The sequence below is a fragment of the Oncorhynchus gorbuscha genome, linkage group LG08 (genome assembly GCF_021184085.1).
Source record: "Oncorhynchus gorbuscha isolate QuinsamMale2020 ecotype Even-year linkage group LG08, OgorEven_v1.0, whole genome shotgun sequence".
In the NCBI taxonomy this organism is placed as follows: domain Eukaryota; kingdom Metazoa; phylum Chordata; class Actinopteri; order Salmoniformes; family Salmonidae; genus Oncorhynchus; species Oncorhynchus gorbuscha.
In genome coordinates this window covers 50907523-50979611 of record NC_060180.1, presented here as the reverse complement: position 1 = coordinate 50979611, position 72089 = coordinate 50907523, and the positions used below count along the sequence as shown (strand labels likewise).

Genomic DNA, 72089 nt, shown 5'->3' with positions numbered 1-72089 from the left:
TCGTTCCAGTTCTCTGCTGCCTGTGACTGGAACGAATTGCAAAAATCGCTGAAGTTGGAGACTTTTATCTCCCTCACCAATTTCAAACATCTGCTATCTGAGCATATCGCTGCAGCTGTACATAGTCTATCGGTAAATAGCAACCCAATTTTACCTACCTCATCCCCATACTGTTATCTACGAACTTTTCTGCTCTTTTGCACACCAATATCTATACCTGTACATGATCATCTGATCATTTATCACTCCAGTGTTAATCTGCAAAATTGTAATTATTCCCCTACCTCCTCATGCCTTTTGCACACAATGTATATAGACTCTCTATTTCTCGACTGTATTACTGACTTGTTAATTGTTTACTCCATGTGTAACTCTGTGTTGTCTGTTCTCACTGCTATGCTTTATCTTGGCCAGGTCGCAGTTGCAAATGAGAACTTGTTCTCAACTAGCCTACCTGGTTAAATAAAGGAGAAATAATAAATAAATAAAAGAACAACAGTTTTCAGCTGTGCTAACATAATTGCAAAAGGGTTTTCTAATGATCAATTAGCTTTTTAAAATGCTAAACTTGGATTAGCTAAAACAACGTGCTCTTGGAACACAGGAGTGATGGTTGTTGATAATGGGACTATGTACACCTGTGTAGATATTCCATTTTAAAAACATCTGTCGTTTCCAACTACAAGTCATTTACAACATTAAATGTCTACACTGTATTTCTGATCAATTTGATGTTATTTTAATGGACAAAAATGAGCTTTTCTTTCAGAAACAAGGACATTTCTAAGTGACCCCAAACTTTTGAACGGACAATTCTAAGGAACCCCAAACTTACCCTAAAAGTAAATTACTTAAGTAAAAGCGAAAGTGTCACGCCCTGACCGTAGAGAGCTTTTTATGTCTCTATTTTTGGTTTGGACAGGGTGTGATTTGGGTGGGCATTCTATGTTCATGTTTCTATGTCTTCTATTTCTTTGTGTTTGGCCAGGTATGGTTCTCAATCGGGGACAGCTGTCTATCGTTGTCTCTGATTGGGAATCATACTTAGGTAGCTCTTTTCCCTCCTTCTGTGTGGGATCTTGTTCTTCGTTTATGTGCAGTTAGTTTGCATAAGGAAGCAGTTCGATCGTTGATTTCTTTATTGTTTGGTCTAAAGTTTCACTTCAGCTAATAAATATTATGTGGAATTCAAGGAACGCTGCGCCTTGGTCTCTCTCATCCTTCCAACAGCCATTACAGAAAGTCACCCAGTAAAATACTACTTGATTAAAAGTTTTAAAGTATCTGGTTTTAAACATACTTAAATGTCAAATGTCATTTTAATTGCTAAAATATACTTAAAAGCATAAATCATTTCAAATTCCTTATTAGGCCAACCAGAATGCACAATTTTCTAGTTTTTTAAACTTACGGATAGCCAGGGGCACTCTCCAACACTCAGACACAATTTACAAACGAAGCATTTGTGTTTAGTGAGTCCACCAGATCAAAGGCAGTAGGGATGCCCAGGGATGTTCTCTTGATAAATGTTTGAATTGGACCATTTTCCTGTCCTGCTAAGCATTGAAAATGTAACGAGTAGTTTTGTGTGTCAGGGAAATTGTATGGATTAAAAAGTACATTATTCTTTATGAATGTAGTGAAGTAAAGTTGTCAAAAATATAAATAGTAAAGTACAGATAACCCAAAAAACTACTTAAGTAGTATTTTAAATTATATTTACTTACGTACTTTACACCACTGCAGATGATATTGGTATTACTGTGCTGTCCTTTCAGAATCACAAACCTGTCTTCACACACTGAAGGCTTAAAGGTTTGTCACTGTGCAAACAAGTCTATAATAGGATGTAAAGGCTGTTAAGATATTCATGTTTCAAGAAAGGAGTGTATATAGTTGGCTTGGCGAAGCAGTTTTTGCGCTGACTGAATGGAAGCTGATAATTATGAATATTTTACTCTGCTGGTCTCGGGATGAAATTGCGAGTCCTCACTATCCGAGACCAAACCAAGATCTAGCACAAATGTATCCGACACCGAGATAAGACCGAGACACTTAAAATGTGGTCTCCAGACCGGACTCGAAGACCAAGAACTGTCTCGAGTACTACAACAGTGCCGAATGGACAAACAAAATGTACCTTTTGATGTGTTTGTCTATAGTACTTCTTGGGGGAGTGTATACACCAAAAAGCGGATTCAATATAGACATGTTGGCGAAATAAAGCAAGTAAGAAGCGTTAAGGATGTTACATGAAATGGAAAATGTTTTTGGCGAGACTGAACATATTAGCAAGACTTTGTAAGTCTTAGGTCAAAACATGGATTCAAAGGAAAAGTTTGTCTGAACACAAACATTATATTTGTGAAGAAAATGTTGTGATTTCCATTATTACTTTAGAGAGGAAAAAACTGTTATACATTTTAAACCCTCCATTATGGATGGCACAGTCTGAAATAAACATTCAAATTGTAAAGATTTCTTGATCTAAATCTATAATAACACATTTGTTGTCATTTGGAATATCAAATCAAATTTATTTATATAGCCCTTCGTACATCAGCTGATATCTCAAAGTGCTGTACAGAAACCCAGCCTAAAACCCCAAACAGCAAGCAATGCAGGTGTAGAAGCACTGTGGCTAGGAAAACTCCCTAGAAAGGCCAAAACCTAGGAAGAAACCTAGAGAGGAACCAGGCCATATGGGGTGGCCAGTCCTCTTCTGGCTGTGCCGGGTGGAGATTATAACAGAACATGGCCAAGATGTTCAAATGTTCATAAATGACCAGCATGGTCGAATAATAACAAGACAGAACAGTTGAAACTGGAGCAGGAGCACAGTCAGGTGGATTGGGGACAGCAAGGAGTCATCATGTCAGGTCATCCTGGGGCACGGACCTTGGGCTCAGGTCCTCCGAGAGAGAGAAAGAAAGAAGGAGAGAATTAGAGAACGCACACTTAGATTCACACAGGACACCGAATAGGACAGGAGAAGTAATCCAGATATAACAAACTGACCCTAGCCCCCCGACACAAAGTACTGCAGCATAAATACTGGAGGCTGAGACAGGAGGGGTCAGGAGACACTGTGGCCCCATCCGAGGACACCCCCGGACAGGGCCAAACAGGAAGGATATAACCCCACCCACTTTGCCAAAGCACAGCCCCCACACCACTAGAGGGATATCTTCAACCACCAACTTACCATCCTGAGACAAGGCTGAGTATAGCCCACAAAGATCTCCGCCACGGCACAACCCAAGGGGGGGTGGGGTTCCCAACCCAGACAGGATGACCACAACAGTGAATCAACCCACTCAGGTGACGCACCCCCTGCAGGGATGGGATGAGAGAGCCCCAGTAAGCCAGTGACTCAGCCCCTGTAATAGGGTTAGAGGCAGAGAATCCCAGTGGAAAGAGGGGAACCGGCCAGGCAGAGACAGCAAGGGCAGTTCGTTGCTCCAGAGCCTTTCCGTTCACCTTCCCACTCCTGGGCCAGACTACACTCAATCATATGACCCACTGAAGAGATGAGTCTTCAGTAAAGACTTAAAGGTTGAGACCGAGTTTGCGTCTCTGACATGGGTAGGCAGACCGTTCCATAAAAATGGAGCTCTATAGGAGAAAGCCCTGCCTCCTGCTGTTTGCTTAGAAATTCTAGGGACAATTAGGAGGCCTGCGTCTTGTGACCGTAGCGTACGTGTAGGTATGTACGGCAGGACCAAATCAGAGAGATAGGTAGGAGCAAGCCCGTGTAATGCTTTGTAGGTTAGCAGTAAAACCTTAAAATCTGCCCTTACTTTGACAGGAAGCCAGTGTAGAGAGGCTAGCACTGGAGTAATATGATCTAATTTTTTGGTTCTAGTCAGGATTCTAGCAGCCGTATTTAGCACTAACTGAAGTTTATTTAGTGCTTTATCCGGGTAGCCGGAAAGTAGAGCATTGCAGTAGTCTAACCTAGAAGTGACAAAAGCATGGATTAATTTTTCTGCATAATTTTTGGACAGAAAGTTTCTGATTTTTGCAATATTACGTAGATGGAAAAAAGCTGTCCTCGAAATGGTCTTGATATGTTCAAAAGAGAGATCAGGGTCCAGAGTAACGCTGAGGTCCTTCACAGTTTGATTTGAGACGACTGTACAACCATTAAGATTAATTGTCAGATTCAACAGAAGATCTCTTTGTTTCTTGGGACCTAGAACAAGCATCTCTGTTTTGTCTGAGTTTAATAGTAGAAAGTTTGCAGCCATCCACTTCCTTATGTCTGAAACACATGCTTCTAGCGAGGGCAAATTTGGGGCTTCACCATGTTTCATTGAAATGTACAGCTGTGTGTCATCTGCATAGCAGTGAAAGTTAACATTATGTTTTCAAATAACATCCCCAAGAGGTAAAATGTATAGTGAAAACAATAGTGGTCCTAAAACAGAACCTCGAGGAACACCGAAATTTACAGTTGATTTGTCAGAGGACAAACCATTCACAGAGACAAACTGATATCTTTCCGACAGATAAGATCTAAACCAGGCCAGAACATGTCCGTGTAGACCAATTTGGGTTTCCAATCTCTCCAAAAGAATGTGGTGATCGATGGTATCAAAAGCAGTACTAAGGTCTAGGAGCACGAGGACAGATGCAGAGCCTCGGTCCGATGCCATTAAAATGTCATTTACCACCTTCACAAGTGCCGTCTCAGTGCTATGATGGGGTCTAAAACCAGACTGAAGCATTTTGTATACATTTTTTTTTCTTCAGGAAGGCAGTGAGTTGCTGCGCAACAGCCTTCTCTAAAATATTTGAGAGGAATGGAAGATTCGATATAGGCCGATAGTTTTTTTATATTTTCTGGGTCAAGGTTTGGCTTTTTCAAGAGAGGCTTTATTACTGCCACTTTTAGTGAGTTTGGTACACATCCAGTGGATAGAGAGCCGTTTATTATGTTCAACATAGGAGGGCCAAGCACAGGAAGCAGCTCTTTCAGTAGTTTAGTTGGAATAGGGTCCAGTATGCAGCTTGAAGGTTTAGAGGCCATGATTATTTTCATCATTGTGTCAAGAGATATAGTACTTAAACACTTGAGCGTCTCTCTTGATCCTAGGTCCTGACAGAGTTGTGCAGACTCAGGACAACTGAGGTTTGGAGGAATACGCAGGTTTAAAGAGGAGTCCGTAATTTGCTTTCTAATAATCATAATCTTTTCCTCAAAGAAGTTCATGAATTTATCATTGCTAAAGTGAAAGTCATCCTCTCTTGGGGAATGCTGCTTTTTAGTTAGCTTTGCGACAGTATCAAAAAGGAATTTTGGATTGTTCTTATTTTCCTCAATTAAGTTAGAAAAATAGGATGATCGAGCAGCAGTAAGGGCTCTTCAATACTGCACGGTACCGTCTTTCCAAGCTAGTCGGAAGACTTCCGGTTTGGTGTGACGCCATTTCCGTTCCAATTTTCTGGAAGCTTGCTTCAGAGCTCGGGTATTTTCTGTGTACCAGGGAGCTAGTTTCTTATGAGAAATGTTTTTAGTTTTTAGGGGTGCAACTGCATCTAGGGTATTGCGCAAGGTTAAATCGAGATCCTCAGTTAGGTGGTTAACTGATTTTTGTCCTCTGGCGTCCTTGGGTAGGCAGAGGGAGTCTGGAAGGGCATCAAGGAATCTTTGTGTTGTCTGTGAATTTATAGCACAACTTTTGATGGTCCTTGGTTGGGGTCTGAGCAGATTATTTGTTGCAATTGCAAACATAATAAAATGGTGGTCCGATAGTCCAGGATTATGAGGAAAAACATTCAGATCCACAACATTTATTCCACGGGACATAACTAGGTCCAGCGTATGACTGTGACAGTGAGTGGGTCCAGAGACATGTTGGACAAAACCCACTGAGTCGATGATGGCTCCGAAAGCCTTTTGGAGTGGGTCTGTGGACTTTTCCATGTGAATATTAAAGTCACCAAAGATTAGAATATTATCTGCTATGACTACAAGGTCCGATAGGAATTCAGGGAACTCAGTGAGAAACGCTGTATATGGCCCAGGAGGCCTGTAAACAAACAGTAGCTATAAAAAGTGATTGAGTAGGCTGCATAGATTTCATGACTAGAAGCTCAAAAGACGAAAACTTCATTTTTTTTGTAAATTGAAATTTGCTATCGTAAATGTTAGCAACACCTCCGCCTTTGCGGGATGCACGGGGGATATGGTCACTAGTGTAGCCAGGAGGTGAGGCCCCATTTAAAACAGTAAATTCATCAGGCTTAAGCCATGTTTCAGTCAGGCCAATCACATCAAGATTATGATCAGTGATTAGTTCATTGACTATTATTGCCTTTGAAGTAAGGGATCTAACATTAAGTAGCCCTATTTTGAGATGTGAGGTATCATGATCTCTTTCAGTAATGACAGGAATGGAGGTGGTCTTTATCCTAGTGAGATTGCTAAGGCGAACACCGCCATGTTTAGTTTTGCCCAACCTAGGTCGAGGCACAGACACGGTCTCAATGGTGATAGCTGAGCTGACTACACTGACTGTGCTAGTGGCAGACTCCACTATGCTGGCAGGCTGGCTAACAGCCTGCTGCCTGGCCTGCACCCTATTTAATTGTGGAGCTAGAGGAGTTAGAGCCCTGTCTATGTTGGTAGATAAGACGAGAGCACCCCTCCAGCTAGGATGGAGTCCGTCACTGGTCAGCAGGTCAGGCTTGGTCCTGTTTGTGGGCGAGTCCCAGAAAGAGAGCCAGTTATCTACAAATTCTATCTTTTGGGAGGGGCAGAAAACAGTTTTCAACCAGCGATTGAGTTGTGAGACTCTGCTGTAGAGCTCATCACTCCCCCTAACTAGGAGGGGGCCAGAGACAATTACTCGATGCCGACACATCTTTCTAGCTGATATGCACGCAGAAGCTATGTTTCGCTTGGTGATCTCTGACTGTTTCATCCTAACATTGTTGGTGCCGACGTGGATAACAATATCTCTATACTCTCTAGACTCGGCAGTTTTAGCTTTAGCCAGCACCATCTTCAGATTAGCCTTAACGTCGGTAGCCCTGCCCCCTGGTAAACAGTGTATGATCGCTGAATGATTCGTTTTAAGTCTAATACTGCGGGTAATGGAGTCGCCAATGACTAGAGTTTTCAATTTGTCAGAGCTAATGGTGGGAAGCTTCGGCGTCTCAGAACCCGTAACGGGAGGAGTAGAGACCGTAGAGACCAGAGAAGACTCGAATGAGCGACACCGGTTGAGCTTTCCTACAGCATTTCCTTCCAGAAACCGTGAGAAAGTTGTCCGGCTGCGGGGACTGTGCCAGGGGATTTATACTACTATCTGTACTTACTGGTGGCACAGACGCTGTTTCATCCTTTCCTACACTGAAATTACCCTTGCCTAACGATTGCGTCTGAACCTGGGCTTGTAGCACGACTATCCTCGCCTTAAGGGGATTACAGCGACTACAATTAGAAGGCATCATGTTAATGTTACTACTTAGCTTCGGCTGTTGGAGGTCCTGACGAATCGTGTCCAGATAAAGCGTCCGGAGTGAAAAAGTTAAGGAAAAAATAAATAAATATATGAACGGTAATTAAAAAGTGAAAACCGTAAAGTTGTCAGGTAGTAAAATAGGTTTGGCAACAAAACGCACCGCAACTCGAAAACAAGCCTGCAAGTTGTGACCGGAAATGACCGGAATATGTGTAAGCAGAAGGCATAGTACATTAGGATTGCATAATTACAGATATTCTGAAAATAGGCCAGGCACCAGACCCTAATGAGTCATTTTACAAATCTTTATATAAAAATGTGCCTTTACCAGTTGAATTTAGAAAACAAATAAGATTGTTTTGTATTTCATTTTTTTTCTGCAATTGTCATGGGGTTCTAGGAGTGGTGGGTGTAGAGTCAGGCACAGAGTGCAATACTTCCAATGGATGTGTTTATTTTGCTTGGTCTAGCCAACAAACAGGCAATGACCATAAATCAGGTATGTCTCCAAAAACCAGGAAATAATGTACAACAAATTACGCAGAAGAAAACAACTTCACCACTGACAGTAGGAATAAGCCCGCACAAAAGCAGGCGGGCACTGGAAGTTTAAATAGACCATTGACGAACTGAAATAAGCAACAGGTGAAAACAATCAAGGCAAAAACAAACAGAAAAGAAAAAGGGATCGGTGGCAGCTAGTAGACCGGTGACGACGACAAAACGGGGGAGAAGAGCCACCTTCGGTGGAAGTCGTGACAGTAACCCCCCCCTGACACGCGGCTCCCGCAGCGCACCGACACCAGCCTCGAGGACGACCCGGAGGGCGAAGCGCAGGGCGATCCGGATGAAGGCGGTGGAAATCACTCAGCAGTGATGGATCCAAGATGTCCTCCACCGGTACCCAGCACCTCTCCTCCGGACCGTACCCCTCCCAATCCACGAGGTACTGCAGGCCCCTCACCCGGCGTCTAGAGTCCAGGATGGAACGTACCGTGTATGCCGGGGGCTCCTCAATGTCCAGAGTGGGCGGAGAGACCTCCGGCACCTCACCTTCCAGCAGGGGACCAGCTACCACCGGCCTGAGGAGAGACACATAAAATGAGGGGTTCATGTGATAGTAAGGGGTAGCTGTAACCAATAACACACCTTGTTTATCCTCCTCGGGACTTTAAATGGCCCCACACACCGCAGCCCCAGCTTCTGGCAGGGCAAGCGGAGGGGCAGGTTTTTGGTCGAGAGCCAGACCCGGTCCCCCGGTGGCCTCACTGTGGTGGCGGTCAGCGCTCACCTTCTGCCGCCCACCAGCCCGTTTTAGCAATTCCTGGACGGCTCTCCAGGTCTCCTTTGAGCGTTGCACACATTCCTCCACAGCAGGAGTCTCGGTCTGGCTCTGATGCCAAGGTGCCAGGACCGGCTGGTAGCCCATCATGCACTGGAAAGGCGACAGGTTCATGGAGGAGTGGCGGAGTGAGTTTTGGGCCACCTCCACCCATGGGACGTACTTCGCCCATTCTCCTGGCCGGTCCTGGCAATACGACCGTAGAAACCTACCCACATCCAGGCTGATTGAGACCCCCAGATGCTCCATGAACGCCCTCCAAAACCGGGACGTGAACTGGGGACCCTGATTAGAAACTCTGTCCTCATGCAGCCCGTAGTGCCGGAAGACGTGGGTAAACAGGGCCTCCGCAGTCTGCAGGGCCGGAGGGAGACCAGGCAACTGGAGGAGATGGCAAGACTTCGAAAACCGATCCACAACGACCAGGATCGTGGTGTTCCCCTCAGACGGGGGAAGGTCGGTGAGGAAGTCCACCGACAGATGTGACCAAGGCCGTTGTGGAATGGGGAGGGGCTGTAACCTCCCTCTAGGCAGGTGTCTAGGAGCCTTACTCTGAGCACACACCGAACAGGAGGAGACATAAAACCTCACGTTCTAAACTAAAATGGGCCTCCAGTACCCCCTAAGACCCCCCACCGTCCTCTCAATTCCCGGATGACCCGAGGAAGGTAGCGTGTGGGCCCACCAGATCAATTTGTCACGAACACCAAGTAGCACGTACTTCCGGCCAGCTGGACACTGTGGTGGCGTGGGTTCTAACCTCTCGATGTCCGCGTCCACCTCTAATTTGACTTTATTTGTGCATTCTCAGGTTATCTTTTACACGGAATCACCCGGTGATAGTGGCTTGCCTTCAACCATCTGTAGTACATGATTGGAACACACAGATCAACTACACTATTCTCGATAAAATGCATTGAAAGTTTTGCCCATTATGGTTCTGCTCCATCAACATGGATATGGGAAGAAAGATCTGTCACACCCTGATATGTTTCACCTGTCTTTGTGCTATTCTCCACCCCCCCCCCTCCAGGTGTCGCCCAACTTCCTCATTATCCCCAGTGTATTTATACATGTTTTCTCTGTTTGTTTGTTGCCAGTTCATTTTGTTTTTTCAAGCCTACTGTGTTTCTTTCCCATACTCATTTTTCCCAACCTGAGAATGCACAAATAAAGTCTAGTTCCTGTTTTCTAGCTTTCCCGATTTTTGCCCATTCTGCCCGCCCTGACCCTGAACCTGCCTGTCGTTCTGTACCTTGTCACACCACCCTGGAATACTGACCTCTGCCTGCCCTGACCCTGAGCCTGTCTGCCGTTCTGTACCTTCCAGACTCTGCTCTGGACTACTGACCTCTGCCTGCCCTGACCCTGAGCCTGTCTGCCGTTCTGTACCTTTTGGACTCTGCTCTGGACTACTGACCTCTGCCTGCCCTTGACCTGACGTTTGCCTGCCCCGTTGTGTTTGTAATACACTTTTGTTACTTCAAAACTGTCTGCATCTGGGTCTTCTCCTGAGCCTTGACAAGATCACATTCAACCACAGAAAATACACTAACAACATGTGATACACCAGCATATCACTGAATACATCCTGTACTGAACATCCCAGTCACACTCACTGCATAAATTAGCATGTTTCCAGCAAGATATATTCCGCGATGGCATCCAATCTTCCTCACACAGAAGAGTATACTAACAGTAGATTCAATTTGACAACCAAACATTCTGTCCCAGGCTTACTACAGCAGCATCGCTTGTACCAGTCGTATGTCACATATGCACCTCATCATCCTGTGACTGCAATTGTTACTTCACACATACAGGTAATACACAAACCTAGTTTCCAGAAGTGTCATGTAGTGTGGACCCATTCAGTGAAATATCATTGAATCTATGTCCTGTTGTTATTATGGTCCAATCTCTTGATATTGTCACGTACATATTTAAATTGTGTCTGAAAATAATTTCAGCAAATGTTTTAACATACAGTAACAGAAAATCTAATTTAAATTGAATTGCCATTCAAATACTGATGGCAATGAGGAATATTACTGGAACAAGATATTGTTTTTGAAATAACATCTGTATTGTATTTGACTGTCACACACATATATCATTTAGGCCCCATGCTGGAAAATTGCAACATGATTACTACTATAAGAAATGTCAACATCAACTCAGTTGGAAGTATTTTCAAATCTGAAGCTGTAAAGTACATACAAAATAAATAAGTATGTGATTTCTTTCCCTAGCAGATTTGATGTCATTTCTTCCTATAGCACAAGTTTAATTCTTGTAGTTTTCCTTTGGACTAGAGAGCAGACGTGAGTGAGACTGTGTATATTTTCTCAACACATCCTTGTTTTTTCCCCTCTCCTCCTGAACGCATTCTACTCTCTCTTTTAATTACTGCTCGCTCCATGCGGTGAATGTGAATACGAAGGCAGAGGACAAATGTGTTCTCCTTCACCACACAAACAGTAGCGTCAAGACAAACAAATAGACTTTGAACTCCACGGTTAACTCTACAAAACAGTATGTGAACTCTGCATTATAAAAACTAGGAAGGTTTGGGGAGAGACTGGGAGCCTCATCTCCCACTGAGACCCTCCTGCTGAGGTGTTGGACTCCTCAGCCTGTATGGATGAGTCATTTTTGCTGGGCTAACCCACTCCTAAACGAAGGCAACCTCTCGGAGAGGCAAAGGGGCATGGAGGAGAGAGAGTGTTCTATCTACCTAGAGTGCATTGCATTTATCAAGCCAAGATCTTTTGTCTGCAGGGGAAAAGAAAGGAGCAAGATGAAAAATGATGTAAGAACAACCCTATGGAGAATCCATTAGCGAGATGCTATCTTTAAAAAGAGTCAAAGAACGGAAATGAGTAAGCCTTTCTGAATTATACCGAGCTGGGATAGAGAGGGAAAGAGGGAAAAATCAGTCACTCATCAGACGATTGGCAGGCAAGATCAAAGATAGCCAAATGTTTTCTTTTCAATGGTGACTCATAATGCTACACAGTGCAGTATAATATTGGTATTTCAATATTCTTCCTGCTTGACAATTCCCTATGCTTATGACTATTGTGATCTTAGTATACTAAATGTACTCTAGTTTTCAGATTTTCCCTTTGGTATTGTGGCCAAAAAAAAAGGTTCTTAATGAATTCTCTAATCCTGACCAGAGACGCTCTGTCGTAACAGGCCGCGACCGGGAGGTCCGTGGGGCGACGCTAGGCCAAGACGCACAATTGGCCTAGCGTCGTCCAGGGTTAGGGAGGGTTTGGCCGGTAGGGATATCCTTGCCTCATCGCGCACCAGCAATTCCTGTGGCGGGCCGGGCGCAGTGCACGCTAACCAAGGTTGCCAGGTGCACGGTGTTTCCTCCGACACATTGGTGCGGCTGGCTTCCGGGTTGGATGCGTGCTGTGTTAAGAAGCAGTGCGGCTTGGTTGGGTTGTGTATCGGAGGACGCATGACTTTCAACCTTCGTCTCTCCCGAGCCCGTACGGGAGTTGTAGCGATGAGACAAGATAGTAGCTACTAAACAATTGGATACCACGAAATTGGGGAGAAAAAGGGGTAAAATTCACAAAAAAATAAAATAATAATAATAATGTCTGCATCACCTTAGTCAGCTATAAATACACACATTAACATGACTGATTAATGGACAACCGCTGCAGTACTGTAGGTCCTGGTCAGTTCAAGTTCATAGTGGACTAGAAGTTATTTCAGAACCAAAGCTACTCCAGGGAGAGAGATTATAACTCTCAAATGGTGAAAAATCGAATAAACTGAAATGAATACTATTGATTGCACAAACTTAGAGAGATCAGAAAGAGTTTGTAGAGGGGAATGTTAAAGACATGCTCTGGAAATGTGTTGATTAGTAAGTACATTTTAAACCTTCTGCTTTGGGCTGGATGTTTCAATGTGTAGTTCATACTTGCAGTACCAGTCAAAAGTTCAAGGGTTTTTATTTAATATTTATATTTTCTACATTGTAGAATAATAGTGAAAACATCATAACTATGAAATAACACATATGGAATCATGTAGTAACCAAAAAGGTGTTAAACAAATCTAAATGTATTTTAGATTCTTCAAAGTAGCTACCCTTTGCCTTGTTGACAGCTTTGCACATTCTTGGCAATCTCTCAACCAGCTTCACCTGGAATGCTTTTCCAAGTATTGAAGGAGTTCCCACATACGCTGATCACTTGTTGACAGCTTTTCTTTCACTCTGCGGTCCAACTCATCCCAAACCATCTCAATTGGGTTGAGGTTGGGTGATTGTGGAGGCCAGGTCATCTGATGCAGCACTCCATCACTCTCCTTCTTCATCAAATTGCCCTTACACAACCTGAAAGTGTGTTGGGTCATTTGCCTGTTGAAAAACAAATGATAGTTTGACTAAGTTTAATCCAGATGGGATGGCGTATCGCTGCAAAATGCTGTGGTAGCCATGCTGGTTAAGTGTGCCTTGAATTATAAATAAATCACAGACAGTTTCACCAGCGAAGCACCCCCACCTCTCTTCCTCCATGACTCATGGTGGGAACCACACATGTGGAGATAATCTGTTCACCTACTCTACGTTTCACAAAGACACTGTCGTTCGAACCAAAAATCTCAAATTTGGACTCATCAGAACAAAGGACAGATTTTCACCGGTCTAATGTCCATTGCTCATGTTTCTTGGCCCAAGCAAGTCTCTTCTTCTTATTGGTGTCCTTTTGTAGTGTTTTTTTTTCCCGCATTTAGCCCATGAAAGCCTGATTCATACAGTCGTCTCTGAAAAGTAGATGTTGAGATGTGTCTCTTGAATTCTGTGAAGCATTTATTTGGGCTGCAATCTGAGGTGCAGTTAACTCTAATGAACTCATCCTCTGCAGCAGAGGGTCTTCCTTTCCTGTGGTGGTCCTCGTGAGACTAGTTTCATCATATCGCTTGATGGTTCTGCGACTGCACTTGATGAAACTTTCAAAGTTCTTGAAATGCGTTAGGGAGAGGCATGCATAGCCGAGTGATCATAGGAGTCCAGTGAGTGGCTTCAGGTAGCTAGCGGGCCGGGGTTAGCAAGCTAGCAGATGGGCCTTAGAGGGACGTCACGATGGAAGAAAGACTTGTAGCCCCCTCGTGCTGTTATGTCGGCAGACACAAAATACAGTGCCTTGCGAAAGTATTCGGCCCCCTTGAACTTTGCGACCTTTTGCCACATTTCAGGCTTCAAACATAAAGATGTAAAACTGTATTTTTTTGTGAAGAATCAACAACAAGTGGGACACAATCATGAAGTGGAACGACATTTATTGGATATTTCAAACTTTTTTAACAAATCAAAAACTGAAAAATTGGGCGTGCAAAATTATTCAGCCCCCTTAAGTTAATACTTTGTAGCGTCACCTTTCGCTGTGATTACAGCTGTAAGTCGCTTGGGGTATGTCTCTATCAGTTTTGCACATCGAGAGACTGAATTTTTTTCCCATTCCTCCTTGCAAAACAGCTCGAGCTCAGTGAGGTTGGATGGAGAGCAATTGTGAACAGCAGTTTTCAGTTCTTTCCAGAGATTCTCGATTGGATTCAGGTCTGGACTTTGACTTGGCCATTCTAACACCTGGATATGTTTATTTTTGAACCATTCCATTGTAGATTTTGCTTTATGTTTTGGATCATTGTCTTGTTGGAAGACAAATCTCCACCCCAGTCTCAGGTCTTCTGCAGACTCCATCAGGTTTTCTTCCAGAATGGTCCTGTATTTGGCTCCATCCATCTTCCCATCAATTTTAACCATCTTCCCTGTCCCTGCTGAAGAAAAGCAGGCCCAAACCATGATGCTGCCACCACCATGTTTGACAGTGGGGATGGTGTGTTCAGGGTGATGAGCTGTGTTGCTTTTAGGCCAAACATAACATTTTGCATTGTTGCCAAAAAGTTCAATTTTGGTTTCATCTGACCAGAGCACCTTCTTCCACATGTTTGGTGTGTCTCCCAGGTGGCCTGTGGCAAACTTTAAATAACACTTTTTATGGATATCTTTAAGAAATGGCTTTCTTCTTGCCACTCTTCCATAAAGGCCAGATTTGTGCAATATACGACTGATTGTTGTCCTATGGACAGAGTCTCCCACCTCAGCTGTAGATCTCTGCAGTTCATCCAGAGTGATCATGGGCCTCTTGGCTGCATCTCTGATCAGTCTTCTCCTTGTATGAGCTGAAAGTTTAGAGGGACGGCCAGGTCTTGGTAGATTTGCAGTGGTCTGATACTCCTTCCATTTCAATATTATCGCTTGCACAGTGCTCCTTGGGATGTTTAAAGCTTGGGAAATCTGTTTGTATCCAAATCCGGCTTTAAACTTCTTCACAACAGTATCTCGGACCTGCCTGGTGTGTTCCTTGTTCTTCATGATGCTCTCTGCGCTTTTAACGGACCTCTGAGACTATCACAGTGCAGGTGCATTTATACGGAGACTTGATTACACACAGGTGGATTGTATTTATCATCATTAGTCATTTAGGTCAACATTGGATCATTCAGAGATCCTCACTGAACTTCTGGAGAGAGTTTGCTGCACTGAAAGTAAAGGGGCTGAATAATTTTGCACGCCCAATTTTTCAGTTTTTGATTTGTTAAAAAAGTTTGAAATATCCAATAAATGTCGTTCCACTTCATGATTGTGTCCCACTTGTTGTTGATTCTTCACAAAAAAATACAGTTTTATATCTTTATGTTTGAAGCCTGAAATGTGGCAAAAGGTCGCAAAGTTCAAGGGGGCCGAATACTTTCGCAAGGCACTATAGGTATAGTGGCCAAATCATTTGTCCGATGGGCCTCTTGAGCTGACAGGACGATGTGCTCTAGATAGCTAGCGGGCCGTGGCTAGCAGGCTAGTGGATGGGCATTCAGGGGACGTCGCGACAGAGGAGCCAGTTGAGAAACCCCCTCGGGCAAATTACATCAGTAGTCCAGTAGTGATGGGTCGGTGGTGGTCCAGGCCAATTGGCAAAATAGGTATTATAGCCCAAGGAGTGGCTGATGGACCTCTTTGGCTAGCCAAGCAATGGGCCTAGCAGATGGGCCTAGCAATGGCTAACTGACTACTAGCTAGTAGCTAGCTAGCTTTTGATGTGGTTTCCGGTTCTTAAGTATAAAAATAGCAGATCCGGACCACATTGGGTGAGGCGGGTTGCAGGAGAGTATATTCAGTTCGTAGATGGAAAGGGATAAAATATATACAAAATATATATGAAAAAAAGCAAGGAAAAACAATATTTACATGGGACAGGACAAGACAAAACACGTGTGGGTGAAAAATCTGCAGTCATTTGTTACGTGAAAATCTTTTCTGATTGGATATCATTGTCTCATTCGATTTAACAAGGAAGGTAAATTGCCAAACAAACCTTTTACCAGGTTGATCTATGGATAAGGACCAAATTATTTTGTTTCAACCAATGAGACATTTTTTACTTTTCCACATTAACCTAGATACAGCAACGCTATCGCGTTAATTAAAGTTTAATTCCCAGATGGCCTATACAGGTATGATTAATCATTAACATTGATGAATCAATCACATTTCCTTTTGCAAATTCCTTGACATCCAACAGTAGTACAGATTCAGTATTGATTACTCATTAAGGTCTATAAATAGATTAAAATCGTTTTTGCAGCTACCAACAACTCAAACCCAAACTTTGAAAAAAATGTGTGTGTGTGTATATATATATATATATATATATATATATATATATATATATATATATATATATATATATATATATATATGTATATGTGGTACACAAAGGAGTGAAGACGACAAAGGGTTTCACATTTTGCCTCCGTCAGATGTCACTCAGTCTTCCCCTTTTGGCCATTTGTCATAGAGTAATATGGCTTCTCCTCGCCAACAAAGCCAAAGCTTGGCTTCTCCTCTTGGCCTTTCGGCCCCAATTTCCCCACAAGCCAAACCTCTCTACGCACTTGGCATGGAACTAAAATGGAAGCTAAACGACACGGACACATTCTTAGCAGGCATAGAGGACCCCTTACATGACTACCCGAACGCTACAGGTACTGACAGGCTTTACCTGTTGAAGCAATGTTGAATAGACACGTGACAAGGTTCATCCGTCTACAACAGCAACGCGTTCAAAACGACTATGTGAAACTTGCCACGTCTTTGAAAATAGAATTCAGTGGTTCTATTACACGCAAACACGACAGCTCACTGACAAGTACTGTCAAACAAGCTCGGAATGAACACCCACAAGCATACTATCATAGGCTTCATTCAGCTTATTTTGGCCTACTCACTGTAACAGGAATTAAACAGATACTACCATTCAAACAAATGTTTCTGTCGAACATGTATCCCAACTTCAATACCTACTAGGGCCCTACAGCCCATATTGATTTGCCAATCTTAGAACTCAAGGAGCTTGCGAGCACAGCTTTTGAGGCATCAAAAGTGAGCCTCGCTAAGGGCCCTGACATCTCGGGTTTGAAGATTAAACGGGAGCACTCACTCCAGTTGATGCCTCAAGGGTGGAGGGTGCGTTAACAGGGATAGGAGCGTTGAGAGATGACGCACAACAAAGGTATCTACCACGAAACCCCAATACCAATGACCACCGCAGTCAAAGTAGCTATGAAGTAAGTCGCCAGCGAAACGACTACTGCTACAATCAACCTGATCGCTACGTTCCTGCACCCAACCCACACAAAGGGTCAAGGCACAAGGGTAACAAAAGGTTCAATGATGATCAGATCATAGATATGCCGGAAAACAGGTCCGCCAAAATGAACTCCGTTAGCAAGTACATAAACAATCACATCGCACTCGAGACCCTATCCAGGGGCCGCTCGATCAAGAAAAAAGCCCACGGGCTTTCACGATAGACTCGGATACAAATGTTGCGACGCATAACATCGCAATAGACAATTCCACTCAAACTCTGAGTCGTTCTGTTTTAACCACGAACAAAATGACATATCACGCCGTTGCGAACATTCACTCTACTTTGTGGGGAATATGAACACAAAACACAACTCATAGGCCATACCTGGAAACAGTCCTGGAGGACTGCTTAACCTGTGACACGCTAATTGATTCGGGCTCCACAATATCGCTCATCTCTCAAACATTGTTCAATGATTTCAAAAGGGCTTTGAACCCAACTAAATGTTGGTTACAAACTGAATGATGTGACACTCAGCTTTGAGGTTTCACTCAGACTACCTTGCCTCCCACAATGCGACTCATGTTGAAACTACACTTCCGAGACGTATCGCTTGTTCATCCTGTGTATGTTACCAGCCTCGAAACTGAACATCTGTTACTCGAAACAGACTTGATGGATTATTTGGTCCCAGTGATAGATTGGAAACGCAACCAATTGTGGTTACAGGTAACCGTGCCGTCTCCACTGACAACAACGTCTTCTCCTAGTGCTGGCTACAACACAGTCATCCACAAGGAGTATCTGTCTAAAGTACCCCTTTGGAAAAAGACATTTCGACACCCCTTGGTGATATTACGATATCTTGTCACATTCAATCAGCAGACCTGATTGACTATTCTGTTCATGATTTCAAGCTAGCAGTCTTTGTGAGTGAGCAACTTTCCTCTTCCTTGGAGTCATGCGATACTGTAGCTAAGATGAACTTCTCTTGTCCTACAGACACTTCCGCAAGCACCGCGGCCGTCTCAGGAAACAAAGCATCAACGTGGGCTCTGCTTTCGATGATATATTTTCCACTTTGAGAAGGACTGAAACCAATATGACACTAGCGGTATCAGTCCCGCCACTGACCCAATGACTCTCACTGGTGAAACACTGCAATAGCGCAGAAAAACATCCTTGTCTCAGTTAGCAGGTACTCGAATGGTTGCCATATGTGGAAGCTGTGGTGACTGGCAGGCAACAACAGCCACTGAGTGTTTTGAAGCACAAACACCAGAAGATTTGGTTGAAAGGTTACAGCCAATCTACTAACAACACTGTTGGTGACAACTCGTACAAAGGGTCTAACCTTTCCGTTTGTACCTCGGACACCAGCACCAATTGCTGGTGGGGGGGGGTCCTGAGACACAAAGGGGAGGAATACTAGCCCAGACCCATGATGAGCCTCGTCAAGGCATGTGGTGGGGTTACAAGACTACGTTCAACACTGTACGAGACTGCCCGATCAGGAAACAAATCAAGTTGTGAACTCCCCACAAGAACAAATAGGAGTGGACAAGCCCCTAGACGGGGATAACCTTAGAATACATCTGAGATATCACTGAGGTGTACCACACTGGTTGAAAAAAGTCTCAAATTCTCATCTACAATACAACTAGTAAAATGCTCTAATCACATGTTCCGGTAGGATAACAGTTCGGAATATATCGGTAGGATAGTTGGTCCAACTACCAATGCCAGCAACAATCAGCCCAGCCACAATCAGTAAGAAGGTTAGAGACGTAACAGTTTGAATTGCCATTGATAACAGCGACAGAGGAGGTATTAGTCACTCAGATTGCAACAAGTTGTTATCATAAATGCCGCTAATAAATATAACCCTCCATTCAGGAGGAAAGTTATTAGAGGTCACGAACCTTGATCTCACTGTGTAAGACTGGTTAAGTACTTATTGAGTACTTCCGTTGTGAGGTTTTGTCCTCTGTGGATAACATAGCTATAAAATAGACTCCTTCATACCTATCGCCACTACGATGGTCTTGTAGTAAAACCACTACAGGATCCATTGGCATATGGCTTGAGGTCAGCCCCAATTCTAACTGACACACGGCCATTGACATGGAAATTACCTGATGAAGTCAGACTTATTCTGAACAGGTTGCAGCCTACAAGGATGCTTGCTTTTCTTTCTCCGGCATGTACGCTTGTGTAAGCATAAAATAACATGTAAAAATGAACATTTAATGAGGATTTATACTGGGATCACTTAAGGGTACCAGCAAAATAACAGCCTTGGTAAAGTTGAACATGGACTCTGAAACCCCTTTGACTCTACAGCTACAGTGCCAGTCAAAAGTTTGAACACACCTACTCATTCAAGGGTTTTTCTTTATTTTTCTATTTTCTACAATGTAGAATAATAGTGAAGACATCAAAACTATGAAATAACACATGGAATCATGTAGTTACAAAAAATGTGTTCAACAAATCTAAATATATTTTAGATTTTAGATTCATCAAAGTTGCCCCCTTTGCTTTGATGACAGCTTTGCACACTCTTGGTATTCTCTCAACTAACTTCATGAGGTAGTCACATGGAATACATTTCAATTAAATGGTGTGCCTTGTTAAAAGTTAAGAAGGAATTAAGAAGGATTTTTTTTTCTTAATGTATTTCAATCAGTTGTGTTGTGACAAGGTAGGGGTGGTATACAGAAGATAGCCCTACTTGGTAAAAGACAAAGTCCATATAATGACAAGAACAGCTCAAATAAGCAAAGAAAAATGACAGTCCATCATTACTTTATGACATGAAGGTCAGTCAATGCGGAAAATGTCAAGAATTTTGAAAGTTTCTTCAATTGCAGTCGCAAAAACCATCAAGCGTTATGATGAAACTGGCTCTCATGAGAACCACCACAATAAAGGAAGACCCAGAGTTACCTCTGCTGCAGAGGATAAGTTCATTAGAGTTACCAGCCTCAGAAATTGCAGCCCAAATAAATGCTTCACAGAGCTCAAGTAACAGACACATCTCACATCAACTGTTCAGAGGAGACTGAGTGAATCAGGCCTTCATGGTCGAATTGCTGCAAAGAAACCAGTACTAAAGGACACCAAAAATAAGAAGAGACTTGCTTGGGCCAAGAAACACGAGCAATTAACATTAGACCAGTGAAAATCTGTCCTTTGGGGGCGTCGCGAGTGGCACAGTGGTCTAAGGCTGTGCCACGAGAAATATGGTTCAGGCTCTATAGCAGCCGGCCACGACTAGGAGACCCATGGGGTGGCGCACAATTAACCCGGCATCATCTGGGTTAGGGGAGGTTTTGGCCGGCCCAGGATGTCCTTGTCCCATCACGCTCCAGCGACTCCTGTTGTGGGCCGGGTGCATGCATGCTGACACGGTCACCAGGTGTACGGTGTTTCCTTTGAACCATTGGTGCGCCTGGTTTCTGGGTTAAGTGGGCATTGTGTCAAGAAGCAGTGCGGCTTGGCTGGGTCGTGTTACGGAGGATGCACGGCTCTCGACCTTCGCCTCTCATGAGTCTGTAAGTGGTTAGAGCGTTGGACTAGAAGGTTGCAAGTTCAAACCCCTGAGCTGACAAGGTACAAATCTGTCGTTCTACCCCTGAACAGGCAGTTAACCCACTGTTCCTAGGCCGTCATTGAAAATAAGAATTTGTTCTTAACTGACTTGGCTAGTTAAATAAAGGTTAAAAAAAGGGAGATGCAGCGATGGGACAAGACTGTAACTACCAATTGGATACCACGAGGATTGGGGCGAAAAAGGGGTAAATATTTTCTCCTTAGGGTCTGATGAGGTCCAAATTTGAGATTTTTGGTTCAAACCGGCATGTCTTTGTGAGATGCAGAGTAATATTTCAGGAATGTCAGTAATATTTCTAACATAACAATGTGGGGAATGGTCAGTGGGGAACAATAGAAAACGAATGTAATGGTTTTCATTTTGTGATGTCATTAAGACAAAATACTGTAACTTGGAAAGTATCTCCCCTTTATTTGTCAGTTTTCCATCCTATGCATTGTGTATATAATGAATAAGATAATAAGATAAGTATAAGTATAAGATAATCTATCTCCTATAAACTGTGCATTAGAAGTAGCCACGCCCTGAGTGAGGTCGGAGAGCGTCACAGGCAGATGAAGCCGGCCCCTTTGGCCAGATAAATAGCCTTTGCAATGAAATTAATAGACAACGTCTGAAATGGTTTTAACTTTGAACCTCAACACAAGGTGAAGAAAATTAACTCACCTACCAGACCAGGACGTCGCCAGTCTGCAGCTGCACCTGTGAAGTGAAGTTCAAACTCTGATTATCCACACGAGGTAGAGAAAGGAGAAAACTCCCCTCTCAAAGAAGTTCTGAGGAAACACCTCATGAGAACCAGACAACATTGTGACCTCGTGGACAATCAGAGCCTTACACGTGAGGAGACCCAACCAAACCCCTTTCCAAGGAGGCTTGGTTCCGACATAAATAAATGACGAACGAAGGGATTCGCATGTAAATACATTCATGATTTCTTACTCCAAACAGGAGGTGGTTTGTGTGCAAAGTATTATGATTACTGTGAGAGTAGTTTCCAAATGTATCCAAGTGGTGTCTCTTTCTCTCTCTCTCTCTCCCTCTACTGGTCCTTCTTTTGGTAAACAATATGTTGTCAGTCCACTAGGGACCTTTGTCTCATGTAAAGGGTGTATGTTTATTCTGTGTTAATATTTAGTTAGCTAGTAAATCAATTATTTAACAAATTTGTGTAGTCCTGAATCATGAGAATGGCTGGGATTTTTGCAAAGGCAAGGAGTATACAACATTCAGAATGATGATCTGATAAGAGGTAAGAGGTGTCCCGTCAGGACGGGCGTGCAATTCAAATAAATAATCATAAAAATTATGGATATTAAGCATCTAGGTACATACAAGTGTCTTATATCGGTTAAAAGCTTAAATTATTTTTAATCTAACTGCATTGTCCGATTTACAATAGACTTTACAGAGAAAGCATGCCATGCGATAGTTTGAGGACAGTGCCCTACATCAGATTTTTCAACCAGCACAGGCTTCATAAAATTACAAATATGGATTACTTTTTGAAAATCTTACTCTGATTTGCAATCCAAAGGGTCCAGCTACAACCTGCATGGTTGTTTTGTTAGATAAAACCCTTCTTTATATCCCAAAAAGTATGTTTAGTTGGCGCCATCGATTTGATTTCAACATCCAGACAAAGGAATCCAAAAAGCGCTATTCTATTTAATACTCAGGTAGCCTAAAATGTAATTAAACTATAATATTTCATACAGAAAGAAGTATATTCAATGGAAAAGTAAAAATAGCAAGTGCGCATCCTCTTCGTCCCGCACACACAGACTAATTTCCAGCTGTGACTCCCAGTACCAAAACTCAAAATTCTTCCTCGTTTTGGAAGAAACAAGCCTGTAACCTTGAACAAAGACTGTTGACATCTAGTGGAAGCCATAGGAATTGCAATCTGGGAGCTGGAATTGCATAGGACCCATAGGTTTCTTCCAAGAGCAAGGGATCTCATTTTTTTTAAACAAGTTAATAAGATGACTGTTTATTGATTAAATAGATATATACCTTATAGAGCTTAATTTGGGAGATGTTAATGCTTTAAACAACTTCTTCCGTGGTGCCCCAAATCGTTAAGGAGTTATTTGTTTCATGATTAATTGAATCGGTTAACAATTAACCATAGTGTATTAAATAAATAACAGTAATCAGATTAATGAAAGTAAAGTCATTTTGTCAGTGTAGATAAAGGGGAGGAGACAGGTTAAAGAAGGATTTTTAAGCCGTGAGACAATTGAGACATGGATTGTGTATGTGTGCCATTCAGAGTTTGAATGGTCAAGACTAAAGATTTAAGTGCCTTTGAAAGGGGTATGGTAGTAGGTGCCAGGCGCATCGGTTTGAGTGTGCCAAGAACTGCAACACTGCTGGGTTTTTCACCCTCAACAGTTTCCTGTGTGTATCAAGAATGGTCCACCACCCAAAGGACATCCAGCCAACTTCACAACTGTGGGAAGCATTGGAGTCAACATGGATCCCTATGGAACGCTTTCGACACCTTTTAGAGTCCATGTCTCGACGAATTGAGGTTGTTCTGGGGGCAAAAGGGGTTGCAACTCAATTAGGAAGATGTTCCTAATGTTTTGTACTCTCAGTGTATATGGAAATAGGTTAGTGCCAAAAAAGGGGTTAAATATAATTTCCTTCAGATATAGGACAGACCATTTTAAACAAACCTCCTCATTAATTTGTTTTACTATCTGTTTTTCCATGTATGAATTTGTTATTTAATGCATGTCTATGGGCAAATAGCAGTAAGGCCAAATGTAATGTTTCAAATAATTTTGTTCTATATTTTTTATACCTAAACGTGTAAACAGTGAATAAGGACTGCCTTGTGGTGAGAACGCATAGAAGCTATTGCATTATTCTGTTTTCCAAAGATGGAGTGGGTGAGAGTTGATTAAACTTGTTTTTCTTTGCACCACATATTGAATTGAATTGAATTGCCCCCCTCTCTAAAAGTCACGAGTGCTACCTGAGTGGCTGCTAGGATACAAAAGTCAGGAAATTACTTAGGTCTGTGTACTGCAATGCACAACACAATAATGACATAGCAATGAAATCTTTCTTAGTGGAGACACTATGTGTACCTATTGGCTCCTCTCCTTGAGGTGGGGTACAGTATACTTCAAGCTGTTTTGAATGTTTTCTTTGGAGCCGAGAGACCTGAAGATGACTTTGTTGTGTATATTTGTGAGCGGTTGGTTCCCATTTTAATCTGATGATAGGGGGTTTTGAGAGAGACTGGCGCCCTTGAAGAGATGCATTCTGTGCACGGACAAGAGTTCACCACTGTGTGACTATAGAACTCAGGTTTCAGACTCCTTTTTATGATTTCATTTCTGGCCTTTTTTTACCTGCCTATACAATTTGCATATATTCTCAAGAGAAAATAAAATTATTCAACCATCTAATACTTAACAAAAGGCACATCTCAATATGGTGGTCCAGGTATGCCCTGACATAGGACAGAGTGGGTGGGGCTTTCCTCTTTTGTTCTCTATTGCTCCTGCAAGCAAGGGGGAAGGCTGATGACAGCTCCCTGAATGGCCTTCTCCTTGAAGTTTTCAGTCGTGCCTAAAGAAAAACAACACTATTTTGCTCAAAACGCATATTTTTTAAAAACCTTTAAGTGTGTGTACATTTCTGTATTTATACTTGGGCAAAAAAAGAATTCAACAGGAAATGTTAAACAGAAAATAGCTGAAGTGCGTCCTTAAAGTCTGTAGGGATGGGTGATGGGATTTCTCCCATGCTCATAATGTTGCCATCGTTTTCATAGTCCCTTCCAATCACCTCAGAATGTCATGTTTAATCAGCAGTATACTTTGTGATGAAGAGGCAGCGCGGTGCTTACCTAAGACAAATGGAGCCTGTTCAACGTCATCCTTCCTCCATGGCTGGAACGGCACCTGAGGCTGTTTTGTCATCTTTTCTTCTGCTGTAAACAATTCTCTCAAGGCTTTTGTTTTCAATGGTAAAGTGACTGACAATCTGCCTGATGCTATGTTTCACACAACACCTGCTCAGTGACAGGCTTACTGTGACAGCCATATTGCATAACCAATAAAGCCTTACTATCAAACGTATTTACTTCACCATAAACCTGATTTTTTTTTGCCATAGCACAATACTTGATGGTGTCATGACTGTCCTGATCAGGTCAGGTTACAGGAGACCATAACCCTACAGATTATCTCTCAACCCCAACAGAGAAGGAGAGATCTAGAAGTCTGAAAATGTGGGGGTTTTATGACCCCTCACGCCCCTGGTAAATCCCTCAGGCCACAGACAAATGACCCCCTCGGGCCACAGACAAATTCCTTTGTCCTGTTACTATGGAGAACCAGCCTCAGAACATTAAACATGAAATAAAGGGACTTTGGAACAATGGTTTCCATCAGCCACAATGGTGGTCATGACGATAGATGGAATATGAAAATGTATGTCACTTTTATTTTGTTATTACGTTAATACGAAAACATTGTAACGTGAAGCGTTTTCCTAGTATATGTTTGATGTTTATATATTGTACGTTGTGTGGAAAATGTCCAAATCAAAGGGAATGTTTTGGTAAAGATGAAATGTTAAGTTAGTTGTCTAAAATTGGATTTGAGTAAAGTCTAGACCTTGCCTCATTAACTTGGTACGCCCAGAGAATTGCCCTTACGCCCACTTCTGACCCAGGGGTATAAAACCTGTGAGTATAGAATTTACAGATAAGACTACGTGACCCAAGCTGCAGCCAATGTCTAAAAAGTCAAAGAACCCAAAACGCAACGCAGGTTTGAAGACAAATAAATATTTTTCTACCCAAGCTACGGATGAGTAGCTGTGTCTAAGCGGGTGAATTCAAGTCAAACCACCTAGCCTCCATCTCCCATCGAATCGTGGTATCTACACTGTTTCATTCCAACGCTGTGAGCTCTGAGCTACAGAGTTGTCTGTCCTCAGAAGACCCCTTCCAGAGCAAGGGTAAGGGAACAGACTCCTAAGCCAAAAGGACACTGACATCGGGAGGACGATCAGAGAGGTGCGCCGGAGTAGTGCGTCATCGAGTAGCCTGAACGGTCCCCTGAACAGTCTGCGCACAGAATCCTTGGAGATCTTCCTCACGTAATTACATCATTATATTCTGACCCATAAAAGCGTCAGTTTGGGGCAAGGCTAGGGTTAGAATAGCATAGCTGACAAATTCACCCAAATGTATATTTCTCTCGTGTACTTTCTTTTTCCTCTCTCTCTTTGAAATCCCCATTTTGGGTAACATGCACCATAGTGTTTTGGCCCGTTATACTAAGTTCTAATCAATAGCCTATAATGTGTTAAGTCTATGTGTATTTTTTATCATCATTTTAGCTTTTTAGTAAATAAATATTAAACTAAGATTGGTGTGGTACGAACTCATTGGTGAGACCCGGGTCCGTGCAGATTCACGGGCTATACGACGTTCAGAACGAGATTGGTAGAGGTAACGGATTAATTAGCGGCTGTTATTATTCTGATATTCTTTGAGTTAATTTGGGAAATAAAAACTAGTTTTCCCATGGTGCCCCAGGTTAATGAGTTAATAATTGCTTGATTCAGATAATCACGCAATTAGAAACATTGAATCATTCGATGAACAACAGTCGTCACATTAACTAATACCACTTCACGACAATGGTGAAGCCTTTGTTTGAAAGAGACATTTAAAATGTGGAACTCTTGTAAGCTATTATTGTTAAATTAATCATAAAGTACTTTCATACAAAACCCATGAAAAGATTGCATCGCTGAGTAAAGGAGTTAATGAAACTGTCCAATAACCCTAGAACTGTATCATAACAATATCATATGCCTTTTGAAAAAAAGTTTGTCAAATGTGTAGATATGCTAATGATGTGCACATCAAACAACAGCAAAAGTGATACAACAGAGATATGCTCTTTGACATGAAGAAAACTTGAAACAAGCATAACACATTGTTTCTGTCTGGTCAACTGATTTATTCATTTATTTTACCACCAAAGTGATTGCATAGCTAAATGTGCCAAGGTTCACAAGAATAATTACCTCTGTAGTCAATCATTTTATAAAAGTTCAAAACTATGTCCTAAAAAGTATTCCTATATAGCAAAGTATAAATAGTGAAAAACAGAAAGAAAAGACTGCGCTTTCTGACAAACCATCTCTTCCAGTGAATTTATCCTCCTCTGTTCTACTCTATTCCTGCTATGATTTGAGTTCCCAGTTTCTCCAGAGCACTTTAAGCCCGTTCTGACAAAGTTGCGTCATTTATTTAGAATGCCTTTCCATTTGTCAGGATCCTCGACAGGCAAACATCTGCATGGACATAAATGCTGTAGGACTGAGAGAGAAATAGAGACACACTTCAGTTCCCTCATCAGCAGTGAGAGCTTCATCGAAATGCATGAGGTTAGTAATAGTTTAGACAAAAGGCCATGTTAGTCCCGGACTGACTTACTATACGGGAGCAAAGTGGAGGCAGAAGAATGCCAGGCAACTTTGTTCTCCCGAGTTGTGAAGATGATTATTTTTGATGGTAATTTACTGATTGTGTCAACTACATTGACAGCCCTGTTTAAATGTTACACTAACCTTAAAACACTGGATAGGATTTGTATTGTGATTTGTAAAAAGATTTTTTTTTTTTTTAATTGCTGTGGATATGTACTGCAGTTCTGAAGTCTTCATATTGAGCTTAACCAATGGCATTGCACTTCACTATTTCATTCCATCAATATTTAATGTCTTGAGTCAAAATGCATCTGTGAATTCAAAGGAAGGCTGTCTGATTAATTTTTAGTGATAGCAGCATTGTGGCAAACCCCATGTGTATTCACCAACCTCTGCATGCCTTTCTTACACATTGCCCATACATCACCAATGGTTACTTCAACAAAGATTTTTTAAAAGACATTGCCTTAGCTGAGAATCTCCCCATTTCTACTGAAATGGAAATAGCAAAGTTTCAAACTGACGAGAGTCGAGTCCCAGGGCAGTGTTTTCCCCTGGTAATACAGTCACTAGATTTGGTCCACATTCCATCAGAGAGAAAAGAAAAGGAAACTTTTGGGCATGTTAGTAGGAGATGGGGGTAGCCTACTAGCTCTTACTTAAACATAGCACTACCAGAATCAATACACATTTAATGTCCCTGCTTCTGCAGGATGGTGTGAACTGAGAACTTTGTCCCCATTTGCTTTGTCTTGTACCCATGCCCAAGAGGAGCAACCATGATGAATGGTAGACACACAAGCAGTAGTCTCATTATGTGGAGATAACATTGACTAAAGTTTAGGGAAGGTTTGTCTTCTTCGAAAATGTAATTTTTTTAAATGAGCGATTAGTAATTAAGAAGGCATCCTAATAGACTACAAGATACGGGGAGTCCGGAGAACGTTTTATTTTTTATTTTAGCCCAGTCATTCCCTAAATTGTGAAGATGATTGTTATGTTGTTCCAACTTCACAATTCCAAAGAATACAGTCCTGTTGGGAGGCTATTTGGCTGTATCTCTTGAAATGTTTTCATTTGAGAATGAGGGACTTATTACCAACACAGTATTATGTGTAAACAGACTTTTGCGCAAACAACTTCATCTTTGCAGTGTCCATTTTCAGGTTTTGCCAACGGCAGTTCTTAAAAAAATGTTTTGTAAACAAACCTCTGTGGCTGGCCACAGATATTTCTGTTAGGACCCTTTCAGCTATTCAGTCCAATCCAACTACAATCTAAGCAAATTAGGTCGACCTGCTATCATAATAACAACCTGCTTTGCAACAACGGTAGTTATCCTGTCAGACGGAGCTGGTGACTGACTGAGAACCTCAGTCTAAATGAGTAGGAGAGAGTGAATTAACACATCCTTATGTTATTTCACAACCCTTTCAACCCTCATTCTCACGCAGGTCTGTGCCAACAAGGATTACTGCCTCATCAAAAAACAATGCCACTGTATATAAAAGCCCAGCAACTTTACTTCACATTATTCTCATTCCCTCTTTCTCCCTTTCTCCTGTCAAAATGTCCAATAGGAAACATCTATTTAATTGATTGCAAACAAAACATTTACTTCCACTCTACGAGACCAAAGTCAATGTCTGTTGGCTCTGGGTGGTGGTGGTAGTGAATACCCAGCAAATCAGGAACATTCGCTAAGATTCCCATTAAGTTCTTTCTAGTTAGAATTCTATCTAACATTAGGATGATAATGTTCCAAAAACAAACAACAAAATCCACTTTTTATATTTGTTTTATTACAGAAGGGTAAGGATGAATGAGGATAAATGAAATATCAATCAAATGTATTTATAAAGCCCTTTTTACGTCAGCCGATGTCACTCAAAGTGCTATACAGAAACCCAGCCTAAAACCCCAAACAGCAAGCAATGCAGATGTAGAGGCACGGTGGCTACAAAAAATGCCTAGAAAGGCAGGAACCTAGGAAGAAACCTAGAGAGGAACCAGGCTCTGAGTGTTGGCTAGTTCTCTTCTTGCTGTGCCGGGTGGAGATTATAACAGAACATGGCCAAGATGTTCATAGATGACCAGCAGGATAAATATTCCAGATATAACAAATATCATTGGTATGTACTAACATTCACTTCAATATTGTGCACAACATCTGTATCCACCACCACAAGACATTCCCCAAAAGTTCTCATTAGGTTTCCTGGTAATGTATCAGCACAATGCAGCAGTAATGTTTTCCCAGCAAACCAAAATTGGTTCTATGAAAGTTCCCAGAACATTTGTCCAATGTTCTCAAGACAGAAAAACTGTTCAGTCGTGGTGATGATTATATAATGTTTAAAACATTTGCCTGATGTTGCAAGAACGTTCCTAGAACAATTGTAATAATGTTCTTTAAAGCTTCCCAAAATGTTTTATCAGGTTGAGAGAACAGTCTGGTAGGAACATTGTGAGGACATGACAAATGATGTTCCCAAAACGGTCCCCTAGTGAGGATGATTCTACAATGTTTCTTTTAAGATCCCCCAAATTATTCACCTGATGTTACAAGAACGTTCTCAGAACACATTTAGTCTGTTCTTTATAAGTTCCCCAGGATGTTTCATTAGGTTGTGGTAACATTGTGGGGAGATACAATAGATATATTCCCAAAAGACAAACTGTGCAGTTGTGATGACATTCGTACAATGTTTAAAGAAAAGGTTGCACGGGACATTCCCTTCATGTTGTGATATTTAAATTAGTCTGTTTCATAGCTTAGCATATTTGTTTTAGATTTAACATAATATTCCATTGATGTTCACGCAATATGCATTTTACCTTGACTTGGATGTCCTCAGAACATTTAGAAAATGTTATATTTAAGTTTGACCTTATATTACAACATTCTCAGCATGCAAATTAAAGCATATTTGGAAAAGAAACATGTTTCTCTCCAGATTTAATGGAAATTCTCATTTGAGGACTAGAAATTCTGAAACGACATACTTCTTGAACTGTGAATTTGAGAATGGTGGGAATTCAGCTGCCTTCTGTAGGGTAATCAAATCTCTGAAACAAAACTCCATCCCCTCATTACCACAGCAGGTTATGACAGCCTGTGGTCCCTTAATTGATAAGATGGACATTTGTGGTACCTTTAATAACCACTTTGCTTCTGTGGGACACCTATTTGATAAAATACTTGAGTCCTTTACTCACCTCGAGCCAGGTTGCAGAGAACACTACATTCCCAGATACACATTCTTTATTTGAATGTCAACCATCTGATGTCTGATGTACTAAGGGCCTTACAAAAAGAATCCACTGGGGCTGACTTGCATGATCCCTTTTTTCTGCAGCTTTCTGTCCCACTTATTGTAGAATCATTAACCTATATTTTGTACTCGACAATTGTTACTGGGGTTATCCCGAAGATCTTGAAAATGGCAAAAAGGTGGAGATCCTTCTGACTAGGATAACTATGGTCCAATTTCCAAACTGTCTTGATTTACCAAAGTAGTAGAGTCCCTAGCCAATTCTCAGCTTAGAACTTCAACTTCTCATTCTATTTAATGAGCACCAATATGGTTTTAGACCTGGACATAGCACTGTTTCAGCGGGTACACTTGTCTTAGATGATGAGCTCTACTGTTTAAACCATAACAATTGTTGTGCTGCCTTATTCACTTGTTCAAAGGCCTAGATCTGGGCAGGTCACAATCTGTGGTTACTGACGGTATCAAATCTAGTTTCCTCAATATTACAAAAGAGTGACACAGGGGTTGATTTTTGGGCCATGTTCTCTTCACTATCTATATAAATAATATTGTTATATCTGTTAAAACCTGTAACATTCAGCTCCTAGCGGATGACTCCGGTGCCACCTCAGTTCAGCAGGGAATTCCTGACCTTCAACATGGTTTTGACTCCATTTTTTTTACTGATCTTTAACAAGTGCTAAACGCTAATAAAGCACATTTATGTTGTTCTCTAGGTCTCGCAATATTGACCCTGAGCACTTGAGTATTTGCCCATTGGAGGGAGCCCAAATTGAGCAAGTTCCCCATTATAAGGATTTGGTTAATTGAATTGACGATAAGCTCTCTTTTAAAACAAACATTGAAGAACTGACAAAAAAGTTGACAATTAAGATTGGATTCTTTTATAGAAATAAATCCTGCCTCACTTTGGAAAGTAGAAGGAAGATTGTTCAAGCAACACTTCTCCCAGTACTTATGGTGATAGTCTACATGCATGTGGCAGCCTCTGTTTTAAAACATTTAGACTCAGTCAGCATTGCGTTTTATCACCAGGGGAAATTTTCGTACGCATCACTGCATTTTATATATATATACAGTGCCTTGCGAAAGTATTCGGCCCCCTTGAACTTTGCGACGTTTTGCCACATTTCCGGCTTCAAACATAAAGATATAAAACTGGATTTTTTTTGTGAAGAATCAACAACAAGTGGGACACAATCATGAAGTGGAACGACATTTATTGGATATTTCAAACTTTTTTAACAAATCAAAAACTGAAAAATTGGGCGTGCAAAATTAATCAGCCCCTTCACTTTCAGTGCAGCAAACTCTCCAGAAGTTCAGTGAGGATCTCTGAATGATCCAATGTTGACCTAAATGACTAATGATGATAAATACAATCCACCTGTGTGTAATCAAGTCTCTGTATAAATGCACCTGCACTGTGATAGTCTCAGAGGTCCGTTAAAAGCGCAGAGAGCATCATGAAGAGCAAGGAACACACCAGGCAGGTCCGAGATACTGTTGTGAAGAAGTTTAAAGCCGGATTTGGATACAAAAAGATTTCCCAAGGTTTAAACATCCCAAGGAGCACTGTGCAAGCGATAACATTGAAATGGAAGGAGTATCAGACCACTGCAAATCTACCAAGACCTGGCCATCCCTCTGAACTTTCAGCTCATACCAGGAGAATACTGATCAGAGATGCAGCCAAGAGGCCCATGATCACTCTGGATGAACTGCAGAGATCTACAGCTGAGGTGGTAGACTCTGTCCATAGGACAACAATCAGTCGTATATTGCACAAATCTGGCCTATATGGAAGAGTGGCAAAAAGAAAGCCATTTAATAAAGATATCCATAAAAAGTGTTGTTTAAAGTTTGCCACAAGCCACCTGAGAGACACACCAAACATGTGGAAGAAGGTGCTCTGGTCAGATGAAACCAAAATTGAACTTTTTGGCAACAATGCAAAACGTTATGTTTGGCCTAAAAGCAACACAGCTCATCACCCTGAACACACCATCCCCACTGTCAAACATGGTGGTGGCAGCATCATGGTTTGGGCCTGCTTTTCTTCAGCAGGGACAGGGAAGATGGTTAAAATTGATGGGAAGATGGATGGAGCCAAATACAGGACCATTCTGGAAGAAAACCTGATGGAGTCTGCAAAAGACCTGAGACTGGGACGGAGATTTGTCTTCCAACAAGACAATGATACAAAACATAAAGCAAAATCTATAATGGAATGGTTCAAAAATAAACATATCCAGGTGTTAGAATGGCCAAGTCAAAGTCCAGACCTGAATCCAATCGAGAATCTGTGGAAAGAACTGAAAACTGCTGTTCACAAATGCTCTCCATCCAACCTCACTGAGCTCGAGCTGTTTTGCAAGGAGGAATGGGAAAATTCAGTCTCTCGATGTGCAAAACTGATAGACATACCCCAAGCGACTTACAGCTGTAATCGCAGCAAAAGGTGGCGCTACAAAGTATTAACTTGTGGTACCGAAGGTACCGAAGTGGGGACCACAATCAGCAGAAATGCTCAAGAGCGCCACCATAGAGGTTGATAAACCTCAAACTTTCATTAAAATTGACATACAATATACTGAATTAAAGCTACACTCGTTGTGAATCTATCTACCAAGTCAGATTTGTAAAATGCTTTTCGGGGAAAGCATGAGAAGCTATTATCTGATACCATGCACCCTCAAAATACTGCACCGTCACCTAAAGACAGATTTTGCGTTAGCCGTCGCAAACGAAAACGCTGAAATAAAATATAAAACATTCATTACCTTTGACGAGCTTCTTTCTTAGCACTCCTAGATGTCCCATAAACATAATTTAGGGTCTTTTTTCGATTAAATCGGTCCATATATAGCCTAGATATCGAGCTAAGAATTACGTTGCGAGTAAAGAAAAAAATTAGCATTTCATAACGTAACGTAATTTTTTAAAATTCTAAAAGTCGATGATAAACTTTCACAAAACACTTCGAAATACTTTTGTAATGCAACTTTAGGTATTAGTACACGTTAATAAGTGATAAAATTGATCAGGAGACGATGTTAAATCTGTATCTTGTCTGTGTAGAAAAACATGTCTGACCAGAGGTCGACCAAAAATCAGGGCGGAGCCATCAGGGAAAGTGTTCCCTTGTTTGGGTTTGACCAAGAATCAATTGTGAATCAAATGACATGACTCTAGACACCCTGTGGAAGCTGTAGGCAATGTAAAATCGGCTCTATTTAATTTGGTTCACTTTTAACAATTGCCTGTAGTCGCGGAAGGATATATTTTTTCATTTTCAGTGAACAGATTTCCATGCACTTTTGGATGAAACGCCCGTTCTGTAAATGCCACAGACGTGATTTAAACAGTTTAAACTTTTTTAACAAATCAAAAACTGAAAAATTGGGCGTTCAAAATTATTCAGCCCCCTTAACACTTATGGAAGTTGAGAATTCATGCAGCTTTTCGCAGCTTTTTGTTAAAAATCACGCAACATTTCAGCGCCCTGCTACTCATGCCAGGAATATAGTATATGTATATGATTAGTATGTGTGGATAGAAAACACTCAGACGTTTATAAAACTGGTTAAATCACGGCTGTGACTTTAACAGAATGTGCGTTTCATTGAAAAGTGCAGGAAAATCTGATCACTGAAAGTGGAAAAATATATCCATCCGCCGCTTCAACCCATTGTTATGGGCGAAAGACATTAAATAGGGCTGAGGTTGCAGTACCTACAGCTTCCACACGTTGTCAACAGTCTTGTCATTTGCAAATTGTTTGTTTCTTGGTCAAATGAACAAGAGACAGGCTTTTTCTTCAGGTCTCCGACCGGATATTTTGGTTGAGAAATACACGGACAGTATTTCAAGACGGACCCCTATAGAAAACACTTCGTCTCGTGATTAATTTGATCGCTTATTAACGTTTACTAATACCTAAAGTTGCATTACAAAAGTATTTCGAAGTGTTTTGTGAAAGTTTATCATCGACTTTTTGAATTTAAAAAAATTACGTTACGTTATGAAACGCTATTTTTTTCCGTTTATCACACAGTCTTCATAGATCGATATCTAGGCTATATATGGACCGATTTAATCGAAAAAAAGACCCAATAGTGATTATGGGACATCTAGGAGTGCCAACAAAGAAGATGGTCAAAGGTAATAAATGTTTTATATTTTATTTGTGCGGTTTGTGTAGCGCAGACTATGCTAATTATTTTGTTTACGTCCCCTGCGGGTCTTTTGGGGTGTTACATGCTATCAGATAATAGCTTCTCATGCTTTCGCCGAAAAGCATTTAAAAAATCTGACTTGTTGCCTGTATTCACAACGAGTGTAGCTTTAATTTAATACCCTGCATGTGTATTTTAATGAACGTTTGAGTTTTAACTAATACTATTAGCATTTAGCGTAGCTCATTTGCATTTCCAGAGCTCTAGATGGGATGCCTGCGTGCCAGGTAGGAGCAAGAGGTTAATCTAACTGCATTATCCGATTTACAGTAGCCATTACAGCGAAACCATGTCATGCGATTGTTTGAGGATGGTACCCCACATCACAATATTTTTCCACCGGCACAGGTTTCATAAATTCACAAATAGCGATTAAACATTCACTTTTTGAAAATCTTCCTCTGATTTTTCATCCAAAGGGTCCCAGCTATAACATGTAGTGTCGTTTTGTGTATGCTATGTGGTTGACGGCGCCCCACATCAAAATATTTTTCCACCGGCACAGGTTTCATCAATACACAAATAATAATGAAATATTCACAATCTTCATCTGATTTGTCATCCAAAGGGTCCCAGCTATAACATGTAGTGTCGTTTTGTTAGATAAAATCCTTCTTTATATCCCAAAAAGTCCATTTAGTTGGCTCCATTGATTTGAGTAATCCACTCATTCAACATGCAGAGAAAAGAATCTGAAATCCTACCCCTAAATTTTGTTAAAACAAGTCAAAATATGTGTCTATTGACTCCTCAGATACCCTAAAATGTAATCAAACTATATTATGGAAAGAGGTTCAATAGGAACCGATTTTAGCAGGTGCGTCTGGTCTTCATTGTGCGCCCAAACACGAATTTCCAAGACTGTGTCCTTCTAATAAAACTCATATTTCTTATTTATTTTGGAAGTTACAAGCCTGAGACCATGAACATAGACTGCTGACACCCTGTGGAAGCCATAGGAATTGCATCCTGTGAGCTAGAATTCAGTATGCCCCTATACTTTCCATTGTAAGAGCATAGGCTCTCTTCAACTAAAACATTCAGGATGGTTGTTCTTTGTATTTTCTCCTACCATATCTATTGTGTTATAGTCTCCTACATTATTTTAACAAATTCTACAAACGACAAAGTGTTCTTTCCAATGGTACGAATTATATGCATATCCTGGCTGTAGGGCCTGAGGAACAGGCAGTTTACTTTGGGCATGTCAGTCAAGCGGAAATTGAAAAAGGACCCTAGCCCAAGATACTACTACTTCAACCATTTTGAGGAGCTGGTGAAAAGACTGTGTTCCTGCAGGTTTATACCGTCACTGGTCAGAGCCCTGGAGTCTATGGGTCTTGTGCCATCTATTCCCAGAGTTTACGTGGTAACCGAGGCTTTCCTACATGAACTGAAGGAGGCGATCTACATCCACGAGAAACTCAAATAAATCCGACACACCCTGGTGGAAGACAACAAATACAGGGACGCTGTGGTGGCTGATGTGATGACATTCTGGCTCAATCAACCCCAAGAGACCGAGTGACAATACATATTTGTTATTTAGATGTAAAGCAATGGGTAACTATATGCATACGATGTAAGAGAGAATAAATACATGTTTTTCTTTTGAGAGAACTTACAAATGTTATGCATTGTCACGCCTTGGTCTTAGTATTTTGTGTTTTCGTTATTTTATTTGGCCAGGCCAGGGTGTGACATGGGTTTATGTTGTGGTGTGTTTTTGTATTGGGGTTTAGTAGGTATTGGGATTGCGGCTGAGTAGGGGTGTCTAGAGTAGGCTTGGCTGCCTGAGGCGGTTCTCAGAGTCAGGTGATTCTCGCTGTCTCTGATTGGGAACCATATTTAGGTAGCCTGGGTTTCACTGTGTATTTTGTGGGTGATTGTTCCTGTCTTTGTGTTAGTTGTCACCAGACAGGCTGTATAGGTTCTCGTTCCGTTTGTTGTTTTGTATATAATTAGTTATTTCATGTATTGTCTATTGTCTGTATGTCTTCATTAAAGAACATGAGTAACCACCACGCTGCATTTTGGTCCGCTTCTCCTTCAACAGACGAACGCCGTTACATGCATCAAATTATTGAAAATAAAGTGAACAATGTGTCGTTCTACACAACACACAATACCTGGGCTAATGTGTTATGCAGGTGAATGAGGACCCAAAAGCGACTTGGCGAAAACAGAGTTTTTAATCCAGAAAGAAACTTTACAAAACAAAAAGCATAATACTACTCGTAAAGACGAGAACAGACAGGAGACTTGATCGAGAACTGCAGGTTGCCTCGGGAAGGCACTTGAACCTAGCAGACTCAGACACCTGCTCACCACGCAGCATCTGAGGGAAACACGACACGACAGGGCAAAACATAGACACAGCACGGTGAATTATAGATGAGGATCCGACGGGGCAGGAACGGAAAACAAGGAGAGAAATAGGGACTCTAATCAGGGAAAAGGATCGGGAACAGGTGTGGGAAGACTAAATGATTGATTAGGGGAATAGGAACAGCTGGGAGCAGGAACGGAACGATAGAGAGAAGAGAGAGCGAGAGAGTGAGAGAGGGAGGGGGAGAGAGAGGGATAGAAAGAGGAAAAGAACCTAATAAGACCAGCAGAGGGAAACGAATAGAAGGGGAAGCACGAGGACAAGACATGATAATTAATGACAAAACATGACATAATGTAGAACGTGTGCTAAAAATGGAGCAAATCATGAATCATGTACGACATACGGGCGAGAGTCTACAATGAATACAACTGGCATCCTGTCTTGTGGATGATTCTGAAGAACTAGAAACAACCTTGTCTAAGATTTTACTTTATTTGTTTGAAACACCTTTTAATTTTAACATGTATCATATTTGTTGTTTATCCTGTCTAGTACTGGGGTTCCGCTAGCGGACAGCCAATGAAATTGCAGGGCGCCAAATACAAATAAACAGAAATCTCATAAATCAAATTTCTCAAACATACAATTATTAGGCACCATTTTAAAGATTCAATTCTCATTAATACAGCCACAGTGTCTGATTTCAAAAATGCTTTACAGTGAAAGCTCCACAAACGAATATGTTAGATCACCACCAACTCAGACAAACCCAGCCATTTTTCCAGCCAAAGAGAGGAGTCACAAAAAGCACAAATAGAGATCAAATTAATCACTAACCTTTGATGATCTTCATCAGATGACACTCAAAGGACCTCATGTTACACAATACATGTGTGTTTTGTTTGATAAGTTCATATTAATATAAAAAAATCTCAGTATACATTGGCGCGTTATGTTCAGTAGTTCCAAAAACATCCAGTGATTTTGCAGAGAGCCACATCAATTTACAGAAATACTCATTATAAATGTTGATGAAAATTCAAGTGTTATGGATGGAACTTTACATACACTTCTCCTTAACTGTGTCAGATATCAAAAAAAGTTTACGGTAAAAGCATAGTCTGAGAACGGCACTCAGAGCCCAAACCAGCCAAAATAAATATCCGCCGTCTTTCGCAGTCAACATTAGTCATAGATAGCATTATGAATATTCACTTACCTTTGATGATTTTAATCAGAATCCCCTCCCAGGAATAGCAGTTCCACAATAAATGTTTGTTTTGTTCGATAATGTCCATAATTTATGTCCATTTATGTCCAAATAGCTTCTTTTGTTAGGGCATTTGGTAAACAAATGCCAAAGCGCGTTCAGTTCCAGTCGGACCTGAAGTTCAAAAAGTTATATTACAGGTCGAAGAAACTTTTCAAACTAAGTATTGAATCAATATTTAGGATGTTTTTATCATATATGTTCAATAATGTTCCAACTAGAGAATTCCATTGTCTGTAGAAATGCAATGGATCAAGAGATATCTCTCATGTGAAATGCGCGTGACTGAGAACGAGGCTGCTGGCAGACCCCTTAGTCAAACAGCTCCCATCTGGCCCCCCTTCACAGGAGAAGCCTGAAACAACGTTCTAAAAACGGTTGACATCTAGTGGAAGCCTTCGGAATTACAAAATAACCCATATCCCACTGTGAATTCGATAGGGGCTGAGTTCAAAAACGACAAACCTCAGATTTCCCACTTCCTGTTTTTTCTCAGGTTTTTGCCTGCCATATGAGTTCTGTTATACTCACAGACATCATTCAAACAGTTTTAGAAACTTCAGTGTTTTCTATCCAATACAAATAATAGTATGCATATATTAGCATCTGGGACTGAGTTGGAGGCAGTGGGCACCAGTGCCCAGTCCAGGCATGACGGTCAACTCGGCTCCATGGCCGGAGCCTTCTTCGGCGCCGGTGCCCAGTCTGGCTCCTCCCATGGAGTGGGAGGGAACACCGTGCCTGGACTGGTCACCATCACAGAGGAAGACTCCGGCCTTGGAGAGATACTGGACACCGTGCCTGGACTGGACATCGGCGCAGAGGAAGGCTCCTGCCATGGAGCGGGACTGGACGAAATGCCTGGACTGGACATCGGCGCAGAGGAAGGCTCCTGCCCTGGAGCTGGAGGTTCCGAACCGTGGATCGTCTCAGGAGGTTCCGAACCGTGGACCGTCTCAGGAGGTTCCAGACTGGGAACCGTCGCCGGAATCTCTGGACTGGGAACCGTCGCCGGAAGCTCTGGACTGGGAACCGTCGCCGGAAGCTCTGGACTGGGAACCGTCGCCGGAAGCTCTGGACTGGGAACCGTCGCCGGAAGCTCTGGACTGGGAACCGTCGCCGGAAGCTCTGGACTGGGAACCGTCGCCGGAAGCTCTGGACTGGGAACCGTCGCCGGAAGCTCTGGACTGGGAACCGTCGCCGGAAGCTCTGGACTGGGAACCGTCGCCGGAAGCTCTGGACTGGGAACCGTCGCCGGAAGCTCTGGACTGGGAACCGTCGCTGGAAGCCTTGTGTGTGGGGCCGGCACTGGTGGTACCGGACTGGTGACATGCACCTCAGGGAGAGTGCGAGGAGCAGGCATAGGACGTACCTGACTGGGAAGGCGCACTTGAGGGAGAGTGCGAGGAGCAGGCACAGGGCATACTGGACTGGGGACACGCACTTCAGGGAGAGTGCGAGGAGGAGGCACAGGACGTACTGGGCTGTGGAGGCGCACAGGAGACCGGGTGCGTAGAACCGGCACAAATTGTACCAGAACAATGACACACTTCGCACTGCGAGTGTGGGGAGCTGGCACAGGATGTACTGGGCTGTGTATGCACACTGGATAACTGGTGCGTAGAACTGGCACAGTTGGTGCCGGAACTATGACACACTACGCACTGTGAGGGGAGCTAGCACTGGACGCACCGGGCTGTAAAGGCATACTGGAGACCTGGTGCCTGGTGCCGGCACAGATGGTACCGGACAAATGACACGCTCCTCAGGACAAGTATGGGGAGCTGTCACAGGTGGCATCGGACAGCTAACACACTCCTCAGGCCGAATGCTGTGCATACTACGCCACACCAACAGCTCTCTCGCTTCACTCTCCTCCAATTTATCCATCAACTCCTCAAAGGTCTCTGACTCACTCCGTTAGCTGTCCTCCAGTTTCTCCCTCTTCTCCCAGACTGGCTCTGGCTCACTGCTCGGCTCCGCCGACACCACCCCCCCCCCTAAAAAAATGTGGCTGTCTTTTGGGCTTGCGTCGTGGCAGCGAACCCCGGCATCATCGCTGTCCTTCCCTCACCGCTTGCATCTGCTTCCATGGAAAGCTTTCGTCTCCTGCCATTATCTCTTCCCAAGTCCAGGATGTCCTTACCTCCTGAATATTCTCCCAGGCCCAGGATACCCTGTCCTCCTGTGCACGCTGCTTGGTCCGTGAGTGGTGGGATCTTCTGTCACGTTCGTCGTGGTAATCATACTCAGACCAAGGCGCAGCGTACTCAGAGTTCCACATGTTGATTAAATGAAACTCACAAAACAATAAACAAGAAACCAAACTTGCAGCAAATGCAGTGCTCCCAGGCAACTACACAAAAACAAGATCACACAAAACACATTTTTGAAATGGCTGCCTAAATATGATCCCCAATAAGAGACAACGATAAACAGCTGCCTCTGATTGGGAACCATACCAGGCCAACATAGCAATAAATTCACTAGATCACCCACCCTAGCAAAGCTTCTGTGACATGGTCACCATCTTCGAGTTCACTCGTTAAACCACCCAGATAGTACTAAGTGGGGGGGTTCCAATCACCCTGTTTGCTTACATAGTCCCCAGTGTCTATGTCGTGGAAAAGAACCCGCCTCTGAAGCTGCTCCATGAGGGCGTACAGTTCAAGTCGGCCATAGAAACACTGCTGCAAGAAACACATTTACATTACCCAGGGGTAGAACCCACTTCTTGTTACGTCTCCATTGCAACAGGGCTATATCTTGACTCAAGAATGAAAAATGTGAAATTCCGTATTGGTCCGAAAAAACAAATTCCAGAAATTCTTTGGGGTCTTTAATGATTGATGTTGTTAGCATATTGTATCTCTGCGAAAGCTTCCCCCAAGGAGAGTTTAAGTACAATTGACACATTTATTTTGGTTTTGTTGACCTCTATTCTGTCAGGGTCAAGAAATATGCCTTCTCTGTCGTGATAGTCTTGAATGTACTTGTCTTTGCTCTCTTGATCTGTGAACGATGCAGGATAGCCTGAAACCATTCGCTTGCATCTCAAGAAGGTCTTGATGTACTCTTTAAAAAGAGTGTCTGATTGAAGTTTCACACTCAAAGATTTTGGCCACACAATGACCCATACACCTGTCAGAGCTCCTTCTTGATCTGAGTGATCACCAGGCTTTTCCTAGTTGTTGTTATCACTGCAGGTGCGAAACGTTTTCCTTGAGGTCCCTTGTAAGGAAACACTGGTATAAACAAACCCCTAGGAGGGTAGACAGTTGTTTGGGGTCAGTCAGAGTTGCGGTGAATAATTTCAGGATGCCCCATAGCATAGCATGAGGAACTCATTACATGAGGATAAACAGATGTAAAAATCTACATATCCTATTGTCTCATCGGGTTGCCCTACATACCTCAATGTCAAAGCATTGGTACGGGCTGCATACAAGGCCTGTCGTGGTTCCAAGGGTTCTGGTGTGTCAAAGCTGGAAAAGAAGGCTCAACATGAGGATCAGACTTTTTGAGTGCTCCCACATCACATTCACTTTTAACTCGTAAGTAGCCTGTAAAGATTCCAATTCCCCAAAAGTCTTTTTGGGTTAGGACACACATGTCCTGGGGCACAAAGCAAGATTTACAACCTTGGAAGAAACAACCGTTCTACTCAATCACGGTCTCAACACCGTCAATCTGTGAGTAAAAAATGACTTTATCCTGTGCCAAGTACTCCAACCATTGAATGGACACACTAGAGTATGACTTGAATTGGTGTCGGTAGTTGTCAGGCGAGGGGATAGCTAAAGATGCTGTAGGTAGAAAGTGTGTATGATAGGTTTTCATGCATGCCGATGCAATAGTTGTACAAATCCAGGGGTCAATGCCGGCAACTTTGATGACCTTTTCCCGGAATCTGACGTATCCGTCGCGAAGTATAACCACATCACTGTCACAGTATGATTCCATCTCTTTATGGAAATCAAAAGGTGCTATGTCTTACTGTCTCATACCACATCATGAATCTCTCTCGCTCTTTAGGAGACATTGGAACACACCCGTACATTTTGGGCCTGGGATAAGATCCGATATAATGTAGATTCTCCTCAGATGTGAAGAAGTGGGGGAACCAGCCTTTCACAGAGTTTTCCAAACCCAAGGCCTCAGGCATTTGAGACAATCTCATGGGTAAGAAACTTAAACTGTCAATGTATCTCTGGTTGAAGGTGGGGTCTACAAAACACAAGATTTTACTACCTTGAGCTATGACACTGGGTGCAACGCCTTGCTGTATCAATGGGTTCAAAAGAAGGTAGGAGTCAATAGGTTCCATAATTGTGCACTATAAACGTGAAGTTTCTGTACTGGGGTTTTCTAAAGTGTTTTAGAAAGAGGAGTGCACAATTGGGCCTCTCTGCCAACCACTTATCACCCTTGAAAGTCAGGGTAGATACAAAAATAGGCAAATGAACCCCTGATTGCTGATTAGTCTCAAAATCATAAAAAACATATTTCTCTGAATGTTCATCTTCAGCCAAGGGCTGAATGTAACACTCGTGTGGCACTTCTTGAACCACTTCAGTGTCTCTGCTTTTCAAAGGCCCTTTACAGATTGGACAATGTATGATTCCACACACATGAGGTTTAGGGCTGTCTATTTTAAGGTTGTAATTGCAATGGCATTTTGGACATTTCTTGTTAATGTCACAACTGCTTACAGATTTACAGGCCTTGGGGTGCCATGTTTCAATTTTGTGTTTTTCTTAACAGTAGGCCCGAACGACATGTGCGGTGACAATCTGAACAGGGAGTCAAGTTTAAGGGATGCATCGGACACGTTTTATCCAGACATTCTGAACAGGTATAATGGCACGAGTGCCCCCCCCCCATTCGGGTATAGCCTGTATGACAGTCTGGGCACACATATGGTGCGCCTAAAAGCACTGTGATGTTGGTAATAGCATAATAATCTGAGGATGAGGTTGTGGGTTGTTTTGGAATTTCAAGAGAGCTGCATTAGCTCTACTGTGGTACAAAACTACAATCTTGATGTTCAGAAAGTTTTCAAATTTGACTATGTCGGAGAATGCCACCGCATCCTGTATACCTAGACCCACGGCCATTTGGAGCTCTCTAGCCTTGTGTAACGCCACTAGATCCGTACATCCAGGGTTGAGTAAATGTGCTAGGCCTATTGCAAAGCACAGCTTATTACCAGTATTGTGAACGTTTATGAGATATGCCCTTTTATTGCTTATGATTTCTGATTGCATTAGGCAATCTATTTTCATTCTCTGCCCCCCACCACCCAGGGGTTGACATATTATTTGCACTACAAGCTCGAGGGTACTATCAGCTATGACGGATCAATTTGACTGAACAAGTTGTTCCAGCAGGGCTATAAATTGTTCAAGATCTGCTTCGTCATTGGGTAAAATAAGAGATACTGTGTTTTGCATGCTATCTCCACAAATTTCCTACTGTAAGACATCACGAGGTTTGCCATAATCTCTTGCCCTGTCTAACAGTTCGTTCAGAGTATCCAATAGCATCACATAAAACACAGCATAGTCAAAATTCTGATTCAGCCATGTGAAATTGAAAAACTGTTGAATCTCTGTATTGCTGAATTTATTTCGGTACACAACCTGGACACTTCTATCGAAACCATCTCCCTCCTGATTTGAGACAATTTTCCAATTCCTCAAAAACATTGTATTGCGTTTCAGACTCTTCGGACATGGGAGTTAATGGCGGGGTCTGTGTGGGGTCCTGTGTAGAAGATCTTGTGCTCTCATTCATCTGGATAACTTCTTTGGGACTGGGGGGGGCAGTATTGAGTAGCTTGGATAATAAGGTGCCCAGAGTAAACTACCTGCTACTCAGAGTCAAAAGCTACAATAAGCATATAATTAGTATATTTGGATAGAAAACACTCCAAAGTTTCTAAAACTGTTTGAATTATGTCTGTGAGTATAACTCTAGCGTCTCACATATCCCACAGAGGCTAATTAACGATATGAGTGCGTCAGGGATCTGGGATAACAGGTTTTCATTGGTCGTCCCGGACTCATTCATAGGATTAATTAATTATATGAGTTCGGCGGGAATCTGGGATAACAGGGTTTCATCTATCGGAATTATGACTGTTACCCCAGCCTCATTCATCTGGTTAATTAAAGCTTGGAGTTCGGGCAGTATCTGGGATTACGTCTGTTGGCTCATCCATTTGGGTAATGATGTGTGTTCTTGTGGTATTCTGGAAGGATACATGTTACATATAGGTTTTTAGCGCCTGTATTTGCTTTTTTAAAATCGGTTTGTTGTTTAACAAACGTGGTATTGTTCGATGCCAGAAGGATAGATCCTGACTGTATCGCAGCTCGACGAAAGCCACCATTCATTTGTGTAGCAAAACCTATCTGGAAAGGCTGTCAGAAACCTAGCTTGTTCTATTTCAAGTTTGGGTGTTTCTACAAAAGATTTGGATGAATCAAGAAGGTTGGTCGCTTCACATAACATCAAGTCGCCTACCTCCGAAATGCCATTTAAATCTTTGAAATCATTTGGTTTCGGTGTTTTATTGGGGACGTCCTGTGCGCCGAAATCCTCTGCGTGCTCTCGTTGTGTATGGTATTCTGTGCCGTTATACGCTGGGGAGGAGTCTGAAAGAAAATAATACATACAAAATAGGTTATTAAACATAAAATATATTAGATGAAAAATGTCAAATACATTTCAGATATAATACTATATATTAACAATACATAATTAAATTACCTAGGCTTTTTTGATGAGGGCTGTACTGACGAATCACGGAAACCATGGGCTCTAGACTTTTTTCACAAGCATTCCAGATTCTGCCGGGCATGTCTCGTTGGAGTCTGAAAAAACATTATTTGTCATTGTTTTAACACATTCAATCATTGTTTGGGTCTTGAATATGGAGCGAGTGGGTGGAGGTTCCCGTGGGATTTGATTGGAGACGGTTATATCCTCCATTCTTGGTGTGTTTGAAAAAAACATTCATACAGAACGGGAGAATAGCATCTATTTCATCGTCTCCGCCGTAGTCGTTCAGAGTCCACAATGCAACCGGGATCCTTCTTTTTATTTTATTTTAATTTTACCTTTATTTAACTAGGCAAGTCAGTTAAGAACAAATTCTTATTTTCAATGACGGCCTAGGAACACTGGGTTAACTGCCTGTTCAGGGGCAGAACGACAGATTTGTACCTTGTCAGCTCGGGGGTTTGAACTTGCAACCTTTCGGTTACTTGTCCAACGTTCTAACCACTAGGCTACCCTGCCGCCCCAGTCAGCTTTAAACACATAAATAGCTTTTAATATAGGGTGCACACTTTTTGTTTTTAATGTATAAATATTCTTATGGATTTTATTATTGGACTTACGTCGAAAATAGTGTGATGGTGTCACGCCCTGACCTTAGTTATCTTTGTTTTCTTTATTATTTGGTTAGGTCAGGGTGTGACAAGGGTGGTTTGTTTAGTTGTTGTATTGTCCAGGGGTTTTTGTATGTCTAGGGGTTTTTCTAGTCTAGGTGTTTATATGTCTATGGTTGCCTAGATTGGTTCTCAATCAGAGGCAGCTGTTTATCGTTGTCTCTGGTTGAACACCATATTTAGGAAGCCATATTCCTTGGTTCTTTTGTGGGTTGTTATTCTATGTTTAGTTGCCTGTTCTGCACTAGCCATATTGCTTCACGGTTTGTTTCGTTGTTTGTTTAGTTCTGTTCAGTGTTCTCTCTTTTATTAAAGAGTTACGTTCGCTTACCACGCTGCACCTTGGTCTCCTCTTTATGACGACCGTGACAGATGGCGACTGGCTGCACATGTTTTGCTCCTGAGAATCCCTTTCTAACGCTGTCGGTTCCCAATCAATTATTCTTGGTAGCAGCTGGGTAAAGGATGGATATCCTACAAATGTTAGATAATATTAACATATACGATATATATACATTTTAAATTATAAGAATATGTGCATTTGACATATTACCTAAAAATCGCTGTCCCCCATTAAAAAAAAAACATAACTCCTGTTTAATATCAAATTGTAATATCCAAACAATTCCTTGAAAATACCTAACACCTCCAAATCTAATATATTATTTTCACTAACTCACCTTCAGAAAGCTCCATTAGGACGGATTCACAGATGATCTTTTAGCTGTTCTGGGATGATAACTCCTCTGGGCTGCTGGCCTGGTGTCTGGAGTTGCGCTTTGCCGTTCGTACAGAATGGATAGTATCTGTTTCACTAGCCTCGCTCCGCAGTCCTGTCTCTAACGAGAGATATTCTGTAATGAGCGACCGTTTTTCGGTCGGCATCCTGTATGCAAAAATGTTCATATAGTACCCCAGAATGTTTAGAGACCCCAAAACATCAGGACGGTGCCTCGACATATTCTGACTGCCAGTATTTCCTTTTGATTTCCTACAACCTCAGGGGTAGCAGCTTGGGGGTATCCGATGTAAATGTATATACTGGGGTGTGGGGGCCGTTGGTATATGTGCTGATTAGAACTAACATTTGTTTTAAACTGTAGGAGGTTGTCTATTCATGATATTTTCTGCCTGGGTGGTTTGACTTTAGCCCCCACATGCTCTGGGGTGGAATAAATACATATTTGAAAAGCATGTGTGGTAATGCATCGAAAGTGCCATGGCCAATTGAAGAGATGCACACAAAATCCTAAACAGCCTCACACACCTTTTTGGTTTCAAATGCCCCATGCAGAGACAAACTCCCACCTCCTTTTGTTTTGAAACACACACGCATACATGTCCCGCATACACACACACCCACGCGCACGTCTTTTCTGAAAGCCTTTTTCTCCGGGACAGGCATGTTGATAAAGCGAAAAGCCAGAGCCCCTTCGTTAAAGGTGAGATATAGCATTAATACCCTTTATTTAATTCTAAATCTTTAGTACAAACCTTTTAAAACATACTATAATTATTTAAACATTTGACTTTTCCTTTATTACAGATAAAGGGCCCGGCTATATGGGTTAGCCCTGACATCCATCCCATCTCCAATTCACCGTCGTCAAGACAAACTCTCTTGCTCGGAGGATATCCCACACACTCTCTGTCAAGGCTCCAATAGATCAAATGTCTTGCATGTAGACCCTGGGTACGTCTTAAGGATAGAAGCGGCCAGCAATGTAATTGTTCACGATTTTGGAAAAGACTGTCCAGCTTATTCATCAGGGTTATGAATATAGGGTAATCAATCCATTTAAAGCTAAACACTGGCATAAAAAGTTGACATCCTTGCAGGCTTTGGAAAATACATATGAACTGATAGATTTCGTCGCATTTGTACTATCATATTGTTATCCTTATGGCTTTCAAATCACTGCGCCCACACACAAGCTCGTCCAATGCATAGCCTGGCAGGGTTGTACCACTCAGTGCCTGTTCAATTTGACAGAGCGCTAGCCGTATCTTAAGCCATTCTCTCATACGCAGCGCAGGAGAAAAACTCCCGGGTTTTGCAGCGGTTTGGGACCGCTGTCTGTAAAAATCTTCACAGTTGAATCCTCAGGTTGGAATATGTAAGCCATATGTCCATCACTCGTATCAAAAATTCCATTAAAACATTCAGGGGCCTCATACAAAATGTCCTCGATGCTTTTATCATTGGGGTCGTGACAAGAGATGCATAGCACCCCGAGAATTGGCCCAGGAGACATAATTTTCTGTTTAATTTTCTGGGTTTTATTTTTAAAATCTTGTTTAGTGTTCTGGGGCCGCATGTGCTGTTCTGGGTCTTATTTATCTGCCACCAACACAATCCCCCCCCCCCCCCCCCAGACATTCCTGCTTCATAGACAACAACCCTAAGGGAAATAAAATAGTGGGGTGTGGGGCCATCCTCTTTGACATGTTCAAACACTTCCCCCCCAGTTCAACGAGGTCCCTACACATCAATCATCATGACAACTTCAAAGGAATAGATGCAATATAGACATAAATTAACTCACACTCTAACACCTGACAACAGAAACAGGATGCCCTTATATGGGCATAACCACGTGACATCTTCCCGCCAGGATGTCCTGACCGGATGCCCATATGTGGACATGTACGCGTCATCCAGAGATAGGGTCATAAATCAAGCGTTTGACGCATGCCGTCTATTTTATTCTCTCTGCCATCATTCATACATGACTGACTATGGATCAGCTTTTTATTTTATATACACTTCACATATTACATCCCTCAATAGACCTACAAAACTCATGACAAAATGTAAAGTGATCAGGAAAAATTATATTTCGGAAAAACATACGGAATGTTCACTGAAGCACCATTCGTGCTCTTCTAATGTGCCCTTTCTTTCCTACAATGGAGGCCAAAAGGCTTTGAACAAAGTGCTGCTATTTAAATCAATACATCCCTCATTACAGAATAATGAATATTTCATCACAAAGACTATTACTTCAACTGAATAATTTAGTTGTGTTATATTAGTCAGGGATAGGGAGGGTTCAGCGTTACCCCTGGTCCCGGCCTGGACCCTCCGTTCTAGACACACTGACACATCATTAAGGTCTTTAAACCAACTGAAAGGTTCTGGAATGGGGTTCATGGCTTGTCAGTTTGCAAATGCCATGTGGGGTCACAGTTCAGTCCTATGACTGGCGAACTGGATCCACACATCCAATTAGTGATGATACACACGACTTTATAAGCATTTTTCGTTATTATAATGAGCCACTTGCCTCGGTCAAATTCCCTGGTGGATGAATAGCTTTTGAGCTCATTCTGAAAATCATAAACCCTAGTCACCTCATAATTATATACGTCAGGCTGTTACTCAAAGAGTTGTGAAGAACCAATAGAACCAAGGGACAATATGGGGTACATTCAGCAGTGAAAACAACCCACTATAACGGTTTGTGATCTGACCGATGTTGAAAGGACAAGCAAATTCAATGACATTTAATTGGGGTATATCAAGTGATGGTGCTTTCACCATCCAGGTGATAGACAGATAAATGTGCTTCACCCTTTATGAACACAACCACAGTGGAGATAAGAATATTCGTTAGCACAGAGCTGTGCTTTGGTTTAAATGAAACTAGTGCGATTCCGCCATTCCTGTAAGATTATGGAAATGTCAGCTACTCCCCTGTCTCTCATCTCTCAATGGGTAGCAGTAGAATGAGTGACACTAAAGGCACAGTGGGATAAGGACATGTCACCGCAAGCAAAGAGATATGGTGATTGTGATGAGTGCCTATTTCAATCAGATCTCTACTCATCCTCACTCTTTCAGTTAATCTGACTGACAATATAATTTGGTAATGTTTTCCATTAGCGATGTACTTTTCAGGCACAAAGAGGTATAATGAGACGTCACATGTACACACTGACAGTCACGTCAACTTTCCTTTCTTCCTTCAAAATGAAGCAATATTTTAATAACTGTTCCACAACTGTATGAAAGACTGACATTTTAGCCATACATACGGTATGAGCAGCTAACCCTATCATTACCAGATGCATCAACATTTAATTACTGTAATCTATTTTCTACAAATTCTATAGTGCTTGTGTCTTTAGTTTTAGTAGACACTGAAGACATCCACAGATCACCACAATCCATAACCGTCACCTTCCCACCCCGCCATGGTGACAGTCAGCAGGACTGAGACTGTTACTTACACTCTGGCGATGACCCAGCCATTTTCTCTCGAACAGACTGATCTCACAGAACTCAGGGACCACATTTATAAGACACTAGTGTAGTGGTTGACTTCTCTCATCTCTGCACCACATCAAACTCTCTAGCTACATCCTAGTGCACTACTTTTTACTAGGGTACAGCCTGGCCTCAGAGCCATACAAAACATACTATTTCTGAGCATCTGCAAGACCTATGATAACTACTTATGGTCTAGTTAATTTAGACAGAAAAAGTAGGGCATTGGTTGGGGAGGATGGATCGGCGTAATCCGGGACCTTCTAGCAATACATAGGTTGCATGTTCTTTGGGGACAACTGTAGCATTTTTCCCTAACCCAATTTAACTAACCTGCTACATAAATTCACCTAACTTTTGTAATTTTAGTTTGCCTAACCCTTCACATAATTTATCCTTACCTTGTCGTTTGTTCACTTTACCACCAACGTAAAATTTCCACATAATGCACCTTTGTTGTTACACGCAACCTGGTCTCAGAGAAAGATGTATAGTAGTATATGTCCCTCAAGAAATATGTTCAGTGGCTTCATCCATATCTGATTGTACAACCGGGAATGACGTATAATACTATAAGTCCTCCAATGATATTGTATGATATTTCAATCATAATGTAAAAAAACATATCACACTAAATGGGCACCACATTGAAAAGTAGTGCCATTCGGGACACACACTCCGGCTGCCTTGGTGCCACTATCTCATACTGCAGTTCCTTGCCCACCAGAAGACCCAAGAAGGATCCATACCTGTTACGTTCCCCAGCAAACCCCAAAATGTTGCTCAAACAGAACGGGGAACTAACAAAGAGTCACTGACCAACAACCAAAATTAAGCAGGTGGGGTTTTAGGAGTGATTCTGAAAGACACTCATGGGGGTGTCCACTGAAAGTTGACTAGCAACAACAACTGCAACCTAAAAGACACTCATCATGAGCACCAACTCAATTTGCACAAGAAGAGGCAAACAAAATAAAAACATACACCAACCTTAAAGACAGGAGGCAAACTGGGGTGGCAGGTAACCTAGTGGGTAGAGTGTTGGACTAGTAACCGAGCGGTTGCAAGATCAAATCCCAGAGCTTTAGGTTAAGGTTTTTTTTAAATCTGTCGTTCTGCCCCTGAACAAGGCAGTTAATCCACTGTTCCTAGGCCGTCATTGAAAAGAAGAATTTGTTCTTAACTGACTTGCCTAGTTAAATAAAATGAATAACTACAACAACAAAAAAGGTGGTGCAAAATCAGATAAAGGATTGTTTGTCTATCAATCAAACTATGCCACGCCAACTAATGGCGTTGACCCTCCACATCTCTCAAGGAATTGGGCTAGCCACTCTTAAATATCATCTGGGCTAGCACAGGTGAAACACCTTACCACTAACAAGATGGTAACCAGCACAGGTGTACCACATACTGACCAAGCATAAATGCAAAAAACAAAACCTGTAACAATACCCCTATAAGTAGAAAATGATTTCCTTTACAAATAGTTTGCAGGGGGAGAAATGAGACAGGCCCCAGGCCCCATGCTGTTCATTATGCTTGGTTTGTTGTGAGAGCATTAGCAAACATATTATAGCTGCATAGACCACCCAGCCACGCAAATATACAATAACAGGTAAATCATTATAATAGTGTTATTAACACATACTCAAGTGACGAGAAGAAAATGATGATGTCCATAAATGTACCTAACTCCATTTATGGCAGTGTTAAAATATCCAAGGGATTTTATCTGCAACACTAAGCAATGCTCATGGTGTGATGGTCACATGTGATGAGGCCAGATCTGACTGAAGTTAAAGTAGAGAGTGTGTAGCCTAATTATTTTGTTGTTGTTTACCGATTCTGTTCTTGTGTGGGGTCTAATCAAAAGAACTCTCGTCTGGGGTTTGTGTAATGATCAATCATATCAAATGGGAGAGAGCGATGTAGTGATAGAGAGATACACTACCCCCAGGGGGGACTGCCTGCCTGGCTAAATGGCTGTGTTTGAGGAAAACTATAGATTTACCATGTGAGGCTTTTGCATGTTTGAGCTGTTCAGTATACCCCGGTTTATGTCAGGCAAGCTCTTAAAGGCCAAGTGCAGTCACAAACGTGATTTTTCTGAGTTTTATATATACACCACATGACTAAAAGTATGTGGACACCTGCTCATCTCATTACAAAATCATGGGCATTAATATGGAGTTGGTCCCCCATTTGCTGCTATTACAGCCTCTTCTGGTAAGGCTTTCCACTAGATGTTGGAACATTGCTGTGGGAACTTGCTTCCATTCAGCCACAAGAGCATTAATGAGGTGGGCACTGATGTTGGGCGATTACTGTGCTGTACTGTTTACTAGATAGCGGTAAATTTCCACGTGTTGCTTAGGCCGCCCATTGTGACTCGCTTGTGGGCGTGCTGGCAGCATATAGTAGCATGTTCGATTGTGCGTCACGAATTCAGCATAGCAAGTTTGTATGAAGGTCTGGTTATTAAATGGGTACATAGTTCAACTGTGATATCCTCTAAAACGCTCTGGTGACAAACAAACTTTGCTGCCCTGTTTCCAATTGTCCACATGGCTGGGAGAACCAATTCAAGTAAGTAAATATATTATGATGTTTTTTTAAAAGACAATGCATTGTCAGCTAACTAGCTACAGTGCAGGCTATCTCAAATGAGCTAGCTAGTTGGCTAGTTAGCTATCTAGCCAACTTCACATACTGTATCAATAGGTAGCTGGTGATATTTAATTCACTTAGCTTGCTAATATGAAGTTAACTAGCTATCTTGATGTATTTATCACTGTAAAAAAAACTCAAAATGCATTTGTTGGTAGCTAACTAACATCCATGGAGGAGGGTGAAAGGATAGCAGCCCCAACAGACAAAGTGAGAGTGTAGGCTATTCTGGACAGGGCAGGTACTTTTGTGTAGGTCCTGTCCAAAGAAGTGAGGACAGAGAAAATAGTAATATGATATTCTGTGCGGTGTAATTTGACCATAATGAAGTCTGTTTCTTGTGAGGTTTTCTGTCCTCAGATAAAGAGAGCTATGAAAGCCTGTCGACATATTTACATTTTACAATACATTTAAGTCATTTAGCAGACGCTCTTATCCAGAGCGACTTACAAATTGGTGCATTCACCTTATGACATCCAGTGGAACAGCCACTTTACAATAGTGCATCTAAATATTTTAAGGGGGGAGGGGGTGAGAAGGATTACTTTATCCTATCCTAGGTATTCCTTAAAGAGGTCGGGTTTCAGGTGTCTCCGGAAGGTGGTGATTGACTCCGCTGTCCTGGCGTCGTGAGGGAGTTTGTTCCACCATTGGGGAGCCAGAGCAGCGAACAGTTTTGACTGGGCTGAGCGGGAACTGTATACTTCCTCAGTGGTAGGGAGGCGAGCAGGCCAGAGGTGGATGAACGCAGTGCCCTTATTTGGGTGTAGGGCCTGATCAGAGCCTGGAGGTACTGAGGTGCCGTTCCCCTCACAGCTCCGTAGGCAAGCACCATGGTCTTGTAGCGGATGCGAGCTTCAACTGGAAGCCAGTGGAGAGAGCGGAGGAGCGGGGTGACGTGAGAGAACTTGGGAAGGTTGAACACTAGACGGGCTGCGGCGTTCTGGATGAGTTGTAGGGGTTTAATGGCACAGGCAGGGAGCCCAGCCAACAGCGAGTTGCAGTAATCCAGACGGGAGATGACAAGTGCCTGGATTAGGACCTGCGCCGCTTCCTATGTGAGGCAGGGTCGTACTCTGCGGATGTTGTAGAGCATGAACCTACAGGAACGGGCCACCGCCTTGATGTTAGTTGAGAACGACAGGGTGTTGTCCAGGATCACGCCAAGGTTCTTAGCGCTCTGGGAGGAGGACACAATGGAGTTGTCAACCGTGATGGCGAGATCATGGAACGGGCAGTCCTTCCCCGGGAGGAAGAGCAGCTCCGTCTTGCCGAAGTTCAGCTTGAGGTGGTGATCCGTCATCCACACTGATATGTCTGCCAGACATGCAGAGATGCGATTCGCCACCTGGTCATCAGAAGGGGGAAAGGAGAAGATTAATTGTGTGTCGTCTGCATAGCAATGATAGGAGAGACCATGTGAGGTTATGACAGAGCCAAGTGACTTGGTGTATAGCGAGAATAGGAGAGGGCCTAGAACAGAGCCCTGGGGGACACCAGTGGTGAGAGCGCGTGGTGAGGAGACAGATTCTCGCCACGCCACCTGGTAGGAGCGACCTGTCAGGTAGGACGCAATCCAAGCGTGGGCCGCGCCGGAGATGCCCAACTCGGAGAGGGTGGAGAGGAGGATCTGATGGTTCACAGTATCGAAGGCAGCCGATAGGTCTAGAAGGATGAGAGCAGAGGAGAGAGAGTTAGTTTTAGCGGTGCGGAGCGCCTCCGTGATACAGAGAAGAGCAGTCTCAGTTGAATGACTAGTCTTGAAACCTGACTGATTTGGATCAAGAAGGTCATTCTGAGAGAGATAGCGGGAGAGCTGACCAAGGACGGCACGTTCAAGAGTTTTGGAGAGAAAAGAAAGAAGGGATACTGGTCTGTAGTTGTTGACATCGGAGGGATCGAGTGTAGGTTTTTTCAGAAGGGGTGCAACTCTCGCTCTCTTGAAGACGGAAGGGACGTAGCCAGCGGTCAGGGATAAGTTGATGAGCGAGGTGAGGTAAGGGAGAAGGTCTCCGGAAATGGTCTGGAGAAGAGAGGAGGGGATAGGGTCGACCGGGCAGGTTGTTGGGCGGCCGGCCGTCACAAGACGCGAGATTTCATCTGGAGAGAGAGGGGAGAAAGAGGTCAGAGCACTGGGTAGGGCAGTGTGAGCAGAACCAGCGGTGTCGTTTGACTTAGCAAACGAGGATCGGATGTCGTCGACCTTCTTTTCAAAATGGTTGACGAAGTCATCTGCAGAGAGGGAGGAGGGGGAGGGGGGGAGGAGGATTCAGGAGGGAGGAGAAGGTGGCAAAGAGCTTCCTAGGGTTAGAGGCAGATACTTGGAATTTAGAGTGGTAGAACGTGGCTTTAGCAGCAGAGACAGAGGAGGAAAATGTAGAGAGGAGGGAGTGAAAGGATGCCAGGTCCGCAGGGAGGCGAGTTTTCCTCCATTTCCGCTCGGCTGCCCGGAGCCCTGTTCTGTGAGCTCGCAATGAGTCGTCAAGCCACGGAGCGGGAGGGGAGGACCGAGCCGGCCTGGAAGATAGGGGACATAGAGACTCAAAGGATGCAGAAAGGGAGGAGAGGAGGGTTGAGGAGGCAGAATCAGGAGATAGGTTGGAGAAGGTTTGAGCAGAGGGAAGAGATGATAGGATGGAAAAGGAGAGAGTAGCGGGGGAGAGAGAGCGAAGGTTGGGACGGCGCGATACCATCCGAGTAGGGGCAGTGTGGGAAGTGTTGGATGAGAGCGAGAGGGAAAAGGATACAAGGTAGTGGTCAGAGACTTGGAGGGGAGTTGCAATGAGGTTAGTGGAAAAACAGCATCTAGTAAAGATGAGGTCGAGCGTATTGCCTGCCTTTGAGTAGGGGGGGAAGGTGAGAGGGTGAGGTCAAAAGAGGAGAGGAGTGGAAAGAAGGAGGCAGAGAGGAATGAGTCAAAGGTAGACGTGGGGAGGTTAAAGTCGCCCAGAACTGTGAGAGGTGAGCCGTCCTCAGGAAAGGAGCTTATCAAGGCATCAAGCTCATTGATAAACTCTCCGAGGGGACCTGGAGGGCGATAAATGATAAGGATGTTAAGCTTGAAAGGGCTGGTAACTGTGACAGCATGAAATTCAAAGGAGGCGATAGACAGATGGGTAAGGGGAGAAAGAGAGAATGACCACTTGGGAGAGATAAGGATCCCGATGCCACCACCCCGCTGACCAGAAGCTCTCGGGGTGTGCGAGAACACGTGGGCGGACATATGAAGAGCAGTGGTTCTCAGTCCTGGTCCTGGGGACTCAAAGGTGTGCACATTTTTGTTTTTGCCTTAGCACTGCACAGCTGATCACACGGACGACTGTGTGATCACGCTTTCCGTAGCCGACGTGAGTAAGACCAATAACTTCTTATGGCTGGGGGCAGTATTGAGTAGCTTGGATGAATAAGTTGCCCAAGGTAAACGGCCTGCTCCTCAGTGTCAGTTGCTAATATATGCATATTATTATTATTATTACTATTGGATAGAAAACACTCTAAAGTTTCTAAAACTGTTGAATGATGTCTGTGAGTATAACATAACTCATATGGCAGACAAACTCCTGAGGAGAAATCAAAACAGGAAGTGAGAAATCTGAGCTTTGTTAGTATTCACCAGAGTCCCCAATGAAATCCCCTTGAGATATTAATGATGTTGCACTGCCTAGGGGTTCCAATAGATGTCAACCATCTATAGAAATTTGAATGAGACGTCTACGGTGTTGTGGGAGTGAATGAGAGCAGAATCTATCAGGTGTCTGGCAGTCAGCCATTTTCTGATCACGCTTATTCCTCATGCTATCCACTTGCGTTCCATTGCTCATCAAGACACAAAGGAATACTCCGGTCGGAACTTAATTGAAGCTATATGTTAAAAACATCCTAATGATTGATTCTGTACTTAGTTTGAAATGTTTCTTCGAACTGTAATATAACTTTTTGAAGTTTTTGTCCGATGTAACGCTGACCAGAATGAGCTTTTGGATATGTATACCAAACGCGCTAACAAAAGAAGGTATTTGGACATAAATAACGGACATTATCGAACAAAACAAACATTTATGATGGACCTGAGATTCCTGGAAAGCTTTCTGATGTAGATCATCAAAGGTAAGGTAATATTTATCATGTAATTTATTTTTTATGTTGACGCCATCATTGCAGCTATTGTGACTTTTTCTTCTGAGCGCCGTTTCAGATTATTGCATGGGTTTCGTTTTCCGTATTTAAAAAAAATCTGACACAGCGGGTGCATTAAGGAGAGGTATATCTATAATTCCATGTGCATAACTTGTATTATCATCTACATTTATGGTGATTATTTCTGTTGAATGATGTGGCTATGCAAAATCACTGGATGTTTTTGGAACTAGTGAATGTAACGCGCCATTTTAAACTCATATTTTGATAAATATGAACTTTATCAAACAAAACATACCTGTATTGTGTAACATGAAGTGCTATGAGTGTCATCTGATGAAGACGATCAAAGGTTAGGGAGTAATTTTATCTCTATTTGTGGTTTTTGTGACTGGCAGGAAAATATTTGGCTGTTTGTGGTGCTTTTGCTGTAAAGCATATTTGAAATCGGACACTGTGGGGGATTAACAACAAGATTAGCTTTAAAATGGTATGATATACATGTATGTTTGAGGAATTTTAATTATGAGATTTTTGATGTTTTGAATTTGGCGCCCTGCACATTCACTGGCTGTTAACGGGATTGCAGCCATAAGAAGTTTTAAACAGGTCAACATACACAAGGCTGAGGGGCCAGACGGATAACCAGGACGTGTGCTCCGGGCATGTTCTGACCAACTGGCAGGTGTCTTCACTGACATTTTCAACATGTCCCCGATTGAGTCTGTAATACCAACATGTTTCAAGCAGACCACCATAGTCCCTGTGCCCAAGAACACAAAGGCAATCTGCCTAAATGACTTACAGACCCGTAGCACTCATGTCTGTAGCCATGAAGTGCTTTGAAAGGTTGGTAATGGCTCACATCAACACCATTATCCCAGAAACTCTAGACCCACTCCAATTTGCACACCGCCCAAACAGATCCACAGATGATGCAATCTCTATTGCACTCCACACTGCCCTTTCCCACCTGGACAAAAGTAACAACTATGTGAGAATTCTATTCATTGACTACAGTTCAGCGTTCAACACCATAGTTCCCTCAAAGCTCATTACTAAGCTAAGGATCCTGGGACTAAACACCTCACTCTGCAACTGGATCCTGGACTTCCTGACGGGCTGCCCCCAGGTGGTGAGGGTAGGTAGCAACATATCTGCCACGCTGATCTTCAACACTGGAGTTCCCAGGGGTGCGAGCTCAGTCCCTTCCTGTACTCCCTGTTCACCCACGACTTCATGGCCAGGCACGACTCCAACACCATCATTAAGTTTGCAGATGACAGTGGTAGGCCTGATCACTGACAACGATGAGACGGCCTATAGGGAGGAGGTCAGAGACCTGGCTGGGTGGTGCCAGAATAACTACCCTCAACGTAACCAAGACTAAGGAGATGATTGTGGAGTACATTGTGGGCCTGAAGTGGAGGAGGTTGAGAGCTTCAAGTTCCTTCGTGTCCACATCAACAACAAACTAGAATGGTCCAAACACACATTTAACGTTTACATTTAAGTCATTTAGCAGACGCTCTTATCCAGAGCGACTCACACCAAGACAGTCATGAAGAGGGCACGAAAAAGCCTATTCCCCCTCAGCAAACTAAAAAGATTTGGCATGGGTCCTGAGATCCTCAAAAGGTTCTACAGCTGCAACATCGAGAGCCTGGTTGCATCACTGCCTGGTACGCAATTGCTCGGCCTCTGACCGCAAGGCACTAGAGGGTAGTGCGTACGGCCCAGTACATCACTGGGGCTAAGCTGCCTGCCATCCAGGACCTCTACACCAGGCGGTGTCAGAGGAAGGACCTAAAAATTGTCAAAGACCCCAGCCACCCCAGTCAGAGACTGTTCTCTCTCTGCTACCGCATGGCAAGTGGTACCGGAGTGCCAAGTCTAGGACAAAAACTATTCTCAAGTTTTTACCCCCAAGCCATAAATACTCCTGAACAGGTAATCAAATGGCTACCCGCATCTATCAATCCAATGTTATCATGATTTGTTATAAGGGATATTATACTTTAGTAATCCACAATGACCTGGTGATGTAAAAGTCTAATAATTACATTGTCTTCCATATTCCTACCTTGTAACTGGAGATTCCTTCAAAACGATTGCCTACAGTTAACGTGTAGGGCACAGCAAGGTTGGGTGACCTAGGCCACCTGGGACTGCCTTCTGGAGGAATTCAGGTGTGTGAAGGCTACCTGTGTCCTGCATAACTTCATGAGGATGGACACGAGGACCAGGAAGGGATCTGCAACTCATCGCCGTGTGCCAGAGGAGAAGTCTACTGCTCAGCAGGATGTTTCAAGGATGGGGTCCAACAACGCAGCAAGAGAGGCAATCCGTGTGTGGGAGATCGTCACCTCCTACTTCTTCGATGAGGGTGCTGTTCCCTGGCAACACCATAGACTACACTATGCACAACCAAAGGCTATTTTAAGAATCATTCACATTGTAATAAGACTATTCTTCCATTTACATAGCTACATATGTCAACTGCAATTATTCAATTCCCAGTTTTTCTCCCTTTGATTTCAACTTCTCAGGTGAGGGTGCTGTTTAGGTAAGGGTGTGATGTCTGTACAAAAACAAATAAGGCTATTTTAAATCACCCATATTGAAAAAATGTAGAACAATTAGACATCGTATAACCTACACCTACACACTCATGTATCCATCTGATTGATGGATTGTGTTGTGCAGTAAGGAGGCTCAGGTGTATAACTGTGGCTCCTCCTACCTTCAAAGAATAGGCAAGAGGGCCAACCATGGAGAATAGTAAAACAATTCATTGTTTCTATAACTACGCTATATTGTGTGTCCTTGTGTGTCCATTCATGTTTTTCAGCATAAAGTACTCTGCAGCCACTTAGTGTGGTGTGGCCACCAGGTGAGGCCACACACAGATTCCTGTTGAACTACCTTATTTTCTCAATAAGTCTCTCTACTTCACTTCATCCCTCTCTCCTCTTCTCCTTTAATCCTCTAGGTTATATCAGCTGTGTCGGTGAACCCCTCCCGCATCTGAGCTGGCTACATAGAGGGCACACACAGCATGATCAGAGGTGTGTGGTCACTTGGTCAGGTCAACAAGAAGTACTACTAAAGAGATGCTTTACATTGAAATACCGATAGAGATGCAGTAGTCCCAGAGTTAATGATCCAAGGTCAGTTTTGCATTTCACCTCCTGATTATTATGATGGCTAACAATGTTAGAATATATATATTTTTTAAACACAAGGCTTTAACATGCTCTCTGTCTCTCATCTGCAGATATGTTTTGATGTGAGAGAGGATGCCAACCCCCAGTCCCATCATCGCCACCTCACCCGCTTTTAAGATAACCTTTGGGCCAACTATAGACACTATTATGTAAATGTGATGAACTGAGAGAATATTAGGGTAGCACTGTGATTCATTAATCATATGCTGCCTTCCCTGCTCCTATGTCTTACTTCTTTCCCTTTCTGTCTTTTACACCTCTCTCACCGCCTCTTTCTCCCTCTGTTTTTATAATACACAACATATGTGCATTGAAGTACAGATTAAACTTGTATTTATAATATTACAATTATAATATTTATAATGCATGTATTTATAACACTGAATTATGAACTTCTTTCAAAAAAAGTATTTCATTTGATGAGATACTACACCTGTCCTGTTTAGCAGATCAATGCAGATGAAGGGCATTAGATACTGAGATGAACTGGTTTTAGAGTATTTACATAATGCATAGGAAGTGTTGTGTACTGTTTTTTAAAATTATATTTCTGTATATATGAATTACAAATCAGCCTTTAACTAGTTAAATCCTGTTTCTAGTCTATTAGTTACAATGTGTAACCATTGACGTCCCAGGACCAAGATTGGTAAACACTGTTAGCCCACGCTAGGCATTACGCATGGTGATCTTAGGTTTGTTTGCGGCTGCTCGGCCATGGAAACCCACTTCATGAAGCTCCCAATAAACAGTTATTGTGCTGACATTGTTTCCAGAGGCAGTTTGGAACTCGGTAGTGAGTGTCGCAACCGAGAACATAGGATTTTTACGTGCTATGCGCTTCATCACTCGTAGGTCCAGTTCTGTGAGCTGGTGCGACATACCACTTCGTGACTGAGCAGTTGTTGCTCATAAATGATTCTACTTCACAATAACAGCACTTACAATTAACCAGGTCAACTCTAGCAGAGCAGAAATTTGACAAACTGACTTGATGGAAAGGTGGTATCCTATGACAATGCCACTTTGAAAGTTACTGAGCTCTTCAGTACGGCCATTCTTCTGTTTGTCTATGGAGATTGCAATGGCTGCGTGCTTGATTTTATACACCTGCCAGCAACGGGTGTGGCTGAAATAGCTGAATCCACTCATAAGAAAGGGTGTCCACATAATTTTGTATATATAGTGTGTATTTCCACACTATGAGGTTGGAATAATACTGTAAAATTGTGAAATGTATGATAATGCACTTAAGTGTAAGAGCTGTTTGAAAAGACTGCCTGCTAGATGCCTGTTTTGGTGGGATGGAGTTTTGGCCTGCCTAGTGATGTAGTGTAAAAATGAGAGAAGGTGATACTTGTGACTGGCTAGTATGGGAGCACAGTGTGATGACTCAATCACGATGTATGGCGTTGTTTGATTGACAGACCATCTATGGGCTTTCACAGGGGTCAAACCAAACACACCTGTGGAAATCTCGATGAAGAGACATTCCCGCAGAAGTCCTAGGTTCACTGAAGCTTGAGGTGAGAAGACAGATGAAACTTGAATTGACAAAATTAATGTTAACAAGTGAATTAAGTTGTCATGTTTGGATTGTTTTAAGAGTTCATAAATAGCTATGAATTTTGATGTTTCATTGTATTATAAGTGCTATGGATTTATAGTTACAGAGGAACTGTGTTATTCTGTTTGTCAGACGACATCATTTAGATAAGAGTTGTGATGATTAGATCCAAGAATGTGTGTCTTTTTTCATGCCTTGATTTTAATGTTTTGGTCCATGCAAAATTATGTTAATTAGATGATAGGATATACTATGAATTGGCACTCAGCATTAGTACTACCCACCTATAAGTACTATAAGGTTGATCGATGAATGGTAATGGCCGATTAATTAGAGACAATTTCAAGTTTTCATAACAATCGCTAATCTGTGTTTTTGGACTCCGATTATGGCTGATTACATTGCAATCCATGAGGAGACTGCGTGGCAGGCTGTCCACCTGTTATTCGAGTGCAGCATCAAAAGGATGTGGCTGCAAGGAGCCAAGGTAAGTTGTTAGCTAGCATTAAACTTATAAAAAACAATCAATCTTCACATAATCACAAGTTAACTACGCAGGGTTGATGATATTACTAGGTTAACAAGCTTGTCCTGTGCTGCATATAATCAATGCGGTGCCTGTTTATTTATCATTGAATCCCAGACTACTTCAATCGCCAAACGGGTGATGAATTAACAAAAGTGCATTTGTGAAAAAAGTACAGTCGTTGCACAAATGTACCTAACCATAAACATCAACCGCTTTCTTAAAATCAATACACAGAAGTATATATATTTTTAAACATGCATATTAAGTTAAAATAAATTCTTGTTAGCAGGCAAAATTTTAAAATAGGAAAATTGTGTCACTTCTCTTGCGTTCAGTGCAAACAGATTTGGGGTATATGCAGCAGTTTGGGCCGCCTGGTTCGTTGCGAACTGTGTGAAGACCATTTCTTCCTAACAAAGACCGTAATTAATTTTCCAGAATTTTACGTAATTATGACATAATAGTAATATTTAGACTTAGTGTTGCCACCCGTTTGATAAAATACGGAACGGTGCCGTATTTCACTGAAAGTTTTGTTTTCGAAATGATAGTTCCGGATTTGACCATATTACTGACCAAGGGCTCGTAGTTCTGTGTGTATTATATTATAATTAAGTCTATGATTTGATATTTGATAGAGCAGTCTGACTGAGCGGTGGTCGGCAGCAGCAGGCTCGTAAGCATTCATTCAAACAGCACTTTACTGCGTATGCCAGCAGTTCTTAGCAGTGCTTGTAGCACAGCCTGTTTATGACTTCAAGCCTATCAACTCCTGAAATTGGGCTGGCAATACTAAAGTGCCTATATGAACATCCAATAGTCAAAGGTATATGAAATACAAATGGTATAGAGAGAAATAGTCGACGTATCACAATTCATATAATAACTACAACCTAATACTTCTTAACTGGGAATATTGAAGACTCATGTTAAAAGGATCCACCAGCTTTGCACATATTGCACTTTTACTTTCTTCTCCAACACTGTGTTTTTGCATTATTTAAACCAAATTGAATGTGTTTCATTAAGACTTAAATAGATTTTATTTATGCATTATTTTAAGTTAAAATAGAAGTATTCATTGTTCATTCAGTATTGTTGTAATTGTCATTATTACAAATATATAATCATCCGATTAATCAGTAGCTGCTTTTTTTGATCCTCCAGTAATCGGTATCGGCGTTGAAAAATCATAATCGGTCGACCTCTAATAAGTACCCACCTTCCTTGGAGAGTAGACATCTCTCTCTGAGTCACGTCCCAACTGCTGCTGAGATGGAGTGATAGGACAGAGCCAGATGTTCCCTAAAATCCCGAATGAAACCACAGCAGCAGCAGGGTCCATAACTGGGGGGACCTCACCACAGTCCACATCTGTTACTGTTAGAGGTCGGGGCAGGGTCATGCCCCCTTTCCAGTAACGCAACGCCTTTGATCTTCGGAGCAAATATTCAACCACAATCCTTCTCCGGCAACTGTTTACTTTAAGAAATAATGTTAAGTTCTTCTGAGGTGGTTTATTTATTGGAAAAGCTCATTCCTGAGCAGAAACTGATGTTATGTCCTTGGATACTCTTTATCCTTCTATAACTCCTACAGCCTTTATTTGACAGAGAGCATCTTGGGTCCTTTAATCGCAGCTTATTTTTATTTGAGGTCGTCCATAGGGACATTTGTTTCCTTTCACTTTTTTGACCCTCATATACACAGTGCAGGGACACAATACAAGACTCAAATCATCAGTAGCTTTCATCAGAATCAGCACAATAGCATGACACAATGTTGCCATGGACACAACTGTACAGCCGCGGCAAGATCTGAAGCCTACAAGACAAGTCTGAAATTACAAGTTGCGGCAGACACAAACTCAAATGACTCCATTTCTGCCGTTAGTAAAGGCACTTGCTCTGCCTTAGCACTGACATATCTGAGATGATTTCTTCTTCCTCTCAGCCTCTGCAAGATTACATGTGAGGGCCCTTCAGCTAGTTGAGAGAGAGAAGAAAGAGAGAAATAGTGAGAGACTCAAGTATGCTCTAGAACAGGACTGTTCAATGTTGGTCCTGAAAGGCAAAAACGCTTCTGGTTTTCATATTCTCCTAATCAGGCACTGATTCAGGGCAATTAACTACTAGGTAGAAAGAACAAAAACCAGAAGTGATTTCAGCCCTCCAGGACCATAATTGAACAGCCCTGTTCTAGAACAGGATTTCCCAAACTCAATCCTGGCCCATGCAGTGCAACTGCAAACATTGGCACATTCATTCTCCTTCCCGGTTTCATCCTTCCTAATTACATGGCAGGAGAATGAACACCCTTGCTGATGCAGATATATCCCACTGGTTGAATCAATGTTGTTTCAATGTAATTTGTAATCTTCAACTTCATATCCACTAGAAAATGTATTTTACTATTGTCTGGGCAGCACTTCCTACTGGAGAGTTGATCTACAGCTATTCATTTGGTCTCTCATCCAGGGTTTTAACCAAGCCCAGCTTTTATATTCGTCACTGTTTACTACCAATGTGCTATCGTGAGAATGACTATTGGGAAACGTCTTAATAACAAAATATATTGACTGTTGCTATCAAAGTCATTCCAAACGATTGGTTTAACAGAGCAAATAAAATGTAACCATACTGTATCACTTATATACATCAATGATACATTTTAAGCCTATATACTGTAGCATTTGCAAATTCATCAACAGCTATTGTTTCAATTCAACCCAGGGCTCTAACTAAAAATGTAAAATACATACAGTTGAAGTCGGAAGTTTACATACACCTTAGCCAAATACATTTAAACTACGCATTTCACAATTCCTAACATTTAATCCTAGTAAAAATTCCCTGTCTTAGGGTAGTTAGGATCACCACTTTATTTTAAGAATGTAAAATGTCAGAAGAGAAGAGAGAGAATGAATAAGAGACAATGATTTATTTCACCTTTAATTTCTTTCATCACATTCCCATTGGGTCAGAAGTTTACATACACTCAATTAGTATTTGGTAGTGTTGCCTTTACATTGTTTAACTTGGTTTAAACGTTTCGGGAGCCTTCCACAAGCTTCCCACAATAAGTTGGGTGAATTTTGGCCCATTCCTCCTGACAGAGCTGGTGTAACTGAATCAGGTTTGTAGGCCTCCTTGCTCGCACACACTTTTTCAGTTCTGCCCACACATTTTTTTGTAGGATTGAGGTCAGGGCTTTGTGATAGCCACTCCAATACCTTGACTTTGTTGTCCTTCAATTTTGCCAAAACTCTGGAAGTATGCTTGGGGTCATTGTCCATTTATCTTGAGATGTTGCTTCAATATATCAACATCATTTTCCTCCTTCATGATGACATCAATTTTGTGAAGTGCACCAGTCCCTCTTGAAGAAAAGCACCACCACAATATGATGCTGTCACCCCGTGCTTCACGGTTGGGATGGTGTTCTTCACCTTGCAAGCATCCCCTGTTTTCCTACAAACATAACGACGGTCATTATGGCCAAACAGTTCTATTTTTGTTTCATCAGATCAGAGGAAATTTCTCCAAAAAGTACGATCTTTGTCCCCCTGTGCAGTTGCAAACCGTAGTCTGGCTTTTTTTATTACGGTTTTGAAACAGTGGCTTCATCCTTGCTGGGCGGCTTTTCAGGTTATGTCGATATAGAACTCGCTTTACTGTGGATATAGATACTTTTGTACCTGTTTCCTCCAGCATCTTTACAAGGTCCTTTGCTGTTGTTCTGGGGTTGAGTTGCACTTTTAGCATCTCTAGGAGACAGAACGCGTCTCCTTCCTGAGTGGTATGAAGGTTGCGTGGTCCCATGGTGTTTAGACTTGCGTACTATTGTTTGTAAAGATGAACGTGGTACCTTCAAGCGTTTGGAAATTTCTCCCAAGGATGAACCAGACTTGTAGAGGTCTACAATTTTTTTCTGAGGTTTTGGCTAATTTCGTTTCAGTTTCCCATGATGTCTTGCAAAGAGGCACTGAGTTTGAAGGTAGGTCTTAAAATACATCCACGGGTACACCTCAAATTGACTCAAATGATGTCAGAATCTTCTAAAGCCATGACATCATTTTCTGGAATTTTCCAAGCTGTTTAAAGGCACAGTCAACTTAGTATATATAAACTTCTGATCCACTGGAATTGTGATACAGTGAATTATAAGTCAAATAATCTGTCTGTAAACAATTGTTGTAAAAATTACTTGTGTCATGCACAAAGTTGATGTCCTAAACGAGTTGTCAAAAATATAGTTTGTGAATTAACAAGAAATATGTGGAGTGGTTGAAATATATGTTTTAATGACTCTAACCTCCGACTCCAAAGTGTATGTAAACTTCCGACTTCAACTGTATACACCTAGGGTTGATTTCAAATGTAATTTTCAAGTTAATGGTGAATGTTGGATTCATCCCCATCTCAGCCAAAAATCTAAGTTAAAGTATAGGACTCAATCAAACTTTATTTAAAGTGCATTTAAAGTTGAATTAGATCAGATTTTGTCCTATTTTTTAACTTTGATTTTTGGTTGAGACGGGGATTTGAATCCAACATATAAATTATTAATTTGTTGACAAACTGGATATTGAATTGTGTTTGGTTGTCAATGCAATACAAACATATACAAACATTTGAATGAAATGTACCTTCTGCTCCATCTGTGCCACTGACTTAGTCTGGCTTTAATTGTAGTTTGTCTACAAAATCATAATTGTCCTCCACAATGAAATCAGGGAGGGGACTGTGGACCTGTCTCTGTTAGTATGATAAAATGTTAGTACGTTAGTTTTTGCGTTAGTCACCCACATCTCAGACACCACTGGCACGATGTTGACGAAACTTGTCGATCCAGATCCAGCATTTACTCAATTACACTGATTGGCCCAATGGGTGCTGCTTTATTCACGGGTGACGACATGTTTACTGTTGCCTTGTTTACATGTTGGATTCACGTCTCCATTTTTATTCTCACCCAAGTACACACAATACCCCATAATGACAAATCTCATTTAACATGAGAATTCACACCCGAGTCAATCATTTGTAGAAGCACCTTTGGCAGCGATTACAGATGTGAGTCTTTCTGGGTAAGTCTCTAAGAGCGTTCCACACCTGTATTGTGCAGCATTTACCCATTATTCTTTAAAAAAGAAAATCAAGTTCTGTCAAATTGGTTGTTGATCATTAGAAAACCATTTTCAGGTCTTGCCATATATTCTCAAGTAGATTTAAGTCAAACTATAACTTGGCCACTAAGGAACATTCACTTTGTTCTTGGTAAGCAACTCCAGTGTAGATTTGCCTTTGTGTTTAAGGTTGTCATTTCCCAAGCATCTGGTGGAAAGTAGCCAGAACAAGGTTTTCCTCCATTCTGTTGCTTTTCTAGCCCGAAAAATCTCCCCAATTACAGGCATACCCATAACATGATGCAGCCACCACTATGCTTGAAAATATGGAGAGTGGTACTCAGTAATGTGTTGCATTTGATTTGCCCCAAACATACCACTTTGTATTCAGGATAAAAAGTGACATTTTCACCACATTCCTTGCAGTATTATTTTAGTGCCTTGTTGCTAACAGGATGCATGTTTGTGAATATTTTTAGCCTGTATAAGCTTCCTTCTTTTCACTCTGTCAATTAGGTTGGTATTAGTATGGTGGAATAATAATGTTGTTGATCCATCTTCAGTTTTCTCCTATCACAGCCATTAAACTCTGTAACTGTTTTAAAGTCAATTGGCCTCATGGGGAAATCCCTGAGCGGTTTCCTTCTTCTCCGCCTCCATCTTTGTAGTGACTGGGTGTATTGATACACCATCCAAAATGTAATTAATAACTTCACCATACTCACATGATATTTATTCAATGTCTGCTATTTTGTTGTTGTACCCATCTATCAAAAGATGCCCTTTGCGAGGCACTGGAAAACCTGGTCTTTGTGGTTGAATCTGTGTTTGACATTCACTGCTCTGAGGGTCCTTACTGATAATTTGTATGTGTGGGGTACAGAGATGAGGAAGTCATAAAAAAATGATGTTAAACACTATTATTGCACACAGAGTGAGTCCATGCAACTTAATATGTGACTTGTTAAACCACATTTATATTTCAGTCATTTTGAATGAATTTGTAAACGTTTCAAAAAACATTAATTCCACTTTACTTTAACATATGGGGTATTGTGTGTAGGCCAGTGACAGAAAATTGCAATTGAATCAATTTCAAATTCAGGCTGTAACACAACATTATGTGGAAAAAGGTCAAGAGGTGTGAATCATTTCTGAAGGCACTGTGGCATGCAAAGGCAGGCAGGTCTGTGGAAATCTTCACAATTGCTATAATAAATAATCAGCGCTGAATCTCGAACCGCATTGATCACTTGCACTATGTACTTTTAATGTCATCTCAACTACAATCCAGTTATTTTGTGCTATTAAATGAAGCTCAGTGATAATACATTAACTTTCAAGTTAATGTAGTCATCAATATCAGTGTAGTACTAATAATAGCATAAGGTAGAACAAACACACAAGAAATAAAAATAAGAATGAAGAAGAACACGAGAAGTAAGTCAACTGTACGTATACAAGGCCAGTTCCAATACCATATTTACAATGTGCAGGGACACTGGAGTGATGAAGGTAGATATGTATATGGATAAACATACTATATACAAGGCCAGTTCCAATACCATATTTACAATGTGCAGGGACACTGGAGTGATGAAGGTAGATATGTATATGGATAAACATACTATATACAAGGCCAGTTCCAATACCATATTTACAATGTGCAGGGACACTGGAGTGATGAAGGCAGATACAGTATGTGTAAGGGTAAGGTGACGAGGCATCAGGATATCTGGCATTGCATTCCCATTTCAACTTTGTTCTGCTTTTAAATGGTTGAAAGCGCAGTGATAACACATTTAGATGACAACTAAACCAAAAAAGACATTGACATTGGGATCTCTTTGTGTTTTTAGATGTTTGAAGGCATAGTGACAACACATTGGGAATTTAGCAAACGGTTGAACTTTAATTGATCAACATCTCAATCAAATATTACCCAAATCTCCACATTGACATTGCCATCTGTGCACAGTGGTATAGCTACACTACTATGACTTGACTTTTGTTGTCCTTTGTTTCTGCTTGCAGACAGGCAATGGCCACTTTCCCATCATTGTAGAGTGAATTGAGGTGGATCCTGAGCTGCTTGGGATTTCATAGAGTGCCATGTTTGTGTTGATTCATTACAAAATGAGCTTTTAGTGATATTTATCTATTTATTTATTTTACCTTGACAACAAATTCATTAATTTCATATTCAATGGAACTGCTTTGAAGATTTTAGCTGATTTTAGCTGATATTGTCCATGTATTTTAGCAAATACATGGACAATATTCACATTTGAAGCAGATTACTTTATGTGACAATAGGGGCCAGTGAGTTCTAACCTAACATCCTTTCACTCTATTAAACTAAGTGATCACAGGAAATATCATTGTAAAGACCTTGACAATATGAGTGTCTTTCATTTCATTGGACTGTATTATTATTCATTGAATGGTCAAATGAATTAATCACATTCACTGAAACGTCTTTCTTTTTGACTAGCCTTGTGTGGAGGACAGGAGTATTATACATTTTAAAGAGTGAAAAGTGATTGAAGCAAAATTCATTTAGACACTTTACTGAGATTGAAATCCATTGTGTTTCTGGGAAGATATCTGTACTGAACATTTAGTTTGGACATTTTGTCTGTCCGTGAGCAGGAAGGAGCCTTTCACTCTGATACACTTCCAAATAATTCTAAAGGGTAGATGAGTCTATGTACTGTCAATAGCCATGGTAATAGAGACTAACTAGATGACTGATTATACAGTATTGGATAAAAACAAATCTCTCCAGTTTTAATTTATGTTTACAGTCAATATACTGTATAACTCCATGTGCATGTGTACAATCTTTACTACAGTATGTTTCCACATATTTTGTCATTCATACATGCATACAGTATTTAAACTATATATACAAAAGTATGTGGACACCCCTTCAAATTAGTGGATTAGTCTATTTCAGCCACACTCGTTGCTGACAGGTGTATAAAATTGAGCACACAGCCATGCAATCTCCACAGACAAACATTCACAGTAGAATAACGTTACTGAAGAACTCAGTGACTTTCAACGTGGCACCGTCATAGGATGCCACCTTTCTAAAAAGTCTGTTTGTAAGTTCTGTTATTGTGAAGTGGAAATATCTAGATGCAACAACGGCTCAGCCGAAAAGTGGTAGGCCACACAAGGTCACAGAATGGGACCGCCGAGTGTTAATGCGCGTCTCTCCTCGGTTGCAACACTCACTACAGAGTTCCACACTGCCTCTGGAAGCAACGTCACACAGTAACTGTTAGTCGGGAGCTTCATGAGATGGGTTTCAATGGCCGAGCAGCCACACATAAGCCTAAGACTACCATGGACATTGCCAAACGTCGGCTGGAGTGGTGTAAAGCTCGCCACCATTGGACTCTGTAGCAGTGGAAACACATTCTCTGGAGTGATGAGTCACACTTCCCCATCTGGAAGTCTGACGGACGAATCTGGGTTTGGTGGATGTCAGGAGGATGCTCCCTGCCCCAATGCATAGTGCCAACTGTAAAGTTTGGTGAAGGAATAATGGTCTGGGGCTGTTTTTCATGGTTCGGGCTAGGACCCTTAGTTCCAGTGAAAGGAAATCTTAATGCTACAGAATACAATGACGTTCTAGACCATTCTGTGCTTCCAACTTTGTGGCAACCGTTTGGGGAAAGCTCTTTCCTGTTTCAGCATGACAATGCCCTTGTGCACAAAGCGAGGTCCATACAGAAATGGCTTATCGAGATCGGTGTGGAAGACCTTGACTGGCCTGCACAGAGCCCTGACCTCAACCACATCGAACACCTTTGGGATGAATTGGAACTCCGACTGCGAGCCAGGCCTAATCGCCCAACACCAGTGCCAAACCTCAAAAATGAATGTGGCTGAATGGAAGCAAGTCTCTGCAGCAATGTTCTAACATCTAGTGGAAAGCCTTCCCAGAAGAGTGGAGGCTGTTATAGCAGCAAAGGGGGGACAAACTCCATATTAATGCCCATGATATTGGAATGAGATGTCCGACGAGCAGGTGTCCACATACCTTTGGTCATGTTGTGTATGTACACTGTCTGCACTCTGTTCATGCATTGACAATCAAATAATATAGCCTGGTCATGTTTTGAAGTGTTTCTGAAGAGGAGGACAGAGATGACACTGGTTAAGTGCCTAGGCTAGCTGTCACTGTACATGGACAAACAGTGCAGTGAGGAAACGAAAGAGGATAAGGCAGCCGATTAGGTGGAAGGATCACTCATAATGCACTCTCAGGGGACCATGCAGTGTAAGGCAAAGCTGGCAGCTCATGAAGCTGAGGCTGTGCCAGATTCACTGAGCAATTAAGACAGATAGGAGGAGAACCACTGTGGCATAGCCTTTACACACATACCTGTA

At 42.0% G+C, this 72089-nt stretch overlaps 1 long non-coding RNA gene across 2 annotated transcripts; it reads left to right on the top strand.

The window, feature by feature from the left end:
- Positions 1–27361: 27361 nt before the first annotated feature.
- LOC124040911 lies at positions 27362–61383 on the top strand. 2 transcript variants are annotated; one of them, XR_006839820.1, is made up of 3 exons: positions 27362–27540; positions 60227–60404; positions 60512–61383. It is a non-coding gene; the product is annotated as an uncharacterized LOC124040911 (long non-coding RNA). The 2 variants fall into 2 exon arrangements; XR_006839821.1 differs by lacking the exon at positions 27362–27540 and adding an exon at positions 52937–53016.
- Positions 61384–72089: the final 10706 nt, after the last annotated feature.